This window comes from Triticum aestivum, chromosome 4B (assembly GCF_018294505.1).
Source record: "Triticum aestivum cultivar Chinese Spring chromosome 4B, IWGSC CS RefSeq v2.1, whole genome shotgun sequence".
In the NCBI taxonomy this organism is placed as follows: Eukaryota; Viridiplantae; Streptophyta; class Magnoliopsida; order Poales; family Poaceae; genus Triticum; species Triticum aestivum.
In genome coordinates, this window is record NC_057804.1 from 671244861 (window position 1) to 671316949 (window position 72089).

Here is a 72089-nt window from a genome sequence, read left to right on the forward strand (position 1 = left end):
AATCGGCCAGCCACAGCTCCAAGAATACGCGGAGGAGGTGGCCCGGGTCGGCGTCGGCGCCGTCCGACGCAGGCCACGGGCCCGCTTCCAAGTGCACGTGCAATGCACGTCTTCACAAATATTATAATCAGATGTGAGAAATCACATACTAACACGATGTTGCAATCAATTTGTAATTAAAGAAGCCAAAAGTCTTATTTCTTAAACCAGAATTCCTTATGCTGGAGTTTAAACAAACCCCACAATAACATGATCAATTTTTTTGCTCTACTTATCACCTAATTAAGCAAATGCATGACTTATGAAGCGGATAAGAAATCATGTTAACTTGGACTAAAATTCTAACAAAAGAGTGAGGAACAAACCTTGTTATCATTGCTCTGAAGTCTGAACCTTCCCCTATTTGTTAGTGAAATCTGAGTATGCTTCGAAGATAATAATTTCTTAGCAACATATGCTTTTACATCTGAAAGAGCTACAAAATATGTTGACCTACCTATGTGCACTTCCTAAATCAAGCTGATAAAATTATTTCTATCGGCAATATAAAATACTAAACATTAGTTCGAATTGAATAATACAGCAGAATTGTCATTTCTGTCTTTTCATCCATCACTGAATACGAAAGAAAGGGACAATGTCCACTAACCATGCAAATTTTCTGACCAAGGGATATTTAGGCTGGCGTATATGGGAAATCAAAGCTAAAAATGACTCCATGAGTTAGGGATACATCAATAAATATTGTAAAAAGTTATAAAAACAAATCTGCAGCAACTCGCGACCCCACGAACTCGTATTCACAATGAGCAAGTTAGTGAGGCCGCCACGGTAGGCTAGCACCAAGGGACAAGGGCAACAACCGCCTTCCCATCCAACCTACTGATTCTGCTGGCGCTACTTTCATCCTAAGCCCATGAGTACCGCTAGTGTGTTTCCACGTAAGGAGAAACTATGAACTGAAATTTTCATCCAAATCATGAAAAATGTTAATATTCCTCTCCTCTCCGATCCCTCGTGTGAACATACCCAATTCGTGGTTGGCTCACTACATTCAGCGTAGCTCTGATGTGCACTGCCCTCGCTCTTGATTAGTTGCCGCAGTGCCACGCATCTATGCCAACAAGCGGGGGAAACAAATGCAAATGTTACACCGAGTCAAAATCAACCATCACACAATCGTAACAATAGAAAAGATAATGACCAAAATTTAACAGAAGAACTACTGCTTGGCTCCCAGATCCATCTCGATAGCCATTGATCTGGCTGCTGAGCTTCTCCTTGCCGCCTCAACATCACGTCATTACCAAACATGTAGTGGATGCCTAGTGGGACAAGGATTAAGAAATAACATGAGGTGAAAAATACGATGGCTGTCAATTCCATAAGACGATCCAAGTAATTTGACAAAACAAATCGGGAGCATCTTGTATAATCTCAAAAAAGCAACTAAAAATATGAGAAATGAATTGATGAAAATCAGCCCCTGCTCTCATTCATGCTCGCTTTTGTAATGGGAGGCAAGGAATGGGGATACCGGGAGAAGAAAGAAGCACATGGACAACAAGCCTCCACCACCGGCAAGTGGGGTTGCTTCACATCCAATCTCCACGGCCGCCACCTCCATGGGGACGAACTCCCATGTTCACAATCGGGCTCCCAATCGGCCGCTGCCTCGCCGACCTTGACGACGAAGTAGTCCCTCCCTTCGATCCCATTCGCAACAGAGGCAACACCCATCCCAGCGGACGGGTCCGCGGTGAGATCCCTACTGGATTGTGGTCGCGCCTCCCCAAACCTCACCGCGGGACACATGAGAGGGCGTTGTTGCCATGGTCAGGCTTGGATGGGGAAAGGAGGCGACATAGCAGCAACAACGCCTTCGCCGGGATTGGTGGCGACGGTGGCGGTGAGCGAGCGGGAGGACGGCGGCTGCGAGAGAGTAGGAGGATGGTGGCGGCAGTCCATCGGCCACTTTGACGTGAGAGGAGGATGGGGATGGGGCCGCGATCTGGACGTATGGAGCGGTCGAGAGGAGGGGAAGCAGGCGGCTAGGTTTTTCCATCGTGCGGGGTTTGGGGAGGTCAAACGAGAGGTTTTTTTCGTGCGGGAGGCAGAGCAACGAGGGCGGACGTAGGGAGACGGAACACGGTCGGTTGGCAGAAAAAGGAAAGCTACGCATTTCTTAGGCAGTAGAGATGATTGATGATAAGAAAGGGAAAATCACATCAATATAAGGAAATATCCCATCAATACTTGATTGATTGCGATTTCTTTTTTATATGGTAACTAATCTGATGGGTTTATGTGGGTGGTGAAGCGAAAAGGCAGGTGGGAGGGAGACGAAATAAAACTAGCGAAATAAAACCAACGAAAGTGGTGAGACGAAAAAACCCAGTGAAAATAAACCACGGAGACGATTCACCAACTGCTTCATTAGGAGTAGAGATCTAATCATACCTCACATACCACCACCATCTGATAATTGTAAAGACAACATACTAATCACATATTGTTGATTGGAATAAGAATTTTTTAATGAAAGACCTCGGTGAAGCTGCTTATATATTGGATATCAAGATCTATGGGGATAGATGAAGACACTTAATAGGACTTTCACAAAGTACATACATTGACAAAGTTCTGAAGAAGTTCAAAATGGACCAGTCAAAGAAAGGGTTCTTGCCTGTGTTGCAAGGTGAGAAATTGAGTCAAACTTAAAGCCCGACCACAACAGAAGATAGAGAGAAAACAAAAGTCATTCCCTATAGGAAAGGGAATCAGTTTGACGCGACAAATCCTATTTGCCGCCCGGGAAACCTATTAGACGAGCCCTCGCTGAAGGAGAAGCACGAATGCTCGGTCAAGTGTTCTTCCTTCGCAGGCTGTTTTCAGATTCATTTTATTTTCTTGGTTTTTTCTCTCTTTTCCCCTTTTTTATTCGTTTATTTTTTGTTTGTTTCATAAACTCATTTTTCATAAAAATATGAAGAATTTCAAACTTTGTTTAAATTTGGCAAAATTATTAACACTACAATTTTTGTCATGATTTAAAAAATTGTTCCTGTTTTTCAAATTTGGTTCACAATATGTTATAATGTTCTCATTTTTTAAAAACTTTATTTGTGTTTGCAAAAAAGTTTGACATTTTTTGAAATTCTGTTCACTATTCAAAAAAAAATGTTCTGAATGCAAAATTATATTCACAATTTCAAACAATGATAAGCTTTTTTAAAAATTATGTTCATGTTTTCAAAAAGTACAAAAAGTTTCCAATTTCTAAAAAAATCACAACTAGCACAAAAATCAAAATCTAAAATTGTTTGCAATTTCAAAAAAGTTCAAATATCGCAATTTTTTTCATGTTTCTAAAAATTGTTCACGTATTTCATAATTTGTTCACATTTTCAAAAATAGTTCATGTTTTTCAAATTTGTTACAATTCAAAAAAATTGTTTCGGATTCAAAATTGCTTCACAATTTCAAAAAATGCTCACAATCATTTAAAAATGTCCCGCTTTCAAAAATCGTTCATGTTTTCCAAATTTTGTTCAGCTTTTTAAAACTTACTAAAAAAACAATAGCAGATCTTTTTGGGTGAAAAATGGACTAAAAAACCAATGAGGAATATATAAAAATAGCTTCGCTGGCAAAGTGGGCCGGCTCATTTGGGTAGGCTCCAGCGAACCCAGTCCAAGTTGACGCATACGAGCGTCAATTAGGAGCTCTCGTTTGACGCAATGCGTGCCAAAGATGAATGTCCCAGGTGAAGGGGGTCTACTAGGCTTTCGCGTTGTTTGTTGTACTTTATTTTATCCTTGTCTTATTTATATCTCATTATCGACTATTACGGTTTGCCTGTTAGGGGGGATAATCTCTGTAGCTTTACTACATGTGGAGCGTAAGCGAAGATGGAGAAACTAGACAGGGAATAACACTTTTTGAGCCAAAAACGTAGCTGCAATAGCTGCCCTGTTTGTAAAATTTACTACAAGAAAATTTGGTTAGACCACTAAAATGCAATGTTTGCAGCACTTTGGCTGCTTCCTTAAATTTTGCTGCCACGGGGACCACAAGAAATTGGATGTGCTTTACATCCCTCTATTCCAAACACGCCGCCTCAACAGCTGCCCTATTATAGGGCATCCACAAAAAGAGATAACTGTGATGTATTTTAGGACACCAATTTTAGCTAGGGCTGCCATTGGAGATGAACATTTTTGCTGCCCTAAACATCCTTTTTTGGTGCTCCAAATTTTACTCCATCCACTCTTTTGCGCCCTATTAGAGCATCTCCAACAGGCGCGCAACGCGCGACGCGCTAAAAATGAAAATACCGCGCCGCATTAGCCAGGTTTTGCGCGCGGCGCTGCGCTGGCTCCAGCGGCCGCCGCAAAATAAAGCGCGCCCGAGCCGCTCCAGCAAGCGCGCTATATTTCACCTTTTTTTTCTTGAGATGATTGCATACATAGCATACAAATATGAAGATAGTTCGGCACATAGCCTGCTTCTACGATACAAAATGCATACATCTAGACTTCTCCAACGATATATAGTTCTACTACGTCCACATAGCCTGCTTCTACGATATAAAATAAAACTAAAAACTACTACTACTCGTTCTCCGATTCGGACTCTGCCTCGGTGATGTCCTCCTCCGACGTCTGAACATAGGCGTCAAGGAACCGCTCGTCGCGGGAGTCCGAGGACGACGCATCTCCTAGCGCCATGCTGTATTTAGCGACCGCCTTCCGTGTTCGCTTGTCCTCGCGATAGGCGGCTCGCTCCTTCCTTCTCTTCTCCCTCTCCGCCCTCCTCTCGACGAAGAACTGTTCTTCGTTGATGATGTCTTGCGGGAAGCGTTGCCTCCACAGCGCCATGGCTTCCTCCTCCATCTCGGTCAGGCTAAGACGGCGCTCCCGCTTCCGGTGTTAGCGACGATCCTCGTCAGTGTTAAGCCACGGGAAAGGCGCCAACTCATGTGCTAGCTCCCGCGTCGACACGTCGGTGAAGTTCATGTCCCAACGGGACCGCCGGAGGCGCCATGCCGCAGCGTCGTACGCGCAGGCGCCATCCTGGGTGGTGTCGAAGGTTTCAAGGCCGAGGCGCACGCCGCCGCCCGACTGAATCGAGGCAGAATAGGTGTCGGACGGGCGCACGCGGACGCCGCGGTAGCCCGAACCTCCCCGGCAGCGAGGCGGCATGGTGGCGCGGTGGTGGCGTGTCGGTGGCGAGGAGAGAAAGCAGTGGAGAGAGCGGCAGAGGGCGCTGCAATTTTATAGGCGCGCGTGAAGCGGCATGCCAAATCTAGCGCGCTAGCTGCCGCCTTTTCCCGTGCGCGCGCAATCTTTTCCCGCGCGCGCTTGTTTCCCGCCACCGCTGGAGCGCGCGAAACCAGTCGGCACGCGCTAAAAAGCAATTTTACCATGCGGGCGCGTCTTTCAGCGCGCCTGTTGGAGATGCTCTTACGGGGGCTGCTGTTGGAGATGCTCCAAGTCAGAGAACTCCTCTCCTTCCATTTTTTGACAAAGGGAATATATTAATATTGCAAATATACCAATTACACCCGGCCTTTGTACCAACAAGATGTCCAAAGCAATCAAGGATACACATAGCCAAAAAAGAAAATAAAAAGAGCAGAAGAAAAAAGACCTCGCCACGGTGAACAATCACTACCATCAGCAGCACTCAAACCATCACGAAGACAACACCAGGATTACAGAAGAGATTCTCTAAAAGCAACGCCTTTAAGAAGTGATGTAATGGCTGGCTGGAACAGAAGGTTTATGTCCCAAGTGGCCACAGGGGTGAATGTTAAAGTTGTTGCACAGGCCTTACCCACCTTCGTCATGAGCGTATTTAGCTCAACCAAAGCTTTTGTGAAAAGTATGAAAAGATCATAAGATACTTTTGGTGGGGTAATAAAGATGACAAGAGGAAAGTACACATGATGTCGTGGGAGAATATGACGAAACCCAAGAGAGCCGGGGGCATCGGGTTTCGTGATATGCACCTTTTCAACCAGGCATTGCTGGCCTGACAGGAGTGGAGACTGATCCAAAAACCAAAAACCCTATGTGTGAGGGTCCTCAAGTTAAAATATTTCCCAAACGGTAACCTTCTCTCCACGGATGCATCACCGGCTTGGAGGGGTTCCAAGTTTGGGCTGGAATTACTTAAGAGGGGTCTTATTTGGCGAGTGGGGAATGGAAAAAAGATACAAATCACGAGGGACCAATGGGTACAACAGAATGAAGGGTTGAAAGTAGCCTCTTTTCTGAGAAGAACAAGACTTAGGTGGGTCAACCAACTCATTGATGAAGAGACTAAGGAATGGAAGTATGAGCTGGTGAAACAGATTTTCCGTGACTTTTGCGGAGGAAATATGTAAGATGAGGATTCCAAAAGCTGAGATTGAGGATTGTGTGGCTTGGCACAATGAGAAAACTGGGATGTACATAGTTAAAAGTGCATACAAACTTGCGGAGTCACCGAAAAGAAATACCACAGCCATGGCATCTTCTTTAGTGAGCGACTCGGGTAATTGTGGGATTGGGAATGCCATCTGGAAAGCAAGGATCCCAAACAAAGTAAAGATCTTTGGATGGAGGGTAGCATCTAAATCCCTAGCTACCAAGCAGAATGCATGCAGGAGAACTATTGCCACTGAGAGTGTGTATGACATATGTGGCATGGCCCCGAAAGATGAATTTCATGATGTCATTGCATGCACCAGGACCATGGCGCTGAGACATGAAATGAGGATGCATTGGGACCTTCCAAGGGAATATGAATTTAGGGACACAGGTCCATATTGGCTAGAGCTGCTTCTGCTTGCAAACTTCGAGGCTATCAGAAGGAAAATCATGCTCCTACTCTGGCAGTCTTGGAACCTGAAGAACAATGTTGTGCATGGGGATGGAAAAGACACGATCTCGGGAGGTGTGCAACTCCTATTGAGGCTACACGAGGATTTGACAGTAGCGGACAGCGATCCACTGGAGGAAAAGAATAAAAAAAATTGTCTGTATTCCCGAGTGTCCCTCATGTTCCTCTACGTCCAATCCCCAATCATTGGAGTGCCCCCCTCCAGGACCAAGTAAGCTAAATATGGACGCGACCTTCCTCACTAAGGCTGGCCATAGTGGGGGTAACATAAGTAGTATCATGCACTTTGAAGTCGCAAACATGCTTATGTGGCAGATAATTAAAGAAGAGAGAGATGGTTATAGTAATATAGGTAGATACCGTAACATAATAAATGTGATGCTATTATGTGTCATGCATGGCAATAAATGAGATCACCTATGATACTAATTTATGATCTATGATACTACGCGCTATAGAGGTAGTAACATAGACTAGTAACATATGCATGTTAGACTAGCCACAATGCATAGTAACATACACTAGTAACATACACATACCTCTAGACTATATTACTACCTTCATAGTGGGTAATAATATAAGTGTGGTAACATGCAAAGCTTCATTTATTAGGTTATAGATTCATATTGCATTGGGACATGTGATGTTACAGTAACTAGCTAAGTTACTGTAACTACCTCTCTCCTCATTAACTCATTGCTACATAAACAAATTTGCTGAGTTGGACTCGATGTTACTGCTAAAGTTACTCCCACTGTGGCTAGTTACTATTTTAAGTTACTCCCCACTATGACCAGCCTGACACTGGTGAGGCATGGGGAGGCGCGGTAGCAAAGGACCACCTTGGCCGGGTCTTCATGTCAGTAGGCGGGCGCCTGAATCATTGCTTGTCGGCGGAGGAGGCAGAAGGAGCCGCGGCTGTTCTGGGGCTCAAGGTTTTTGCGAGCTAGTTCAGAGGACGGTTAATACTGGAGACAGACTACGAGAGTTTTGGACGACAAGTCCAAGCGGAGGGAGGGGGCAGGCCCGCTTGCTACGCAGTCCTGGGCTAATTTTTTTTAAATAATACATTTTTTTATTAATTTGCACAAATATTACGCTGATATTATTATTTTTGAAAATATTACCCAATCAGCTGGCAGCTGGCCGACTGAGCCTAGTCAGCCAGCAGCAGGCTGACTGGGCGTTCTCAGCCAACTGCGGGCCGACAGGTGGTCAATCGGCCATGTGCGGGCCGACTATTGGTCGGGCCACGTCGCTCCGCTGGCTGTCGGCGCGGGCTGGGTCACGGGCGCCCCAGTCGGCCAGCTGCCGACCAATCGGCCAGCTGCTGGCTGATAGGGAGCGGACCCCGCAGCGCTGCCTCTTTTCTCCTTCTCCTTCTCCTTTCCTTTCCCCACCGCGCGCATCTCTGCTCTTCTCTCTGTTCTTCCTTCCTCCTCTCTCTTACACGAAATAGCTCCAATTAATACACCAAAATGACCCTTTTTTTGCGGATTTGGCACCGTGAATGGGTTCTACATAGTTAGGGGAGCCAAAAGAGACCTTGTTCTACTGATGGGGTAGCTTGTGGTGGTCGTGGTGAGGATTTTGTTGGAGCATTTTTTCAGCTCATTGGTGGAGGTTGTGGCGGTGGTGGAGGTGGTAGTGGTGGTGGAGAAGTTGGGGCGGTGTGGTGGATGTGAAGCCCCGGTAGTTCGGTGGATTTTCTAGCTCCGGTTCCGGTGATTGAAGGCCGTTGTTCGTCGTTCGTGTGCACGCTTCAAGGGTATATTTCAACAATAATTTTATTTTTCGAAGTTGCGTGCAATTATTGTTATTTGGTCCAGTAGTAAACGTAAATATTTAGGTGGTCGTGGTGAGCATTTTACTTTCCCGTTCCGGTTCCTGAGCATTGTATTTAGATGTCAACTAATTAGTTGTGTAAAAATGTGTAGTTGCTCCGGTAATATTCCGGACTATATGTGGATGTGTAGTATTTAGGAGTGTCAATATTTGTAGTTGCTCCGGTAAAATCCGTAATATAGGCAGTCCAGTCAAATATTAAAATCTGTCAATATTTGTAGTTGCTCCGGCAAATATTCGTAATATACTTGTAGGTGTGTGAATTGTATTAGTTGCTCCGTTAATATTCTGTAATATATAGCTAGCTAATATATAGACATGTCTAATATTTGTTAGTGTGGGTATTTTAAGTTGTTGCTTAATACTTGTATTTCGTTGTGAAAAAAAATAGGTGAGCCGAGATGTCTGATGTAGTGAACTTCAGATTTTACTACGGTCCTGGTACTGTCCAAACAACTGAGATGGGAGCTCATCTGAGTGAATTTACTCACATAGAGGTGCCAACGAGCGCACCTCAAACATGGTCCGCCAGTCAGTTCAAAGAATGGATTGCGGCAAGTTTAGGTCTTGATACTGAAACACACACTGTTGGTATTCATGCATTGTGGAAACGGTCAAGTACAATAATTTACTTTTATTTGAGGCCAATAGAGTGAGACTCCGATTAGGTGTGGTGGTTACAAGGTTGTGAGCGAAGTGGATGCAATCCTATTGCTTTAGTGCTTCCCGTCGTGAAGGAGGTCACTGCACATGAAGGCCAAGGTGGCAACGATCCTGGGCAGAGCAGTGTAGGTAGGCGGTTATCTATGTCAAATGCTAGAGATGATGGTTACGAACAAGGACAGAGAAGTCAGGTAGAAGGAGGAAATGCTGATGGTTATGAACCAGGGCAGAATAGTCAGGTAGAAGGGGGAAATGCCGATGGTGAACACAATGGCGAGGTGGACGCTGACGAGGTAGATGGGCACATGCAGGACCAGATGTAAGAAGAATACACCGATGTTGATTTGGGTCATGCCTATGATTCAGACGAGTCGGATGAAGAAGAAAATGCAGAGGAGGTCCCAAATCCTGCATCGTGGAATCATGACTTCTCATCTGCTATGATCGTGAACGATGGACATGATTCTGCTGGGCAATATCACCAGAACAATATTGCAACGGGTGTTATGTATCCCAACAAGCAAGCTCTGAAGAATGCAATAACAAACTGGGCAATGTCCACGCAAAGGGTTTTCACTTCTCAGGTGTCAAGTCAGAAATACCTGACAATGGTTTGCAGGAACACAGATTGTCCTGCCAGGGTGCACGGCTATCTTCCTAAGTATGACACAAGTTGGATGATAAGTGACTTAGTTAATCACACTTGTCTTATTCCCTCCATCCCTCAAGATCATGCCAACCTTTCATCCATGCTTATTGCTCGGTTGTTTTACGATGAGGTAGTGCAGGGCAAAGCTATGGAAGTGAAGGCAGTCCAGACAAAAGTCTTCGCCAGGTTCAGGTACAGAATTTCTTATGGCAAGGCTTGGAGGGCTAAGCATGCGGCGCTTGAGAGGAGATTTGATTCTTATTTTGATGCATATGACTCTGTTGTCCAGCTCCTCCACACCCTGCAGCAGCGGAATCCAGGCACCTGTATCGATATCCAAGACCTGTTCATGCCAGAGTTCCCAACTGTGAGGGTGCTTCATCGTCTCTCTTCTCTTTCGGTGTATGCATCGAAACTTTCAGGCATTGCCGACCGGTGATATGTGTTGATGGTACATTTTTCACAGGCAAATACAAGGGTCAGATCCTGACAGCCATAGGTCAAGATGGCCAAAATCAGGTTGTCCCACTCGCATTTGCTTTTGTGGAGAGTGGGAACATTGAAAGTTGGACATGGTTCTTCAGGCAGTTGAAAATATCAGTTGTGAAGGAGAAGCCCAATGTGTGCATCCTTCATGACAGGCACGCAGGTATACTCAGTGCGATAAGGACACTGACAAACCTAGGCCCTGAGGAACAAACTCCATGGCTGGACTTGTAGAGTCGTTGGTGCATGCGCCATCTGGGGGCTAATTTCTTCTCACAGTTTAGAAATAAGAACCTGATGAATCTGTTCAAAAAACTCTGCAAGCAGAACCAGTAATAGAAGTACAATTTGATACGTGACAGACTTAATGTGTGCACGCAGAGACACGTGAGGGACAGGAAAGCTGCAAGAGATGAAACGGTGAGGGCACATGTTGAAGCAGTAGCTGCACAGTTGGCAACAGGAACAACGACCGTGGAGGAGGAGCCTGTTGGGCTATGTGACCTTCTAGGCGTTAACCCACCTGGTACTAGGAGAAGGCTCGGGAGGTCGATCGATTAAAACTTTCGAGCAATGGATAGAGCATGAGCCTCTAGAGAGGTGGTCTTTGCTACATGACACATTTGGAGCAAGGTACGGTGTCATGACAACGAACATCACGGAAACATACAACTTTGTCCTTAGAGGAAACCGGACATTGCCACTTACAGCCATTGTTGAGGGTATTTTCTATGGCACCGTGAAGTATTTCAGAGATAGACGCCAAAAAGCAGAGCAACATATTTTGAACAACCCCAATACACGTTACTGTGAAAGAGTCACGAAGTACATGGACAACAAGCTGCAAAAAGCTAGGTCACACACTATAGTCACCATCGGTAATCAAGAAAGAAGGTTTGAGGTCCGCTTAGCCAACAACAAATTCGGATGTGCAAATGAGCTGAGGACGCACGAGGTGAGAATTGGTAATGAAGCCTGGCCAACGTGTGAGTGCACATGCAACAAACGGAAATTGCTTCACCTACCTTGCTCACATGTACTTGCTGCTTGCGGACAACTAGGAATGGACGCAATATCGTTTGTGTCTCCATTTTATCTAAAAGAGTCTGTCCTCAATACCTGGACAGGTGAGCTGATGGGTTTTCAATCAATGGGTAACTTCAACAGCGTCAACCCCGCTGAAAGGCGTTACATTCCAAACCCAGAGCATATGCGTACAAGTAGAGGCAGACGGCAGTGTCAGCGCATCCAAAATGATATGGATGAATCTGAAGCAGGAGGTCCGACTAGGCAATGCATTCTATGCAATGAATTTGGCCATAGGGACACTAATTGTCCCACTTCCGTCACTGGGCGTGGACGAGGCAACCGGGGACGAAGAGAAGGTAGAGGAAGTAGAGGAGTAAGAGGGAGAGGAACAGGATAGGCTAGGAGTACTATTAAGTGCGGCACTACATTCTGAATTTGTATTAAGTGAGGCACTATGTTCTGAATTTGAGGAGTAAGAGGGAGAGGAAGAGGATAGGCTAGGAGTACTATTAAGTGCGGCACTACGTTCTGAATTTGTATTAAGTGAGACACTATGTTCTGAATTTGTATTAAGTGTGGCACTATGTTCTGAATTTGTATTAAGTGTGACACTATGTTCTGAATTTGTATTAAGTGTGGCACTATGTTCTGAATTTTTAGTAAGTGTGGCACTATGTTCTGAATTTTTAGTAAGTGTGGCACTATGTTCTGAATTTTTATTAAGTTTGGCCCTATATTCTGAATTTTTATGTGCAAGAATGTCGGGAATGTGGTTGCTGAATGGGGACATTGATAGGGGTCATCGTGCTGCAATATGGTCTGAGCGCAAGGTTGAGCCTCTGGTCACTCGCACTCCTAAGGAGAACTAGATGATACACATAGGATGGGTTCAGCGGTACGTGCTTTATTAATTTGCACACTGACATGCATATTAATGGGAGACACTAACTTAAAAGTTCTGTCATGAAGGTTGAAATGGGCCGGCCTATTACCTTTCGCGCGTCTGGTTGAGTCTATCCCGGGCTGCAAACGCCTCGCCATCGACTCCTCCATGTTGAGTTGCTTAGTGGACCGTTGGAGTCCAGAGACCCACACGTTTCACTTACGATGGGGAGAGATGGCTCCTACTCTCGTGGATGTGTCACTTTTGCTGGGACTACCGTTGGCAGGTCATGCCATAGGACCATTGGACGCACTGGCTGGTTGGGAGCAAGGTCTTACACAACATTTTCATGGTGTTTTTCCGGATGTTCTGGATCCGGTATGGGAGCATCATGGATCTAAGTATGATTGGTTGCTCAATTTCTAGGTTATTTCCCCTACCTCTTATCTTCAATTTATCGTGCATATGAGTTTACAGAAAATACCTCTGGCTTACTTACTAAAACTTTCTCTTTGCTTAATGCAGATCCAGAAGTTTCAGGCGCCATTGAGTGGTGAACAGATCACTCGGAGCCTGGAGGCCTACTTAATGTGGCTTTTCGGCAAGGTGATGTTCACAAAGAACCATGTCAGCACTATTAGCGTGCTCTACATCCCTATGGCACTCGAGATAGCAAGCGCTCAGACGGCGGATCAGATCCGACAGAGGAGTTGGGGTTCGGCGGTCTTAGCGGCTACATACCGAGGTATGTGCAACAGTTGCCAGCTTATATCGAGAAAGCCAGCCCTTGTTGGATGCCCTCTATTCCTACAGCTGTGGTCGTGGGAGAGGTTCTCTATAGGGCGACCAGATGTACGTGTTAATCAGCCTATAGACGCCATGTTTGATGCTGATGGCATCGACATGCCTACTTTTGGTCTGTGTTGGACACATCGCGAGGTATGTATCGTGTTATGGTTTAATGCATTTTTTGTGTCCACCAGAGATTGTTCAATGCTAGCGGCTACTAACATTTGTTTTCTGCAGAGACGCTTTGCTAGTGATCAGACCAAAAAGGCATACACGGCACTGAACGAGCAGTTCGATACGTACACTAGGGTCATCTGGCAGCCCTACACTGAAGCAGCCATAAATGCAAGATCCCTGGTGGTATGTCTTTGCTGTGCACAAGGGACCGAGATTACTGGATGAGAAAATCGAAGATCATCTTCGGTATCTTCGTCGAGGAGATGGCACAACAGAGGGTTATGAGGCAATTTGGTCTTCTGTAGTTGGAGCTACCTCCCCCTACAGAGAACCCGGTGCCATCACACATCCACAAGTGTTAACCAGTTTTACAATGTTGCATTATCTTTCATAGTGCTCAATTCGAAGGGCATGACACCACAATTATCTTTCATATTGCTGAACACACACCACAATTTTAGGACGACAAGGAAGGGCATGACTAGGACAACTGTTGAGTGGCTAGTAAGACTAGAGCCGTATGTTATAGAATGGGAGACAGCAAACACAAATCTATGGCACAAGAATCACAATTTTGAACTTAATGAATTCAATCTCTATTTTCGGTGCTACATGACCGGTACATGGTTACGCATCGTTGAGCACTCTCACCCAGAGGAGATACTTGATCCTACTTCGTCGGATACGTACCCGAGCTATGATATTTCAGGCTCTAGGCAGTACGCGGTAAGATATATTTTCTTTAAGTAATGTTGTCACATACATTGGCATGCATACTTAATAATCGTCCTAAAAATTTGCAAGCTACCTTGGCACACGAACTCTACGACGACGTGACCACCTTTGGACGATCAGTGTTGTCAGGACCTCTTCTTCATCACCGTCCTGTCATACAACCCTTCTTGGAACGGATGCAGAACAAAATAAGGGCTGTCTACGAGGCAACGTTGTTCAACACAAGCCACAACAGCCACGTCCCTCCATGCACCGACATCAACCACGTCCACGTCTAGCACATCAGCCGACGACCATCCACCCCCTTCTGAACAACCTAGCAGTTCATCATGGCAGCACCCACAACACTATGGTCCCACACTACTAGGGAAAACTCTAGTAGTAGTGCGGGTTTTGAGGCTAGCAGCAGCGCGGGTGGCCGCGCTACTAATAAGGTGCTACAGCTAACTTATAGTAGTAGCGCGGTCCGTACCCGCGCTACTACTGTTGACGATATCGGCAGCGCTTTTTACGAACGCGCTACTATTACTTAGCTGTAGCGATTTCGCAGTCCCTCGCTACTGCTATATCTTTCATCATTTTCCCCCGTACCCCTTTCCCTTTCAGTTTCCCTTTCAGATACTAGATACTAGGTACTGCTACTAGATATCAAATTCATAAACCATTACTAGGTAGTACTCCCTTCGTTCCAAATTACTCATCGTGGTTTTAGTTCAAACCACGACGAGTAATTTGGAACGATGGGAGTACTAGATAACAATTTCAAGCAGTACAAGGTCAACATGCATCCTGAAGTAGTACAAGGTCATATCAACGGCGATCATCATATGTAGTTCTAGATGATCTTGACGACGATCATCATATGTAGTTCTAGATGATATAGCCACACACACATATGTAGTTCTAGATGATATAGCCACACACACATATGTAGTTCTAGATGATATCGAAGACAATCATCATCCTCAAGCCTGGGCGGTTGGTGTTCCTGATAGTAATTAGGATGGCCTGTCTAACACGAAGATTCTTGCCATCGAGGAATTTCTTCCACCCAGCCGAGTTTAAGTGTGTGCGACCGTCCGTGTCGCGATAAGTACAGGTTGTGACGGAGCCCCTTGCAGTAAGCCGTAGTCCAGCTGAGCCTTCTTCATCAGGCTCGATACCATAACTCACAGATATGCTCTTTGCCAGTTCCTGAATAAGAAAAACATATCAATTAATAAATAGGCTCGCAAATAAGTACATATGGATTATCTACACTATTAATAGTTTCCTTAGATTCTACACTAATAAGCATGTGATCGAACTCTACACTAAAACATATCATCGACTAGATTTCACACAACATACCATATAATTGGACTGTACACTAAGTATTTCATCGGATAATTTGCATTTGTAAGTATAACATACCATATCATGTCGATCAACCATGGTATTTATCAGGCGGGTCACGCTCGACAAAGTCAGCACGTGGCGGAATTATGTCCCATAGGTTGGAGACCTCCTCCTCGCTCAGCCTTGTTTTTTGAGCTACGATGGCTTCATGAAGTGGGTCCTCATCATCTTCATCGAGTGGGTCCTCATTATCTTCATCATCTTCATCACCTTCATCATCTTCATCATCTTCGTCATCTTCATCATCTTCCACCAGGTTGAGATAAATGACAGCCAGCTTGGGTCTTTCTGCTCTGAAGGAGAAGCTGATCAACTCACCACCAGTAAGACACATGTGGGCGATGAAACGGGCCCATCCATCTCCTCCAATCTGCGACATATTGCGTCCTTTCTCGACCTCCATAGTGTACGCCCCCCAGGAGCCTCAAATGTCACAGTGTCTCCTGTCAGCTTGTTGAATTTCAACCTCACATTGCATGGGACGATCTGTGTAAAATAAGCAAAATGACACAATGCAGTAATGCCAACACAAAAAATAAAATAGTTATTACATTTCATCTAATTTCTTACCGCCGCATGACGAAAAGTCGGCTGGAAGTAGATGCCGAACAACTTGCCAGTTGCAAGGCTGCTGGCGCACCTTGACTTGCACAGTCGACATAGTGGTGGTGGTGGTGGCGCCATTTTTCCTAAAGCAATATGAGCAAAGGATTAACGATCCACTTCACAGGAAAGAAAAACAGTAGCGTGTGATATTTTTGGTTCTTCCGCGAGAAGCAATTTGATGGACAATTATAATCCTAAGATCTATTAACATATTAGATGACAAGGTACCACCTACATTTTGCCAAAAAGTAACTTATTAAAAAAACAAAGGAAACTACATACCTATCCATGTATAGAAAAAATAACAATAAAATGGTGCATACTAAATCAACTAAATGAACTAGCCTACTAAATCAACTAAATCAAAATGTTCTAAATCAACTAAATCAACTAGCCTACTAAATCAACTAAATCATATCAACTAAATCAAAATGTTGCATATGAACTAGCCTACTAAATCAAAATGTAGCAGGAGGAGGGAGAAGGAGGGGCGACTCGAGGAGGAAGGAGAGAGTACGACGAAAGAGGAAGGCAGGGCGAGGAGGGGCCGGCCAGCGGCGAGTGGAGGGAGGACGGAGGAGGAGGCCGGTACCAAGTCTAGCAAGGAGGAGGTGACGGCAGCGCAGAGGGAGGAGGGGTGACGGGGGAGGACCGGCGCGGGGGATTGAGAGGGGATCCAGTGAGTGTGTGACTGTGAGTGGATCGGATAGAGGAGATGGGGGTGGGAGATGGAATGGCTTAGCAGTAGCGCGCTATAGAGAAAGACGCTACTGCTAAACTACCTAGAAGCAGCGCCTTTCACAAAGAAGCGCTACTGCTATGTGTCAGCATGTAAAAAAAGACTTAGTTCAATGTATCAAAAATACATTGATCATCAACGATCTTTTTGTGTACAATCTGATTTGTCAATATGAGTCCTCACCGGTTTAGGAACTGGTGAAGACTCATATTGCAGCCATAAATTCTACACATAGAGTTCAATGAAGACCAAGTGCTTGTCAAAGTTTGAGAAGTAACATAAGGTGGTCGAAACTATCTTCACGGAGCGAGGTGGGACTAATTTTTGTAGTAAACTTAGCAGTAGCGCTTATTGGCGAAATGCACTGGTACTATGCTACGTAGCAGTAGCGCTCGTCGTTATAACGCGTTGCTGCTATAACTAGCCTCGCGGCGGCCTCGTGGGAATTATAGCAGTAGCGCTTCTTTGAGTGGGCGCGCTACTGCTATATTTATTTCAGCAGCGAGTTATGCTTGAGCTCGCTACTGCTAATTAGCAGCAGCGCCTTATTTTCAAGCGCGCTGCTGATAAGATTCTGTGTATAGGCTTTTCCCTAGTAGTGCCACGTCGAGCTTCGTGTTTTCTCCATAGCCACAGCACCACGGTCCCTCGTCGAGCTTTGTGTTTGAACCAGAGCAGCCGTCACAGCCATCAGGTGTGTGTCTTCATATTTATTGTTTTCAATATTAGTTGAGGCGACATCAGTCTTCATGACTTAAAGTTCCGTCGCGCAGGAGCCTATGGATATCATGCGTCTATGTTGGCATAACATGATACGTGGGGGAGTGATCAACATCCCGAGGAGAACATACAGGCTCCGATGTCGCAGCACACCCACTGGATGAACATGTTTTCGACTCGTCCACCAGGCCCCACATAGGATACACAGCATGATCAGGGAGAGTCTGAGATTCCTCCGCGTCCCATTAGGGCACCCGACAGGTGGGGATGGACGCCACTTCTAGATCCGCCTCCCCGCCAGGCCAGACGTCGTCACTGACGCTTCTATTTATCAGTAGAGACATTACCATCTATTTATGTGTGAGACTTATGTCTATTCTATGTATGAGACAAATGACTATGTACTTATGTATGAGACATATGCCTACTCTATTTTAGTACTATGTTATCCGAACTACAACATCATATTTAGATAGAACAGAATGCTTGTGCAACAAGACAGTACAAACAACTACATAGAACTACATCTAAATTAAACGGTACGTACGACTGAACTTACAACATACAACATAAAACTACATGAAGTCATCATCGTCATCCTCCATCGATGCAGAACTCTTGCCCTTCGACGATGCAGAAACCTTGTCCTTCGACGATGAAGAACTCTTGCCCTTCGACGATGCAGAACCCGGAAGTGGCGGCATGAAGATATCATCTTCGTCCTCGCTCTCCTCAGTCCATAAAGATGGATTATTTGCTGCAATCCTTCTGAAAGTTTCACTCTTCGGCACCACTACCTTCTTCCACCTTTCATGCAACCTAAGAAGTTCTTTACGTACCTCCTCATAGGTCCTTTCAGGCCAACCAGGCCTACATAATTCGTGAGCCAACTCATTCATTATGGTGTCACTACCGGTGAGTTCGTCCCATGGAACTATCCTATTGTCCATCCTGAAATCGGTAGCTAGCCTCAGAAGAGTCCTGCTCATCCCAGGGTGAAAACTACGATCGAAAGGATAATGGGACATCTCAACAAAACTACACTGGAATGCTTATCCACCTTCGTCTGAAGGGGGTATTATAGGTAGAGAGGAGACAATGGTGAGAAATAACGACTGTGGTATGGCGGGAAAGGGTTGGCGGAAACATATGGCGGGAAACGGGTGGCGGGAAAAAGTTGGCGGGAAAACATTGTGGGGGAAGGGTTGGCGGGAACATATGGCGGAAAAATATTGGTGCATGCATCAATCGGCCTAGAGCAGGCCTATGGGCCCACAGCAGGCCGACTGGACCTGAACTTGTGGCCGACAGGTCTATCGGCCAGCAGCAAGCTGATAGGCCTCCAGTCGGCCTGCTGTGGGCCGACGCTGTATTATTTTTATAAATTTTTAAACAGGCATAATATTTTTACAAAATAAAAAAAAATGTATTACTTAAAAAAAATTAGCCAGTCCTGGCAGATGCAAGACGCCAGCTATCCTCCTTTGGTAGTTGGGAAATCAGCATCATCAGCCGAGACAAAAACTCTTTGGCTCATGAGTTGGCAGCAATAGCGAGAAGGAACGGTGACTTCAGTTTCTTGGCAAACATCCCGGATGAAGCGAAATTTCTAATGCAGAAGGAATATGTGACCACCAAGGTGTAGTGTTCCCATGGCTTTCTAAAAAATGCCTTTAAAAAAGAAACAATGCACAAGTGTTACCGTTGCCCGATCGAAATCTTGGATTTTTACCCGGGAGAAAGTCCGATTTCACCCAAAAGCATGATGGTCACCAAATGAATAGAGTCTGCCATGAACGCTTTTCCTCAAACAAGAAAACCATTCCCCAACGGACTGAAATCTAGGCACTCTTTTATTTTAGGATTGTGCTAACTTTCAACTAGTCGGAATTTAGCGAACAGATCCAAACAATTACCCACATGCAGCAGATGCCTACCCCACATGCATGCAACGCTCATCTCATTTTTGTGCATGAAGCGCGCATGTATTTAACCAAATTAACAATGCATCCCTGCAAGATAAGATGAAAAGATGATGTCAGCAAAGATTTCATTAAAAATGAAACTTCAAAACGTTTTGTGGCTCAAATCGTTGGTCCGATTGAAAAAACGTTTTCACATAAAGATTCGTCTCGACGAGACCTTCAAAACTAGATCCAATGTTGGTATGTTTTGACGACTTTTTTTGTGTCAAAAGTTACCAGACCTACGCTAAATAAGTTATCACCTGTGTGGTACGTCAGTTACCATCCTGTTTACATATAAATTACCGGGGATAAAAATGGTTCCTCTACATTCTCTCCACATGCAAATGCACTAGAGCACAAGAAGGAAAGCTGATGTCATTGTCGATTCTCACTATTTCGAAACTGTAAAATGTTTTATAGCTCAAACTGTCGTTTATGATTAGAAAAACGCTTTCACATAAAAAATCTGTCGCGACGAGAACTTTAAATCTAGATATCATGTCGGCATGTTTTGATCACTTTTTTGATCAAAAGTTATAGTACATTATCAGTTATGTTGTACGTATATGAACATATTATTTATGCAGAAGTAACTGGGGGTGTGTTTTCAACGACTTCTTTCCCGCAGGTCAAAGTTAGCATGGTATTTGTACCTAAATTATTAGGTCCGTGATGCATATATTATAGTGCTATTTGGAAGTAACCGGGGTATGTTTAAACAAATTTTTATTCGGGTCTAAAGTTACCACGGTGTTTGTACCTAAGTTAGCAGGTTTTCGATGTGTGAGTTATCATGCTATTCACAACCCTCCCCTCACCCCTCACCACCGTTGCCAAAGTTACCGGGGTAAGTAAATTATCATGATGTTTACATAGAAGTTACCAGATATATGTTTTCAACAACTTAATTCCTCGGATAAAAAATTACCGCGGTTTTTCTTCCTGCGCATCGACGCCCTAATATGGAAGAAACGTGTATTTTTATCCCCCGACGACAGCCACTCAACTCTTGAGTGTTGACGCCACATTAGCTCCTCTATGAGATAGAACTCGATTAGCCTGTCATTGATCTTAATCTCCGCATCTAATGGCCCCACTCAGAGAGGGTTATTACGCAGATTCTCAAGTTCCTTCTTAAGCTTTTTTATTTCACATAGAACACTGTCAAATGTCGAATTGCTCCGGCTGCCAAGGTTTAACGCCAGATCAGCTAGCTTCCTTCGAACTTCTGTAACAGTTGGGAAGTGATTATTAACGTTCCACGCATCATGAATCGCTCTCTTCATATCCGCGTGTGTTTCCCACATCGCCTCATACCAGAATTGTTTAGTCGCCTTTTGGTCTACAGAAGTGTTGCAAGAGGAAACTAGGCACGCCATTCCGCTGATCCAAGGGCCCTGTCCAGCCGTGCGCTTGTGAAGGAGCCTCCCACAACCTTTGTTTCATATGTCCATGGCCTTCCCTGGTATCCCAAATCAATCAGGCCACAAACGTCCACCGCGTCGCGAAAGCCCTGAAGTTGCGTTTGGCTCCTCTGACCCACTCCATCGTGTTCTGCCGGAAGCAACACTTCGGTTAAATCACCAAAATCACTCGCGAATGATAGCAGTCAGGCCGTAGGACCACGCGGCAAGTTTCACACACACACACACACACACACACAAACACACACACACACACACACTACGCGGTGCAAAAGGAAAGCACGCTAGCTGTTGGAAACAACCTGCTTGGAGTTGCAGGCCAACGTATGTATCCGAGTTCTCTACTTGTGTGGAGGCAGTCTAGGTCAGAACAACAGCAAGGTTGCCGCCGTGTGAATTGTGACGCAAATCAGGAAAACCGCCGTCGTTGAGCTCCAACCCACACACGTGCATGCATACGCTGGTGACGACTGACCGACGTGCATGTCGTCAGTCACAAGGTTCACATGGCGCGTGAAGACCCTGGCTGACTCCGTAGATAAATACGCTGCGCACAACACCCCCCCACACACACAGTCTGGCGAGCTTCTTTCTGGTAGTACTACAACTGTCGGCCTCCATGGCCAACCCCAACAACGCTTCGTGGTCCAGCGGCCTCTGCGACTGCACCCACGATGTCTGCAGCTGTAAGTTTAATTTATGTATTCTCTAGAAAAGAGAAGCATATATGCATGCACTTGCAACACTAAGTGGTGTGGCGCGTGTGTGCTGCAGGTTGCCTGACACTTTTCTGCCCGTGCGTTGTCTTTGGGGGGGATAGCCGAGATCGTCGACAAAGGAGAGCCACGTGTCAGTTCATCTATCTTTATTCATTCTCAAGCGTTGCAACGCCACCAACGTGCCCCCGCCGACGACAAAGATGAGAGAATATGGAACACTTGCAATACTACTATTATTCGCGAGCAACGTTCTCATTAACGTCTGCTTACTAATAAAGGACACTGTTGGCTAGTGGGTTCTTCCACATAGAATACCTATAAACATAATATCATCCACCACATGGTCGTTCCAACAAATTTTAAGGCCCGAGAAAAGTCTAAATAAATATAGTAATTTATACGAAACTCTTGTAGTTTTATATGATATTTTTATCAAATCACAATCACGAATATATTATGATAAATTAAAATGTATTGTATAATATGTTAGACTTCATCCGTCCCACAATATAAGATCGTTTTTCAAGCTATACTCCCTCCATCCCACAATGTAAGCTAATTTTTAAGCTAAGATAGCTTTAAAATGATTTTATATTGTGGGATGCAGGGAGTATTTTAAAGCACAGTTAAACTAAATCCAATTAAATGTTAGAAATAAAAAAGGACAAAACCACATGTTTTATAGTGCATATGTGTCTATGTGTGTGTATATATCCTTAAATATTTTTACAGATATCTCTAAAGTGTATGGTATACAAAAATATCTTGATAGTGGTCTTTATGACTAGATGTATCAAATATAAAATCCTATCATAGATAAGATGTTTACGAGGATCTTGGCACCTACTAATTAGTACACTACTTTGTTATTTTTATTTTAAATGTGTCTTGCATAGTACTGAAATGGCACGGTTCTAGCTAAGATTACCACTTCTCTTTTCCTATTTTCTGAAGAAGAAAAATGAATGCGGATACAGATGTTATCGAATACAAGTACATACGACGTTTACTCAATGTGGAACAGATACGATGAATAACGACATATTAGCTAAACGAAATAAGTCAATAGTCATGTGACACAAAATAATTAACTTGTGAAATACTACCTCCATCCGAGTTTAAATGTTTTGATCATTTCAATTTTTTTTTGTCATGACGATTACATGTACGATTTCATTACAAGTTAAGATGATTTCTCCATTTTTTTCAAAATTTTCTATGTGTCTAGAGAAACATATTTTCCGCCATATCTCTTTTTTTCATATGTTGCCATGATGGCAACTTTCGTAGTGTAAACTTCATTTTTTGGCCATGTTGTATCCATATATATGTAAACTTCATGGCAACTTTTCCTAGTGTAGATTTCATACTGATGGCAGCTTAAGATGTTTTGAAAATGTTTACATGAACATGGCAATTCTATTAAAAAAGGTAGTGTTGTTGTCATATCTTATTCGAAGAACATTACCATGGTTACTTGAGATGTTTATTTGCAATGGCAAAGTTCTCATTTTTTTAATAAGGCAATTTTTAAGTTACACCCATGCCAAATTTAGATCTTTCCATATCCAAATAATCATTTTTAACCATTGCATTGTTATTTTCTGCTACCATGGCATTTTTATTGTCTGAAACATGTCATTTTTTTCCTTTGTTAACCATGGCAAACTGATTTTCTAATGAACATTGTTTTTTCCTATCCTTTTCTATGGTCACGTGAATGTGGATCAGCAAACCATGGCATTTTTACACTAAACTATTTCTTTTTTGTAGGCAAGGAGTCCTTTTTCTTCTTCACTTTTTTTTACTGTTTTTCTTTACTTTTCCTGATATTTTAGCTTTCTATTCACGTCTGAGAAGAGGCCCATCAAAATGGGCTATTAGAGCATCTACAACCGGACTTGGAAATCCGGCCGCTCAAACGCCCGCGGACACGTCCGGGCACGCCCGCGGGCGCATCCGGACGGACCCTCATATTTTCTTACGTGCATCCACATACTCAAATCCGGACACTCAAATCCTTGCAAATACATGCACGTCGATGCACCACAATGTCAGCATGTAAATAACAAATGTTGGTATCAAGCATACATATTGTTTTCATAAAATTTATTTGAAGTGTCAAACTCAAGCATTGCCTCCTTGGTTTCCATTGTGGATCCACATGTGCTCCACAAGATCATTGAGTAGCTACATGTGCACCTGCTAATTTCGAAGGTTCTTATGCATCTGCAGAAAGTTCATAAGCTAAGCCGCATCTTGGTCTTCTAGGATTTCAAGTTATTCTCCGGGTGCTTCGAAATCATGGGTTTGGGCTACACCATCACCCTCATCCTCGACAATCATATCGTGCAGAATAACACAACATGTCATCAGCTGCCATAAAGTTTCTGATTCTCACATCATTGCAGCGCTCCGCACAATTCCCCAACGAGCCTGAAGCACACGAAATGCCCTCTCCACGTCCTTCCTAGACGCCTCCTGCATTGTTGCATAGTGGCTCTGTTAATTGCCATGCGGCTCGGCTATGGTCTTCACAAACGCCTCCCACTAAGGATAGATACCATCTGCAAGATAGTACCCCATGTTGTAGTCCTGTCCGTTGATGGTGTAGTTGCACGGCGGTGATTCCCCATTTGAAAGCCTCCTAAACACCGGAGATCGTTGAAGCACGTTGATGTCGTTGTGAGAACCGGGCATTCAAAAGTAAGCATGCCAAATCCATAAGTCATGTGATGCAACCGCTTCTAGTATGATGGTGGCCTCTCTGATGTGACCTTAATACATTCTCTGCAGACCTTTGCGGCAGTTTTTCCATTGCCAATTGATAACCCACAAGTGTAGGGGATCACAACAGCTTTCGAGGGTGAAGTATAACCCAAATTTATTGATTAGACACAAGGGGAGCCAAAGAATATTCTTGAGTGTTAGCAGTTGAGTTGTCAATTCAACCACACCTGGATAACTTAGTATCTGCAGCAAAGTATTTAGTAGCAAAAGTGGTATGATAGTAATGGTAACAGTAGCAACAGTAAAGGTAAATGTTTTGGGGTTTTTGTAATAGTTGTAACAATAGCAACGGAAAAGTAAACAAGCGAAGAACAATATGTGAAAAGCTCGTAGGCAATGGATCAGTGATGGATAATTATGCCGGATGCGATTTCTCATGCAATAGTTATAACATAGGGTGATATAGAACTAGCTCCAATTCATCAATGTAGTGTAGGCATGTATTCCGTAAATAGTCATACGTGCTTATGGAAAAGAACTTGCATGACATCTTTTGTCCTACCCTCCCGTGTTCAGAGGGGTCCTTACGGAAACTAAGGGATATTAAGGCCTCCTTTTAATAGAGAACCGGACAAAAGCATTAACACACAGTGAATACATGAACTCCTCAAACTACGGTCATCACCGAGAAGTATCCCGATTATTGTCACTTCGGGGTTGTCGAATCATAACACATAATAGGTGACTATAGACTTGCAAGATATGATCAAGAACACACATATATTCATGAAAACATAATAGGTTCAGATCTGAAATCATGGCACTCGGGCACTAGTGACAAGCATTAAGCATAGCAAAGTCATAGCAACATCAATCTCAGAACATAGTGGATACTAGGGATCAAACCCTAACAAAACTAACTTGATTACATGGTAAATCTCATCCAACCCATCACCGTCCAGCAAGCCTACGATGGAATTACTCACACACGGCGGTGAGCATCATGAAATTGGTGATGAAGGATGGTTGATGATGACGACGGCGATGAATCCCCCTCTCTGGAGCCCCGAACGGACTCCAGATCAGCCCTCCCGAGAGAGATTAGGGCCTGGCGGCGGCTCCATGTCGTGAAACGCGATGAAACTTTCTCCTTATTTATTTTCTCCCCGAGACGGTATATATGGAGTTGGAGTTGAGGTCGGAGGAGGTCCGGGGGGGCCACGAGATAGGAGGGTGCGCCCAAGGGGGGGGGCTCCCCCCTGTCTCATGGACAGCCCTTGGGCCCCCTGACCTTGATTCTTTCGCCAAAAATTCTTATTAAATCTGAAAAGTGCCTCCGTGGATTTCCAGGACATTCTGAGAACTTTTCTTTTCTACACATAAAACAACATAATGGCAGTTCTGCTGAAAACAACGTCAGTCCGGGTTAGTTTCATTCAAATCATGCAAGTTAGAGTCCAAAACAAGGGCAAAGGTGTTTGGAAAAGTAGATACGTTGGAGACGTATCAACTCCCCCAAGCTTAAACCTTTGCTTGTCCTCAAGCAATTCAATTGATAAACTGAAAGTGATAAAGAAAAACTTTTACAAACTCTGTTTGCTCTTGTTGTTGTAATCATGAAAAGCCAGCATTCAAGTTTCAGCAAATATTATGAACTAACCATACTCACAATAATACATAGGTCTCACAATTACTCATATCAATAGCATAATCAGCTAGCGAGTCATAATAATAAAACTCGGATGGCAACACTTTCTCAAAATAATCATAACATGATATAACAGAATGGTATCTCGCTAGCCCTTTCTGAGACCGCAAAACATAAATGCAGAGCAAATTTAAAGATCAAGGACTGACTAAACATTGTAATTCATGGTAAAAGAGATCCAGTCAAGTCATACCCAATATAAACCAATGATAATGAATGCAAATGACAGTGTGCTCTCCAGCGGGTGCTTTTTAATAAGAAGGGTGATGACTCAACATAAAAAGTAAATAGATAGGCCCTTCGCAGAGGGAAGCAGGGATTTGTAGAGGTGCCAGAGCTCGATTTTAAAATAGAGATTGAATAACATTTTGAGCGGCATACTTTCGCTGTCACGCAACAACTATGAGATGGTTGTATCTTCCATACTACATGCATTATAGGCAGTTCCCAAACAGAATGGTAAAGGTTTATACTCCCCCAACCACCAACAAGCATCAATCCATGGCTTGCTCGAAACAACGAGTGACTCCAACATACAACAGCCCTGGGGGAGTTTTTTTTAATTAATTTGATTTGCTTTGATTGTTTTGGATCATGGGACTGGGCATCCCGGTTACCGGCCCTTTCTCGTGAATGAGGAGCAGAGTCCACTCCTCGTGAGAATAACCCACCTAGCATGGAAGATATATGCAGCCCTAGTTGAAACATGAGCTGCTCGAGCATACAAAACAGAATTTCATTTGAAGGTTTGGAGTTTGGCACATACAAATTTACTTGGAACGGCAGGTAGATACCGCATATAGGAAGGTATAGTGGACTCATATGGAACAACTTTGGGGTTTAAGGGGTTTGGATGCACAAGCAGTATTCCCGCTTAATACAGGTGAAGGCTAGCAAAAGACTGGGAAGCGACCAACTGAGAGAGCGACAACAGTCGTAAACATGCATTAAAATTAATTCACATCGAGTACAAGAATGAGTAGGATATAATCCACCATGAACATAAATATCGTGAAGGCTATGTTGATTTGATTCAACTACATGCGTGAACATGTGCCAAGTCGAGTCACTCAATTCATTCAAAGGAGGATACCATCCCATTATATCACATCACAATCATTCTAATAGCATGTTGGCATGCAAGGTAAACCATTATAACTCATAGCTAATCAAGCATGGCACAAGCAACTATAATCTCTAAATGTCATTGCAAATATGTTTATTTCATAATAGCTGACTCAGGAACGATGAATCATCATATTTACAAAAACAAGAGAGGTCGAGTTCATACCAGCTTTTCTCATCCCAATAAGTCCATCATATATCGTCATTATTGCCTTTCACTCGCACGACCGAACGATGTGTATAATAATAAGAGTGCACGCGCATTGGACTAAGCTGGAATCTGCAAACATTCAACTCAAGAGAGAAGACAAGTAATATGGGCTCTAATATAAATAAACAATCATGCATATGAGAGCCACTAAGTATTTTCAATATGGTCTTCTCGACCCCCAAAAGAAAGAAAAGAAAAGAAAACTATTTACACGGGAAAGCTCCCAACAAGTAAAAGAAGAACGAGAAATCTTTTTGGGTTTTTCTTTTAATTTCTACTACAAGCAAGGAAATTAAACTAACTAATTTTTTTCGTTTTTCTCAAGGTTTATCAAACACACAAGAAGAAGGCTAGAAAAAGAAATTTAAACTAACATGGATAATACAATGAAAGAGTATGAGCATCGACGACTAGTGTGTGAACATGAATGTAAAGTCGTGAGAAATACGTACTCCCCCAAGCTTAGGCTTTTGGCCTAAGTTGGTCTAATACCAGTGACCGCCTGGCTGATATCCATAAGTGAAACTGGGGTAGTACTGAGATGAAGAGGCAACCGCCTCCTGAGCAGCAATGTGTTGGCGAGCTGCCTCCATTCCCCTCTCATATTCAGTGGCTTCTTTTTATTAAAAAGCTTCATCCACATCAAACTCAACAAGAACACGTGAGTTAGGTTAGTATAAACCAATGCAAAACCTTATTATTTTATACTGTAACAAATCTCTAAAATTATTATTCAACATTGCATACTAAATACCTCTGCATATTTAATACTCCTATCCTCAAATAGAATTATTAAACAAGCAAACATATGCAAACAATGCAAACATAACAGCAATCTGTCAAAACAGTACAGTCTGTAAAGAATGCAAGATTCATCATACTTTCCTAACTCCAAAAAATATTAAATAAAATTACCACTGTATTGAATTTATAGGAGCTCATTATGCAAAAGGTTTCAACATTATATCATGCTCTGAATTTTCTAGGGAATTTTTTTGCAACAGCGGTAAACTTTCTGTTTTCAAACAGCAACATGTGTACTTGCAAAATAAGCATGGTAAAGGCTATCCTTGACTTCTTTATTGAAACTAAAGATGCAAAACATTATTCTAAATAACAGCAAGCAAAAAGTGGGTACAGAAAGTTGTGCCTTCTAGTTTCATCCATCTCGTGATCATCAAAATGAATCCACTAACAAGGTTGATCAAGTCTTGTTAACAAACTCATTCCAAATAACACGGAACCGGAGAAATTTCGAATAACACTAAGTTACCTCAACGGGGATATGGAAATCCCCAACAATAAGAATATCATACTTCTTCTTGACAGTAGGGAGAGGAAATTCAAAACCTCCAAAAATGATAGTTGGAACTTTTTCAATAGAATTGATGCTATGTACTTGAGATTGTTTCCTCGAAAAGTGTACCGTATGCTCATTACCATTAACATGAAAAGTGACATTGCATTTGTTGCAATCAATAACAGCCCCTGCATTATTAATAAAAGGTCTACCAAGGATAATAGACATACTATCGTCCTCGGGAATGTCAAGAATAACAAAGTCCGTTAAGATAGTGACATTTGCAACCACAACAGGCACATCCTCACAAATACCGATAGGTATAGCAGTTGATTTATCAGCCATTTGCAAAGATATTTTAGCAGGTGTCAACTTATTCAATTCAAGTCTACGATATAAAGAGAGAGGCATAACACTAACACCGGCTCCAAGATCACATAAAGCAGTTTTAACATAATTTCTTTTAATAGAGCATGCTATAGTTGGTACACCCAGATCTCCAAGTTTCTTTGGTATTCCACTCTTAAAAGTGTAATTAGCAAGAATGGTGGAAATTTCAGCTTCCGGTATCTTTCTTTTATTTGTGATGATATCCTTCATATATTTAGCATAAGGATTTACTTTAAGCATATCAGTTAAGCGCATACGTAGGAAAATAGGTCTAATCATTTCAGCAAAGCGCTCAAAATCCTCATCATCCTTTGACTTGGATGGTTTAGGAGGAAAGGGCATGGGTTTCTGAACCCATGGTTCTCTTTCTTTACCGTGCTTCCTAGCAATAAAATCTCTCTTATCATAACGTTGATTCTTTGATGGTGGGTTATCAAGATCAAAGCAGGTTCAATCTCTACATCATTGTCTTTGCTAGGTTGAGCATCAACATGAACATTATCATTAACATTATCACTAGGTTCATGTTCATCACCTGATTGAGTTTCAGCATCAGAAATAGAATTATCATTGGGATTCTCAGGTGTGCCTACAGTAGGTTCACTAGAAGCGTGCAAGGTTCTATCGTCTTTCTTTTTCTTCTTCTTAGAAGAATTAGGCGCCTCTAAATTATTTCTCTGAGAATCTTGCTCGATTCTCTTAGGGTGGCCTTCAGGATACAAAGGTTCCTGAGTCATTCTACCAGTTCTAGTAGCCACTCTAACAGCAAAGTCATTTTTATTATTCAATTCATCAAGCAAATCATTTTGAGCTTTGAGTACTTCCTCAGCTTGAGTAGCAACCATAGAAGCATATTTGCTAACGCAGTGAAGTTCATCTTTAACTCCAGCCAGATGATCACCTACGCGTCCTATCTCGAAAGTATTATTCTTTAACTCTCTACCAACATAAGCATTAAAAATTTCTTGTCTAGCCATAAAGTCATCAAATTCATCTAAGCATGGGCTATGAAATTTAGTAGAGGGTATTTCAACTTTATCATATCTATAGAGAGAATTTACCTTTACTACCTGTGTCGGGTTATCAAGACAATGTGGTTCTTCAGAAGGTATATTAAGACCATGTATTTCTTCAATAGGTGGTAAATTCTTAACATCTTCAGCTTTAATACCTTTTTCTTTCATTGATTTCTTTGCCTCTTGCATATCTTCAAGACTGAGAAATAAAACACCTCTCTTCTTCGGAGTGGGTTTAGGAATAGGCTCAGGAGTTGGCTCAATTGGTTCCCGAATTGCTTCAAGAACTGGCTCGGGAAGAGTCCAATTATTTTCATTAGTCAACATATTATTCAATAGTATTTCAGCTTCGTCGACTGTTCTTTCCCTGAAAACACAACCAGCACAACTATCCAAGTGGTCCTTGGAAGCATTGGTTAGTCCATTATAAAAGATATCAAGTATTTCATTTTTCTTAAGAGAATGATCAGGCAAAGCATAAAGTAACCGGAGAAGCCTCCCCCAAGCTTGTGGGAGACTCTCTTCTTTGATTTGCGCAAAACTATATATTTCCCGCAAGGCAGCTTGTTTCTTAAAAGCAGGAAAATATTTAGCAAAGAAGTAATAAATCATATCCTGGGGACTACGCACACAACCTGGAGCAAGAAAATTATACCAAGTCTTAGCATCACCCTTTAATGAGAACGGAAATATCTTAAGGGTATATAAATAGAGAGACTTCTCATCATGAGTAAATAGGGTGGCTATATCATTCAACTTGGTAAGATGTGCCACAACAGTTTTAGATTCAAGGCCATAAAAAGGATCAGATTCAACTAAAGTAATAATATCAGGATCAACGGAGAATTCATAATCCTTATCAGTAACACAGATAGGTGAAGTAGCAAAAGCAGGATCGGGTTTCATTCTAGCATTAAGAGACTGCTGCTTCCATTTAGCTAATAATTTCTTAAGATCAGATCTATCATTGCAAGCAAGAATTTCCATAGCAGCTTTTTCATTCATAACATAACCCTTAGGAACAACAGGTAATACATAATGATTGGGGGAACGTTCATCATCACTATCATCAATAGCATCTTCAATATTTTCATTCCCCCTAACTCTAGCAAGTTGTTCATCAAGAAATTCACCTAATGGCAAAGTAGTATCACGCACAGAAGTAGTTTCATCATGCATAGCAGAAGTGGCATCATCAATAACATGCGACATATCAGAATTCATAGCAGTAGCAGGTTTAGGTGTCGTAAGCTTACTAATAATGGAAGGAGAATCTAGTGCAGAGCTAGATGGCAGTTCCTTACCTCCCCTCGTAGTTGAGGGATAGATCTTGGTCTTAGCGTCTTTCAAGTTCTTCATAGTGATCAACAGATATAAATCCCAAGTGACTCAGAGAATAGAGCTATGCTCCCCGGCAACGGTGCTAGAAATTAGTCTTGCTAACCCACAAGTGTAGGGGATCGCAACAGCTTTCGAGGATGAAGTACAACCCAAATTTATTGATTCGACACAAGGGGAGCCAAAGAATATTCTTGAGTATTAGCAGTTGAGTTGTCAATTCAACCACACCTGGATAACTTAGTATCTGCAGCAAAGTATTTAGTAGCAAAAGTGCTATGATAGTAATGGTAACGGTAGCAACAGTAAAGGTAAATGTTTTTGAGTTTTTGTAATAGTTGTAACAGTAGCAACGGAAAAGTAAACAAGCGAAGAACAATATGTGAAAAGCTCGTAGGCAATGGATCGGTGATGGGTAATTATGCCGGATGTGATTCCTCATGCAATAGTTATAACATAGGGTGATATAGAACTAGCTCCAATTCATCAATGTAATGTAGGCATGTATTCCGTAAATAGTCATACGTGCTTATGGAAAAGAACTTGCATGACATCTTTTCTCCTACCCTCCCGTGTTCAGCGGGGTCATTACGGAAACTAAGGGATATTAAGGCCTCCTTTTAATAGAGAACCGGACCAAAGCATTAACACATAGTGAATACATGAACTCCTCAAACTATGGTCATCACCGAGAAGTATCCCGATTATTGTCACTTCGGGGTTGTTGGATCATAACACATAATAAGTGACTATAGACTTGCAAGATAGGATCAAGAACACACATATATTCATGAAAACATAATAGGTTCAGATCTGAAATCATGGCACTCGGGCCCTAGTGACAAGCATTAAGCATAGCAAAGTCATAGCAACACCAATCTCATAACATAGTGGATACTAGGGATCAAACCCTAACAAAACTAACTTGATTACATGGTAAATCTCATCCAACCCATCACCGTCCAGCAAGCCTACGATGGAATTACTCATGCACGGCGGTGAGCATCATGAAATTGATAATGGAGGATGGTTGATGATGATGACGGCGACGAATCCCCCTCTCCGGAGCCCCGAACGGACTCCAGATCAGCCCTCCCGAGAGAGATTAGGGCTTGGCGGCGGCTCCGTGTCGTGAAACGCGATGAAACTTTCTCCTTGATTTTTTTCTCCCCGAGACGGTATATATGGAGTTGGAGTTGAGGTCGGAGGAGGTCCGGGGGGCGCCCCCCTATCTCGTGGACAGCCCGTGGACCCCCTGACCTTGATTCTTTCGCCAATAATTCTTATTAAATCTGAAAAGTGCCTCCGTGGATTTCCAGGACATTCCGAGAACTTTTTTTTTCTACACATAAAACAACATCATGGCAGTTCTACTGACAACAGCATCAGTCCGGATTAGTTTCATTCAAATCATGCAAGTTAGAGTCCAAAACAAGGGCAAAAGTGTTTGGAAAAGTAGATACATTGGAGACATATCACCAATGCATGCAATCAATTGATCCGAGCATTTCTGGAAACCCCCTAGCCTCTCTAACAGCCAACAACTTCTCCGTGTCCTACGCATTTGGTTCTCTGAGATACTCCGGTCCAAACACCTCAATCACGGCGCAAGCAAATTTGACAGTAGTCTTGAGGCACGTGCTCTCCCCCATCCTGACCATCTCACCAACGGCGTCTGCAGCAGTACGAAGTGCAAGCATCCTCAGAGCAGCCGTGGCCGAGAAAGAGAGTTGGCCGCTTTTCCCTTGTTATATACATGTTAAGGGATTAATGATTAAGATGCCACAAGGCTTTTTTTTCCTTTTTGGAAAGGCCTAAAATCCTTTGGCAGTGTAAAGTCCATTATCACACGCATGAGTTTCTAAAGTTAAGTTGCAAAGATGGATAAGGCAAAAGAGTCAACAAGCATCAACATATGAGGCTCAAATAGAAGCTAAGAATTATGTACAATATAAGCATCAACGCTTGTGGACTCTACCATCAACAATGCACAAGTTTTAAGTTGAGAAGCACAAGCAACGAGAAGACGCAAGCATCAACAATGGACAAACATGGACGACTACCTCAAGTGATCATTGTTGCGGGGAGGTCGAAGCGACATGAACCGTAGTGGTTGTCACTGGACTTGCTTGGCCAGGTGAAGATCCACCTACCACACAGTTATTGGAGCCTTGTCCCGACTGAGAAAACTTGAAGCACGAGAGGATGAGATGGTAAGATTCATGATCTTCAAGTATGAAGGTAAGATGCACGATTGAAAAGTTCAAAGACTTACAAAGTTGAAATTAGGAAGAGTCGGAAGAGGAGGAAGAACGGGCAAAGTGGAACCCTGCATATTATTTCTGAGTTGAGCAAATGTCTCCTGCAGGATTGCCTGTTGTTTAACCATGAATTCTTGTTGTTGAAACAGGGTCTGCTGCATTTTCATGGCTTCTTCCTCTCGAAGCCTGGCATTGGCCTACAATATGCCATCACAACAAGTTCACCATCGTTGCAATACAAAGAAGTGACACATGTCCTGCAATAAAGTGAAAATTGGGATCAAACATAATCCACATGGAAACTTGCAAACTGGGACTAAACATAATTCACATGCAAAATAGGTGCTCTGCCAACTCCTTTTGTATTTACAATGGCAACACTTGTATTTCCATAACAATAACAAATATGTGCTCTGGCCACTCCTTTCTAGTATACCATTTATTAGCTACTTCTCTTTTCCCTTTTTTCTCAAAAGAAAATACAAAAGCCTAATCTCAAATGCATATAGCAAATTATAAAATCATGCATAGAGGAAATATTCATGTCATTGAACTTCTGTACAGGCTTTGAAGGTTGCCCATTTGTGCATCCCTTTAGTTCTATACTGCTCCAAGAATCTTACATATACAAAGCTACTTGCTCATTTCTTATCCTGAAATCCCAATGGTCCTTTGATAGTTTCTCTCAAAGGTTCATCATCAGAAATATTGCATAGAACCATGGTCCAGCCGCACCTATGCTGAGCGTCACACATCTCATGATTGCTCCTACAGGGATCTGTGCATGGCAAGTTCAGTAAAGCATGGCGGGAACGATCAAGAGATGGGTTACAAGGCCTACGCATGCTAATAAACCTACATGATGCTAGCAATATAGAGAATAAATTAGTGCACTTGCCTGGGATGTCTCCCATGCACCTGCTCTATTTATATTGTTTAATCCCTCGCTATGCGGGCCAGCTACCAATGATGATTTTGACATTGAAATGATCTTGTACAGCCATATATGGTATACAAATACTCCAGTTTAGAAACTGTTATCCTTGGAAATCGCAAAAGCAAGAATAGACTGTACTACACCGTATATTAAGTGGGTTCAGCTTCTTTCTTATAGAAGTGAGGCCAAAATTTGATATCTCAGCAAAAAGAAAATCTAGCCAGGACCCAGGAGTGCGGCTTGTCTTTGGGTGTGCTATGCATTTTACTTTGTCTAGAGACAAATATTACTGTATTGTTGGTGCCAGAACTGCATGTCTGCATGTCAAGATATGCCAACATTTAAAGAAAGTCTGAAGCAGTGCGCCATTTTTTTTGGAACCGGAATTATGACAGGGAAAGCATTTCAGTTCACAAAAGTAAAGAAAAACATCACCTTACAAAATCCAAGGTGGACACCAAAATATTTAAAACTATTCTGTAAATACAGAACCAATGTGACATTTCCTTAATCTTGAATGTGAAATAAATGCATGTAGCATGTTTCTTTTCCTTTTTCTTTTTTGAGAATTGCTTGTACTCCCTCCGTCTAGGTGAGTAAGTCATCTTAGGTTGTGCACCATGACCAAGGAGGAGCGAAAAACGAGAGACCTTAATGTTTATTTGCTAATTAATAACATTGCATGCAATGAACTAACCACTGTATGTCGTGTTTGATAGTCTCAAGTCATTAAAAGTATGTACACCCCTCATCTCTTATTGGTTGATATGTCAAGAAACAAGAAACGAGGTAGAAGTTAATGCACCGCGCCTAAGTATTTTGGGATTATTTGGTTTTCGTAAGATGACTTACTCACCTAGACGGAGGGAGTAGCATGTTTCAGCTAGAAGTTTCTGCTGCAGGCACTCATATCTCGCACAACGACTCAGCACAGAAATATGGTGAGGGGAGATGAACAGTGCCGACAGGCCTCAAAATATCATTATTAATTATAGGCTTGGGCTCCTGTGCTACAGTAACATGGGGAGGTGAGCCAGCATGTTCAAAATAATACGTAGCTTGTGCAGGCCTAGTCAGCCATGAAGGAGAACGGGATTAAAGTAAACAGTACGGGATCAAAGAAATTTGAATACGGACAGGGCCCGGATCCACATGTGAGCTCTGCTAGATCGGACGGTGCCGAGCATAGGTTCGAGTGAGCCATGGTTCAGAAACACTCCTCTCGGTTCATCATTGTAACTGGCTCTTTTATCCCCTGGTATGTCACTTACTCATTCTTTTTCACTAATAACCTGGCTTAGATGATAGATGTGTTAAAACTTGTGTATTATGCAGCATTATGAAATGAGTATTGAACTATTGGCATCTAAATGAACAGTTGCTTATCCATCACTTATGCAGGTAACTACAAAAAACAGAGAACAAGAACAGGCTCTGCATGCATGTTCTTCAGGAGCTACAAACAGCAAATTGAGAAGAGTGCCCAGTAGAGGAGATATATAGTGCTCGTATAGGCTAGCTCGAAATTGAGAAGTTAAAAAAAGGGGATGAGTGTGTACTGCATCCGTTGACGCGCGCGGTGATGTACGCTGCCGCCGGTGACCGGTGCCGCTGATGCCTAGCTAGCTGCGACCTGCGAATGAGGGCTGTGTTGGGTTCAGTCACAGAGAGAGAGAGAGACAGTCAGAGGGACGGCGAGTGTTGGGAACCTGTTGTTGTGCTGTGCTGTGCGGCAACACGGTGCGGCTGCTTCAGATCCGGGAGCCGTGGACCGTGCTGACGGGAGAGCGGGGGAGGAGGCGGCGGGAGCTGCGCTGCGCTGCCGGCCGCGGCGAGGCGGAGATGAGGAGCAGCCGGACCTGGAGCAGCCGGACCTGGTGAACCAAGACCTGTCAGAGAGAGAGAGAGAGAGAGAGAAAGAGAGAGAGAGAGAGAGAGAGAGACCTGTACGTGCCGGCGCTGGGAGGGAGGGCGGATCTGTGCGCCGGCGGAGGGAGGGCGGGCGGCGGAGATGGCCGGAGAGCTCAACCCTAGCGAACGGGGATGGGCTGCGGCGCCGATGGGAGGGCCAGCTCAGGGCTCCCCATGCTTGGGGAGGGGGCGGGGGGGATCTGTGCGCCGGCGCTGGGGCGGGGGTGTGGGGGGGGGGGGGGGGGGGGGGGCGAGGCGGACGGTGGGTCGAGGGTGGGCAGCAGCGCGGGGGAGAGACAGGGGCGGCGCGGGGAAAACAGGGGAGGGGGGAGAGACAGTGGGGAGGGTCAATATTTGGGCCAAAATGAGCTATGCGCGCGTCTATTTTGGCCAAGTTCCGAGCTCACTATAAGCCTAGTGCAGCATGATAAGCCTAGTGTCAAAGAAAAATACACGGTTTATAAAAATATTTTTTTTTAATTTAATAAAAAATTATTAGTTTTACTTTTAATAATTTATGTGTTTACATTTTATTGTATCTTTATGATACTTATTATATTTTTCTTTTTATAATACTTTTTATTGTATTTTTATTTAATTGTTCTGATAAATGATACCCTCTCCCCTTATTTCATTATTTCCATTCTTTAAAATATCGGTCAATATTCTAGTAAAAGATTGGGCATGTTTGGAGCAGGCCTCACTTGCGGCTGCTTGTAAACTACAACATCTCCGATGTAGTCTCTGGGTACCGAGAGGGAACGAGTCGGGTTTGTGAAGGAAGTGCGGGCCCGGTTACTCTGTTTTCCTTGAAACTTCTCTGCTGTCAAAGGAGGCCATCAAATGACACGTGTTAGGCCCCCGCATTTTTCGGACCCGCCTGGAATATTTGACACATTTATTGCACAGCTAGGGTTTCTGCCGGAAATTGCGGATCTACAAGGCGGCACATGAAATCATGCCTAGAAGCGACATGTAAACTCCTATGTAATGTCTTTGCGACATGCGTAGGCCTTTTGCAGACGAGGGAGGGGCAGGCCCAGCCACCGGGGAGGGCAAAATTACCTCGGGGCCATGCCTGATCCAACCGTTTAAATCCTTGGAAAATCATATGATGCCAGAAATCCTCGAGAGCTGGCACGGTGTCATAACATGGCCCCTGTAGGGTGTGGTAAAAGTTTGGGAGCGTTTCCAGTAGGGCTCACCTGCGACCGCTTGTAAACTACACCATCTCCAATGTAGTCTCTGGGTACAGAGAGGGAACGAGTCGGGTTTGTGAAGGAAGTGTGGGCCATATTGCTCTTTTGGCCTCGAAACTTCTCGTGCTATCAAAGGAGGCCATCGAATGACACGTGTCAGGCCCCCGCATTTTTCGGACCCGCCTGGAATATTTGAGACATTTATTGCACAGCTAGGGTTTCGGGGCCGGAAATTGCAGATCTGCAAGGTGGCACATGAAATCATGCCCAGAAGCAGCATGTAAAGTCCTATGTGATGTCTTTGCAACATGCGTAGGCCTCTTGCAGACGAGGGAGCGGCAGGCCCAGCCACCGGGGGGAGGGGGCAAAATTACCTCGGCGCCATGCCTGATCCAACCGTTTAAATCCTCAAAAACTCATACGATGTCGGAAATCCTCGGGAGCTTGCACGGTGTCATAACATGGCCCCTGTAGGGTGTGGTAGAAGTTTGGGCGTGTTTCGAGTAGGGATCACCTCCGGCTGCTCGTAAACTACACCATCTCCGTTGTAGTCTCTAGGTACCGAGAGGGAACGAGTCCGATTTGTGAAGGAAGTGTGGGCCATGTTGCTCCATTGGCATCGAAACTTATCGTTCTCTCAAAGGAGGCGATCGAATGACATGTGTCAGGCCCCCGCAATTTCCGGACCCGCCTAGAATATTTGAGACATTTATTCCACTGCTAGGGTTTCGGCGCCGGAAATTGCAGATGTGCAAGGTGGCACATGAAATCATGCCCATAAGCGGCATGTAAAGTCCTATGTGATGTCTTTGCGACATGCGTAGGCTTCTTGCAGACGAGGGAGGGGCAGGCCCAGCCACCGGGGGGCAAAATTACCTCGGCGCCATGCCTGATCCAACCGTTTAAATCCTTGAAAACTCGTACGATGCCGGAAATCCTCGGGAGCTGGCACGGTGTGATAACATGGCCTCTGTAGGGGGTGGTAAAAGTTTGGGCGTGTTTCGAGTAGGTATCACCTCCGGCTGCTCGTAAACTACACCATCTTCGTTGTAATCTCTAGGTACCGAGAGGGAACGAGTCCGATTTGTGAAGGAAGTGTGGGCCATGTTGCTCCATTGGCATCGAAACTTAACATGCTCCCAAAGGAGGCGATCGAATGACATGTGTCAGGCCCCCGCAATTTTTGGACCCGCCTAGAATATTTGAGACATTTATTCCACTGCTAGGGTTTCGGCGCTGGAAATTGCAGATCTGCAAGGTGGCACATGAAATCATGCCCAGAAGAAGCAGCATGTAAAGTCCTATGTGATGTCTTTGCGACATGCGTTGGACTTTTGCAGACGATGGAGGGGCAGGCCCAGCCACGGGGGGGGGGGGGGGGCAAAATTGCCTCGGCGCCATGCCTGATCCAACCGTTTAAATCCTCAAAAACTTGTATGATGCCGGAAATCCTCGGGAGTTGGCACAGTGTCATAACATGGCCCCTGTAGGGTGTGGTAAATGTTTGGGCGTGTTCCGAGTAGGGATCACCTGCGGCTGCTTGTAAACTACACCATCTCCGATGTAGTCTCTAGGTATCTAGGTACCGAGAGGGAATGAGTCGGATTAGTGAAGGAAGTGTGGGCCCTGTTACTCCGTTGGCCTCGAAACTTCTCGTGCTCTCAAAGGAGGCCATCGAATGACACGTGTCAGGCCCCCGCATTTTTCGGACCAGCCTAGAATATTTTAGACATTTATTGCACTGCTAGGGTTTCGGCGCCGGAAATTGCAGATCTGCACGGCGGCACATGAAATCATGCCCAGAAGCGGCATGTAAAGTCCTATGTGATGTCTTTGCGACATCCGTAGGCCTTTTGCAGACGAGGGAGGGGAAGGCCCGGCCACTAGGGGGGGGGAAATTACCTCGGCTCCATGCCTTACTTCACGTTACCGAGTGCCCGTGTCTTGGATCTAGACGAAGAGAAAAGCACTCGGCGTAGAGTGAAGTTTCAGTAGTTGCTTTTGCATGTCATCATAATATGGGTACGCTAGGGGGTCGAAAGTCATATAAATATTAAAGTGGCGTTAAATTTAGAGTTTCACAAATAAGACCCATGAAAACTACTAGTCCACAGCATAAGGGAGAATAATAATACTAATTAAGTAATAAATATAAATGCAACGAAAACCATCTTAAATCAATTTTGCATAAATGTTATGGGTTGAAAAAAATCCGCAAATATGTAAGCCTAGTGCTTTCATCGGGCTGACGGCTTATATGTCCTATAAGCCGAGTGTTTGACGGGGCACACGGCTTATATGTCCTGTAAGCCGAGTGCCTGCGTCGGACGCACGGCTTACAGGATGCTCCGTGACGGCGCCGTCAGCCACGTCCGTTGCGGACACGTGGCAGTCTGTCTTTGCCGAGTGTGTGCTATAAGCCGGGTGCTTTTTCGAGTAGATACCGTGAGCTTCGTATAAGCCGAGAGTTTTTTTTTTCGCACTCGGCTTATTGGTGACCATAAGCCGAGACCTTCCTGTTTGCCGGGTGTTGTTTTCCCAGGACTCGGCTTCGAGGTGCATAAGCCGGGTGCCCGAAAAATAGATCTCGGCTTATAGGCTAACACATGGGAAAACCGAATTTTCCTGTAGTGAGCCACGAGATTCCAAGTAATTTCTACATATAAGAAAACATCAAAGATAAATTGGGTGCGCATTTAGCCATGCAGCTGACTCAACAGATGATAATTCCGCTCACCAAATCTTGGCGTTGACACGATGTTCATGCTGTTGCACTTGGCACACCCAGATGTGGCCGACTGGCGACGTGAGCGACCACAGCCAGACACTCTTCTTCCTGGCCCTCCGTCGTGGCACTCCTCTCAACGACGACCACCGCATAGCTTGCTGAATTTTGCCTTCTGCAAATTTCAGTAGAACTGAATATAAGGGGGCACAATTTTTTATCGAAGATAAGATAAACTTGGTCACGCAGCGATGTGACCTCCTCTACTTTTGGTTGTCTTCATCATCGGTCCAAAACGATCTGGTCGGTGGGTGTTGCCTCGCGGTGTCTTTCCGGCGGTGGATTGGATGAAGGAGGAGATGGTGGCCTAGCAGCTGAAGTGGGTGAGGATACCACCATCGTCGGCGGCGGCCGTGGGTGTCGTTTTCCTTGTTGAAGGCGATGGTGGGGCATCCTTCGCTCTATTGTTTCCAGGGGAAACCTCAGTTCTGGAGGAGGCTACCATTGATGGCGGTGCCCGTGGACGTCGTAGCCCTCGTTGGAGGTGCTGAGGGGCCTTCTGGATAAAATGATGATGACATCTTCGTCGTCACCCCCGTGGGGCATCATCTTTGGAGACATTCATCGGCTGAACGGACATGTGGATGGCTTGGTGGTTGGGTGTCCGTAGATGGTGGAGCGGTGCTTCATCCTACACATCGATGGTGGTAGATCTCGGCGGCGTGACGCGATGGAGACTCGGCGTTCGATGGGTGGCGATGGACTCGTGCAGGAGGACGACGTTGTCTGGCATCATGGTGGTGTCGATGGCAAAGAGTCCTGGCAAGCTCGATCCGTTAGTATCTGATCTGAGGATGGATCAATTGATGAAGGAGGTGACGGCCCTTGCAGCGTGCGCATGTGGTGCCCACTGAAAGTGCGCCGGACTGGTGTGTAACCTAGTCTAGGTATTGTGGCTTGGATGGGGCATCCGGCATTAGATGTTAGGTGTTGGTGCGATGTCTATTTGGTATTAGACCCGAACATTTGGCACCCTTTCATCAGGGGGATAGGAGTAGCGGCAGGTGTTGCCAAGATGGTGGCTTCGGGCTTACTGTTGTATTACCTTGTAAGAGCTATGTGAATAATTAATAAAATGGTTGCATGCATCACCAAGATGCAGAGGCCGGGGGTACATCCTCCTTTAAAAACAATGTAGAACTAATTGTTCCACAAAATATTGTAAACCTTGTATTGATGCATACAAAAAAATTATGAAGTCTAATGAAACTGAAGACTACGTGCTAAAAAATTGAAACTGGCAATTAAAGTTCTAGGTCTGAGACTTAGAGAACTCACTTAAAAATCAGCCTATACTTGTCCTCCAAGATCTAATCCTAGTTTAAAAGGAAATGATAGATGTGTAGGTCTAGATAAGAAGGTAAAAATTACATCAAGAATACATGCTAGTTATTCTTACACTTTCCTCGTCTCCGTAATAAGAAGTAGATTGCCCGGTTAATAAGCAAAAAGCCCAAAAAAACCATCACAAAGACCCACAAATATTGCCTAGACTGCATAGAGCAACACTAGCCGACCGGGCAACCACACGAAGCCCATACACAATATCGAGAAAAATACCATTGTCGGGGTTGTCATAAAGTGTCATTGTCATCACTCCTCGACTCCAAGTTCGCCTTCGAGGGCCACCAACAAAGACCTTACCATGACAGAGCTGGAACCCATGTCAGCAAACACCAAATAGTAGGTAGCCCCAGCAGTATCCGACTCGACATGACAAACATTGCCGAATAAGAACGACGAGTCACCGATGACAAAACCCCTGCAACTGACGACCCATCTCGCTTAATTGTCATCACCAAGACCCCTCCTTGGCATCTATGACTCCACAACAACATGGTGAAGATTCCACCACCATCATCGCAAAAAGAGAAACGACCCAACTTACCTAGGGTCCAACTTCAAGATGAAGCCCCCAAGAGGGAATACAACCTCGAGTGTCAATAACATTGGATTCGGGAAGGATCTAGTCTAGTGTTTCCCCTGTTGCATATGTAATAGAAGATGATAAATATGCGATGCCTTCAGCAAGGTAACAAATCGTACACCCAAGTTGTACCATCAACGACTTTAACCGTAGTCGAAACTAACTTTTGTTGGCTTCCTTGCAAACCTCGAGCCTGTGACCGAACGGTCCACTTGAACCTCCACCTTGCCTTCCGCCCTGTCAGCAAATAACCTGACCAGGCCCGTTGGCTCGGAGGCCACACTGCTAGATATGCACACAAAAGGGCTAGACCAAAATTGGCCTCCCTCTGAGCACTGCCTCGAGAGAGTCGACGAGGGGAGGTGAGATTTGGGCCCGCTAGTGCGGTCCATAAGGGCCGCATTAGTGCGAGAGAGTGGACCAAGCATGGGGGAGTACTCGAGCTAATATGATGGAGCTCCAAATTATATGACAACAGATGTATGCAAGTTGACTAAATTTGCAATTTTGATAAGTCGATTTTGTGGGAGAAGGAATGCTTGGAGGAGGAAAAAAAATCTTTAGGCAGAACAAAGAAAGACGGTTGTTGGATCTTAATCTAATGGTCCAGAAAATGAAATTAACCAAAATAAATTTTCAGATGACTTACATATACCCGTTCCCAAATTTTATTGTTGGTAGCATGATGGAGCTCGTAGTTACCAGCCGCTACGTGCAGCAACTCCATCATGTAGTTACCAGCCGCTACGTCAAGAGTAAAATTATATTAGTTGTTGGTAGCATGCTTGACAAAACTACCAGACATGAAAATTTGTACTTCCTCCGTTCCTAAATATAAGTCTTTGGAGATATTTCAGTATGGACCACATACGAAGCAAAATGAGTGAATCTACACTCTAAAATACATCTATATACGTACGTATGTGATATATAGTGAAATCTCTACAAAGACTTATATTTAGGAACGGAGGGAGTACATGGTAAGCATGGCCTTTTTTGTTGATTTTGCATGCGTCCCCTGCGCGATCGTAGGTGCACATGCATGCTGAATGCTGATGCTGTGGCAGGCTGGATCTAATTATTATGCACGCGCCCTCAGACAGGTCTCTCTAGTGAGGTACTCCGCCGCCGGCCGGCGGGAAGCGCACATACAGCCTGTTGGAACTTGGAACAAGCCTTGGTGTACATCAGCTGTGACGTGATATTTCTCCAAGCATTCTCCACGACTTTCACTAATATGATTCATCGATGGAACTTTGAAGATCACTCAAAACATGTGTCAATGTTTGTCACAAAAAAATTAGAATTTCTGAATTAATTTTTAACTTTTTCTAACTTTTTCTTTTGTGGGTAATTTTACTGTTGGTCCGTACTCATTTAAGCTCGAGCTAAGAAACATCGCTTTCTGCCAAGTTCATCACACATGTCACGATGTCAGTCTTTTGTTTTAACACGGTACAGATGCAAGCGTTTATACGTACGTGCATACACTCACCCTTATGAACGCGCACACACACGCCCTATCCCTATGAGCACCTCCAAGAGATTGAGCCGCCATATCATCTTGAGGTTTACAAAGTCACCGCAGGCACCTCGTCGTTGAGGGGAACGTCTTCTCCTACTGAAAGCACATCGCTGAAAATCCTGAAATAAATTCAAGAATAATGTGAGCACTAGGATTTGAACCCTTGTGGGCTGGGGATACCCACTGTCCATCTAACCATCCAACCATAGGTCAGTACGTGCAGTGGCGGAGCCAGAATTTTTGTGAAGCCTGGGCGAGTTTAAGCCTAAGTGTCTAATAAAAAAACCAAAATCGAGTGTTAGGATACATAATATATAAAATAGCATCAAACTTTCAAATCACAAATCCATGTTAATAATGTAGTGAAAATATAACCAGATCAATCACACAAATGTAATTTGACAGTCAAATAATATATAATATACCAAAATTTAGTTTCATAAACCAAAATATAGTTGATACTTGAAACGTAAGTGATAGAACCGGGGCCACATAGAACCAAACTCATCATATTACTCACAAAAGTATAGCTGTCCAAATTATCATCCAAACATCCTAGCAGAGACAACATGATAAAAAAAAGGATTTTTAATATTCACATAAATCAAGTGTTGTGATTTGCAATATATTCAAGAAAAACACGAGGCAATACGAGATGGTGGTTGTGGCTCTACTTCTATTTGTGGTTGCACACCATTCACACTTTCTGCCAAAACCTCCTCATCTCACAAATTTAATGATTTAAAATTTGGATTTAATATTTATATGTAGAACAAATCCCTAAACAAGAACTAAACTCATAAACTGGCAATCATCCCTGATGACCAATTTTCCTTGCCGTGACCTCAAAATTTAAGCCCTAATAAGTCTATGAATCTCACCTAATCCTGAAGAAGGGGACAAGTAGGCGATGATGCAAAGCATTCCTCAGAGTCTCGGATGGATTAGCTCCAGCTCCGCCCGCTGCCGGCGGCGCGCCCAGGCTGCCGGTCTGTCTTCGTCTCCGATGGACCGACGATGCGGCCGTCTCGAGCGAACAGAAATTAACCGAACGGAGCGGGGAGGTGGAGGCGTGGAGCGATGGACCGATCGTTTCCTTCTCATCTCCAGTAAAAAAAAAATCAAACGAGTAGGCTTATCTCTCGTAGGTACGTAGCCCATTAGTCTGTACGTAGTTTTTTTTTTACTTAATAATTAATAGTGTTTGAGCAGAGAGGATCGAAACGGAAGCCCATTGGCCCAGCTACCTACTGCCCGGGTAAACCACCATACGAGGAGTAATTTGCCCCGTTATGACAGTACCATCGTAGTATGTCGCGTAACTTGTGAGCCCGGGCAAGTGCCCAGGCTAGCCGGGCGCTAGCTCCGCCCCCGACCAAAGATTTTACCCACCCAATAGTAAAATCCAGTAAATAAAGCAAAAACGGCTCCCATAAAAAGTATATAATGGAAATGTGCAACCACATAATAAGTATCATGTAGAGCAATGTCTAGCCCAGAGTTTGCTAGAACTATTCCAGTGAGCCCTCTTATGGTGAACAAAAAGATAAACCCTACAGCAAATAACATGGGTACGTGTGACGACGGCAATCAGGCTGTAGGACTACGCGGCAAGTTTAACATGGACACACACTACATGGTGCAGATATAAGGGACGCGCGCTAGCTGTTGAAAACAACCTGCTTGGAGTTGCGAGCCAACGTATGTACCCGAGTTTTGTACGTGGCTGTGTTGGAGGCAGTCTAGGTCACAACAGCGGTCAAGGTTGCCGCCGTGTGATGCAAATTAGGAAACCGCCGTCGTTGAGCCCCAACCCACGTACGTGCATGCATGTGCTGCTGACAACTACGGCGACGGACCCTTACAGGCTTTTACGGGGCTGGTTTCAGCTGGCAAATTATCATTGGATTAAGAGGAGGGAGGGGGCCCACCTGAACGGAGCGAATTAGAGAGAAGGGTCACCGTAAAGCTCATGTAACAACCCGTACGTTCAGCATTTTTGCGTCGGCAGCTATAAGTTTTTTTTTGCGAAAAAACTTGCAATCTATTCATCTTCAATCATGGCAGTACAATGAATAACAGAAATAAAAATTACATCCAGAATCATAGACCACCTAGCGACGATTACAAGCACCGAAGCGAGCCGAAGGCGCGCCGCCGTCATCGCCCCTCCATCGCCGGAGCCGGGCACAACTTGTTGTAGTAGACAGTCGGGAAGTCGTCGTGCTAAGGCCCCATAGGACCAGCACCCCAGAACAGCAACCGCCGCCGATGAAAAATAACGTAGATCGAAAGGATACAAACCGAAGGCACACGAACGTAGACAAACAACGACGAGATCCGAGCAAATCCACCAAAGATAGATTTGCCGGAGACACACCTCCACACGCCCACCAACGATGCTAGACGCACCGCCGGAACGGGGGCTAGGCGGGGAGACCTTTATTCCATGTTCAGGGAGCCACCGCCGTCTCGCCTTCCTGAGTAGGACACAAACCCTAACAAGATTGAAAAAAACGACTAAAAACGAAGCCCTCCCGCCGGCCCTTGCCAGGATCCACCACGCCTCCATGACTCTAGGGCCACCGGAGACGAGGCGGACCTGCGCCGGCGCCGGCGAGAGGCACGAACCCTAACTTTCTTTCTTGGAGGAGGAGGAGGAGGAGGCGGAGCCCTATGCAACCCGACGCCTGTGCTTTTTGGCCAAGAAGAACTACCTATCCCTCGTCTTGTGTCGGCAGCTGTAAGTTTAATGATGTACGTACGAAGTATTCCCTAGAGAAGAGGAGCACTAGCACTAGTGGTTCCGGCGGGCAAGCATGCATGCATGGAAGCTGCCGACCGGCCTAATGTGTGCCCTAACCTTGGTGTGCTGCATGCAGGCTGCCTGACGCTCTTCTGCCCGTGCGTCGTTTTGGGAGGATAGCCGAGATCGCCGACAACGCCGACAAGGGAGCCACATGTCAGTTCATCTATCTTTCTTCTTTCCTTCTAAACGACGACGACTGAATGAAGCTTGAAAAATGTTCTTATATTATGGGATAGAAGAAGTACCAGTGGGGCACATCAACTCACTGCTCATCAGCTTGCTGTAAGGGCGGGACGGCGTACACGCTGCTGGCCAGGGCGACGGGGCTGGGCGGCTGCCTCTACTCCTGCGGCTACCGCTCCAGGCTGCGGGAGCAGTACGGGATGGAGGAGAAGCCATGCAGCGATTGTTGCATGCACTCGTTCTGCTAGCCCTTGTAAAACATACGGTTTGGGAAACTAGCTCGACACCCTAAAACGGGGTGTGGCTATCTCATTATATAGACATATCAAAAGGTACAATACAAGGCCTATACAAGACTACGTATATACAGTCTAACACCTTCCCTCAATCTTAACTGTAACCTAAAGTACAAAGTAAGTTAAGATTGCGCCTACAGCCTATAAACTGTGGTTGTGGAAGAGGTTTCGTGAAGATGTCAGCAAGTTGATCTTTGGAGGAGATGAACTTGATACAAAGTAGTCTCTGTGCAACACGTTCCCGAACAAAGTGATAGTCAACCTCAATGTGTTTCGTCCTAGCATGAAACACCGGATTAGATGAAAAATATGTAGCGCCGATGTTATCACACCATAGAACTGGAGGATGACCTGGAGAGATTCTCAGCTCCCGCAATAAAGACTGTACCCATATGATCTCAGCAGTAGCATCAGCAACTGCTTTATATTCAGCTTCGGTACTGCTACGAGACACGGTGGCTTGCTTGCGTGCATTCCAGGCGATCAAGTTAGGACCAAAAAACACTGCATATCCTCCCGTGGATCGCCGATCATCAAGACTTCCAGCCCAATCCGCATCAGAAAAAGCCGAAAGTTCACAAGACGGTGCAGACTGAAGAAGCAGACCATACGAAGCAGTAGAAGAGACATACCGTAGAATGCGCTTAACTGCCGAGAGATGAGTGGTACGAGGTGCATGAAGGTACTGGCACACACGGTTGACTGCATAAGGGACATCAGGTCTGCTGATAGTGAGATATTGCAGACCACCCACAAGACTGCGATACTCAGTGGCGTCATCAGTGGAAAGAAGATCTCCATCAAGGGCAGACAACCGATCAGTCGCAGCCATCGGAGTGATAGCATGTTTGCATTTGAGCATCCCAGCACGGCGCAACAGATCCATGGAGTACTTTTTCTGATTCAAAGTCAGCCCAGTAGAGGACCGTGACACCTCCAAACCAAGAAAGTAATGCAGAGCACCCAAATCCTTGACAGCAAACTCCTCACTCAATGTGGACACAAGGCGATCAGCAGCAGCATTAGAGGAACTGACAAGGATGATATCATCAACATACACCAAGAGATACATCGTCACCTCAGGACGCTGAAGAAGGAACAGTGACGTGTCAGCAGTGGAGGGGATAAACCCAAGAGCCCGAAGAGCAGAACCAAGGCGTGCATGCCATGCACGAGGTGCCTGCTTAAGTCCATACAACGCCTTGACCAAACGACAGAGATGATGTGGACGTGTAGGATCGACAAAACCCGGTGGTTGACGCATATAAACCTCTTCCTCAAGAACTCCATGGAGGAAGGCATTCTGCACGTCAAGCTGACGAAGAGACCAACCACGAGTAACAGCAAGAGACAGCAGTATACGAATAGTAGTAGGCTTGATAACTGGACTGAACGTGTCTTCATAATCAAGACCATACCTCTGCTTGAAACCCTTGGCAACCAGTTGTGCCTTATAGCGCTCAATAGTACCATCTGCATGTCGTTTCACCTTAAACACCCATTTGAAGTCAATGATGTTGACGCCGGAGACTGGAGGAACAAGCTGCCAAGTGCCATTTTTCAGCAAAGCCTGAAATTCCTGCTCCATCGCAGCACGCCAGTGAGGAATACCCAGTGCAGTCTGAAAATGACGCGGCTCTGCCGTTGGATCCGCAACAGCATGAGCCACACATGCAGCAAGCCACGCCACAGTCCTGTCTGTGCGTTCCTTGGGGCAAAAAACACCAGACCGACTGCGCATGTGTGGTCGATGATGGACCACAGCGGACGGCGCCGGCGCCACGGGATTGGCCACAAGAGACGAACGCGTCGTGGCCGAGACGAGGCTGGAGGAGCCAGTCATCAGACTCAGTACCAGGCGACGTTGCCAAAACGGGGCCGCCGAGCCCAGCCGACGACGGAGCCAACCCACGAGGAGCCGAGGCGGGGCTGGCCGGTGCAGCTGCCGTGCTCGCTGGGCCAGCGGCGGCTGGGCCGCCTGCTACTGGGCCAGGCAAGGGTGATGCCCGTGGCATGGTGGGCGAGCCAGGCGAGCCGGGTGACGGGGCGGGCAACCCGGGCGACAGGGCGGGCGACCCGAGCCCTGCGCGCTCTGCGCGCTCTGCCAGGAGTATCGCGAGCTCCAGAGCCGTGGCTTCGACACGGCACTCGGTACGTCCGTTGAACCTTCTTCATCATTGAGACTGAGGGGCGCGCGGCGGTGTGTTGATCGATCAGCTTTGTCGTCTGTTGGTGGAGTGCAGGGTGGCAGCTGGGGCAACATGGAGAGGAGGATGATTGGGAAGAGCAGTGCCACCGCCGCGCGCCCCGGGATGACGCGCTAGTGCGTCCGCATGCATGCAGCCACCGTCCATGTGTCCATGGTCTATGCATGTCAGCTTCCAAGTCAAGATAATGAATGTCAGCAGGCTAGCTACCAGCGTCTGCTTCTGTCGTGTTGTGAGTCAATTTGTGTTCGTGATCGATCGATGTGTGTCCAGTCCTCCGTCCTCACCATGTGTCCTGGATGTTTTTCTAGACATCTATCTATTTATCTATTTTATATATAGAAAGTAAATGACGGGCTAACCAGAAAAAAGATAAATATGTCAGAAATTACCATAATAATTAGATATATCCGACCATTGATTTAATAGATATCATTTCTATAGCCATTAGATTATATTAACTGGGAAATAATTACCCACCATTGCCATTATATCAAAAAAGAGAAATAAGCTAGAAACTCTCACAAAAATTAGACATATCTAACCTTTAATTTTGTACATCAAAATATCAAAACCGTTAGATGAATTCTAAGGCCGAAGAAATTACCCACCAATGCGATCCTCTCTAAATTACCAACCATTGCCATTGCCACAGCCATTATGGAAATTACTCTCCCTTCCAAGCTCGTCATGGCCTCCTCCCATAAACAAAATCACTATATGCTGATTTTTAGTGGAAAATTTGATCTAATACAAAGATATACACATAAGTTTTTCTTTGAGCTGGCGGTTGGCCCCATGAAGCTCCGCCACTCGTTCCTAGAGCAGCTTATCTTCTTTTGTCTCATTATTTTGGCACAAAACAAAGTTTGGTTTATCACGTAGTCACGTATCTAGGCGAGATCACCATTGTCTGAAAACAAATTGTTTTGTGTTGTTCTTCCGTGTGTAAATCTTCATTGTATACTTCATAGGTCGTCCAGGTATATATGCTTCCCGTGTGTGTGCTACCATGTGTATATATGTTAGTTCAACATTGTCTAATCCTAATTAGACAGGTGTTTGTTTCCTTTCCCGTTTTTACCTTGTAGTAGTACCAGTCCATGAAAGACAAAACCAAATACCAAATTCAGTTAAAAATATCTGCGGGAAAAAGCACATGTCCTCCTCTATCTCTCTTTATTTTTCACTAGCACATACGCCCCATGCGTTGCAACGGGAGATAAAATAGTATGCACTTAAAGTCAGTGAGAATTATATGTGCAAGCAAAACCTTGTGTGCACACGAAAAAGGAATATTTAGCTTCTCGGTTTCGCCGCGTGTGAAGGATTTAGTGAACTATTTTTCCAATAACTGATCAAGGGCATTTAAGAGTTTTGTTACGTCATCGTACGCCAGATAAGGCCCATGAGTTATTCAATCTACTATTCCTTTCAATCCTTCCAGTCGAGGGGATTTTAGGTCCGAAGTTTCTGAATATTTTAGGAAACATGAACAAATTTTTAAATCTTGAACAGTTTTAAAAAATTATGTACACTTTCGAAAAAATGCGAACAAAATATGAAAGGACCATCTTTTCAAATTCACAAACAATTGCCGAAAAGATCAATTTTTTTATAAAACATGAACATTATTTGAATTTTTGAACATTTTTTTAAACAGGAGCATATGTTGAAAATTCGCAAGAGTTTTAGAAAATGTGTGTCTTTTATGCACGAACATTATTTTAAATTTTGAAAAATTTACTAAAACATAAATATTTTCCAAATTTGGAGAATTTTTTGAAATGCCATTTTCTTTTTAGAAATCTTGAACAATTTTGAAAAAATAATAAAAATATTAAAAGTGGCCAGCTTTTTGCAAGTTCCGAATATTTTCATAATAGAAACAAAATTCTGAAATTCTCAACATATTCCAAAATTTGTTTTTTTAATTCTGAACGTCTTTTGAGAATTTCTAATTTACGAATAAATTCTGAAAGAAAAATAAACTTGGAAGGGAAAAATGAGATATGGAAAGGAGAATAAAAATAGAAGTAAAACATAGAAACAAATAGGCCAGTCCATTATTGGTTGCCATGTGTGAAACTCCGACTTTTTGTCGCACAGTGCGGAAAATAGAATTTTCCCAGCCGCATGGGCTGAAAAATAAGTGGGCTGGCTTCGCTGGGCCATAGCGTTCGGCCCACGTACAAAAATTATTTTTCTAGCGGACAAACGCATAAAAATTTAGTATCATCTCGGATAATTTTTTTTATTTTCGACAGTTAATAGATGAAAAAATTGGCGAAACTCACTTTACTTTATTAGTGGGGGTATAGATATAGATATAGATTCATCAATCAGGGTCATCACATCCAACCGTCAATGTCTTAACAAGTCCTTTCTTTTTTTTTTGTCCTTAAATTATACTCCCTCCGTCTGAAAATACTTGGCATCAAAATGGATAAAAAGATATGTATGTAAAATTAATATATGTCTAGATACATTTCCTTTTATTTATTTTGATGATAAGTATTTCCGGTCGGAGGGAGTACTATGCAGCAACGCATATATATAAAAAAATTAGCCCTCTCTTCCCTCTCATTCCTTATTTCTATCACGTCGTGTCCTCCAATTATGCGGGGTGCATTCTTTGTCTCATAAATCCGTTAGCCTCTCTTCATTCTTTATTTCTCATGTAAATACCTCTTTTCTTCTTTATTTCTTGCATAATTAGCCCCTCTTTCCTTCTTTATTTATCTTGTAATGCCTCCCTTTCCTTCCTCATTTATCTTTCCATGATCTCTGAGAAGACTTCCTGATACCCAGAAAATTATAGACGTATATAAATGAAATAGATTAGATGTAAATCAACGAGGTGGGACTATTTAATATCATCCTCGACCTTCCCTTGTACACGCAGGACGACTTCTCTCGGTTGGCCATTGATACGTCTCCAACGTATCTATAATTTATGGAGTATTCATGTCATGCTTACAACAATTCTATATGGTTTTGGTATGATTTGAATGGAATTAACCCGGACTGGGCGCCTTTTTCAGCAAAACTACCGTGGTGTTGTTTTTTATGCAGAAATAAAAGTTCTCAGAATTTAACAAAACTTTTTGCGCTTTTTTGGAACAAAAGAAAAACATTTGAGCAAAGAACCATTGGAGGGGGGGCCTGTTGCCCACTAGGCACCAGGGCATGCCACCCCCCCCTCTAGCATGCCCTGGTGATTAGTGGGCCCTCAAGGCCCATCTCAACGTGAGGCCGACGCCAAAAATTCCTATATATACAAAAACCTTCAGAAATAACCGTAAAGCGGAAGTTCCACCGCTGCAAGCCTCTGTATCCACGAAAACTCAATCGGGAGCACGTTCCGGCACCCTGCCGAAGGCGGAAATCATCACCGGCGGCCATCTTCATCATCCCGGTGGCCACCATGATGAGGAGGGAGTAGTCCACCCTCGGGGCTGAGGGTTTGTACCAATAGCTTTATGTTTAATCTCTCTCTCTCTCCCCCCCCCCTCTCTCTCTCTCATGTTTTTGATTTGACATGATCTTGATGTACTGCGAGCTTTGTTAATATAGTTGGATCATATGGTGTTTCTCCCTCTCTATCTTGTTGTGATGAATTGAGTTTTACCTTTGAGATTTTGTTGTTATCGGTACTTTTATAGATTTGAGAACACTTGATGTATGTTTTGGCACTCAACTCACGAATTCCCGAGGTGACAATGGGGTAATCTATGTATAGGGGTTGATGCACATTTTCGTCCTTATTTCTCCGGTAGGAATCTTGGTGCACTCTTTGAGGTTCTTTGTGTTCGATCGAATATTATGAATCTGAAGTTGTTTGATGCATATCTTATAATCAACTCAGAGATACTTGTGGTGACATGGGAGTATCTAGGTGACATTAGAGTTGGGTCATGTGTGTCATATGGTGTCATTTTAGTATGAACTCTAGGGTTATTTGTGACACTTATAGGAATAGCTCAAAAGATTGATCAGAAAGAATAAATTTGAGGTGGTTTCGTACCCTACAAACAATTTCTTCTTATGTTCTCCGCTTGATAAGAACTTTGGAGTGATTCTTTATCGCGCCTTGAGGGATTGCCATATGATCTAATTATGTTAGCATTGTTGAAGATTGCACTAGTGAAAGTATGAACCCTAGGCCTTGTTTCTAAGCATTGAAATACCGTTTGTGCTTCGTTTTATCACTTTCTACCTTGCTGTTTTTATATTTCAGATTGCAAAAACATATATCTACTATCCATACTACACTTGTATCATCATCTCTTCATCGAACTAGTGCATCTATACAATTTGCCATTGTATTGGGTGTGTTGGGGACACAAAAGACTCTTTGTTATTTGGTTGCAGGGTTGTTTCAGAGAGACCATCTTCATCCTACGCCTCCCACTGATTGGTAAATCTTAGGTCATCCATTTGAAGGGAAATTTGCTACTGTCCTACAAAACTCTGCGTTTGGAGGCTCAACGCGAGTCTACAAGAACAAGTTGTGTAGTAGACATCAGCCATGATATTACTAACAAGGACACGGTCTGCAATTCGATCCAAATCGGACATGGGTGGGTCTCGCACATGAGCACAGCGCCGCCCACGGCTCGCAGCCCCTGAGCAACATGTCGAAGCATGCACATTACAGGAACCAAGAGCCCCACGCTCCATTCTTCAGATCGCTGCCGAGCGTCTCCGGCCAAGCTGCACCATCGGTGAGCCCTCTTGTTCTTCCTCCATCTCTCTTCTATCTTCAGTGCTTCTTTTCTCTAAGAGCTTTCTCTATCTTCTATTTTTCTCAGAGAGACGGCCATGGCCCTCCAATGCCCGAGTGCCGCTGGCCAAGGACTCGTCCGCGTCCGGACCCCCTCCACTCCATCCCCATCTCACCGGAGACCTGCACCAAATCCCATCCAGCGCCTGTGCCACCCTTCGCCCCCCGCCCCGCAGCTTTTGAGCCCAAGCGCTTCAGCCGCCTCGCCTCTCCAGCACCGGCAAACCAGCAGGCCGACTGCCCTTCCTTCTCGCTTCCCTCCTTCGGAACGGACATCCTTTAGGTAGGGTGGTCCTGCTTCTTCTTGTGGTGTATGCTGCTACTTCATCGTCGCCGTCATGTTCGATCTTCGGGTCGCCGTACTTGTCAAAGTCTTGCTCATTGGCTACTCCATCCATTCCGATGATCTTCCTTTTGCCTCTCCTCACGACAACACGACTGGGCTTTGACGGGTCGGTAATGAAGAAGCATTGGTCCACTTGGGAAGCCAGTACCCATGGCTCATTTTTCGCGGTGATGTCTGCGCCCGCGGTCTTGGATTTGGCTTCGGGTATAACCATGGTGGTGAAATACCGGTCTTCTTTTAGGACGCTCTTGGCCCATCTGACACGGAACATCGGGACCTTCTCTCCAGCGTAGCTCAGCTCCCAGATCTCCTTGATCCTTCTGTAGTATCTGTCCTTGTCGTTACCGGTGTAGGATTCCATCGTTACCCCAGAGTTCTGATAATCATCGCTCTTCATGTCCTTGTCCTCGGTTTAGAATATGTAGCCGTTGATATCGTACGCCTCATAGGTCATCAGGTTGTGCTCGGCGCCCTGTGACAAGGCGAATATGAGTTGTTCTTCCGTGGAAGAATCCTCATGTAAAGGGTACGACAGAAGCTTCTGCTTGAATCAACGCGTGAAACATGAGTTGTGCTCTTTGATTATATCTTTGTCCGTCCCCTGTTGGCCTCGGTCATTGTACGTCTTCTCAATAAAGGTTTTGTGCTCTATCACCCAAGGATCGACCATGTCTATGTGTTGTAGCACGACTAGGTTTGCTCTTTCAAAGTCGGTGAGTCGACCCTCGAAGTCGACATGCATTTCACGGCGATCCTCACGGTGACCCCATCCAGCGAGCCTGCCGAGGTGCCTGTTGACGGGCAGACCAACGGGGTCCTCGATGCCTAGATAATTCGTGCAGTATGAGATGTACTCTTCGGTCGGAAAGCCCCTGGCTATGCTTCCCTCTGGACGTGACATGTTGCGAACGTATCCTTTGATGACACCATTCATCCTTTCGAACGGCATCATGTTGTGCATGAACGTCGGCCCGAGTTGGATGATATCCTCCACTATATGGACCAGCAGATGCACCATAATGTCGAACAAATGCAGGCGGGAAGTACATCTCAAGCTCGCATAGTATCACCACGATCTCTTCCTGTAGCCTTCTGAGTTGCCTCACGCCAACCGACTTCCGAGAGATGACTTAAAAAAGTTGCATAGGCCAAATAGCGCTTCACGGACGTATGCGTCCATGATCCCACGGATTGCAACTGGAAGTATCTGCGTCATCAGCACGTGACAGTCGTGAGACTTCATCCCGCTGAACTTCTGCTTTGCTGGGTCTAGGTATCTGCTTATCTTCCCCGCGTAACCGTAAGGAAGTTTTACTCCTACGAGGCAGGTGAAAAACTGCTCGATCTCCTCCTGACTTAGAGTGAAGCACGCGGGAGGATAGTCATTTCCGGTCTTCTTGGCCTTTTTGCCTTTGCGACGACTTTCCGTGTCCTGCTTCGCCTCATCATCATCATCATCATCATCATCATCATGATCATTAGCGTGAAGCTCCTCCCTGATGCCCATTGATTTCAAGTCTGCCCTTGCTTTCGGCCCATCTTTGGTCCTCTCTGGCATGTTGAGCAAGGTACCAAGAAGACTCTCGCACACGTTCTTCGTGATATGCATGACATCAAGGCTGTGAGGCACACGGTGGATCTTCCAGTACGGCAAGTCCCAGAAAACAGACCTCGTTTTCCATACCTTCAGCAGCGGCTATGGTGCCTTTCGCTTCTTTCCCGGCTCTGGCGCCTTTTGCTTCTTTCCCAGCAGTGGGCAATCTTTCCAATTTTTCAACAGCTGGTCTATTTCCTCGCCGCTCTTCGTACGCGGGCGTCTTCGGGGTTCGGTTTCACCATCGAACAGATCCTTGCATTTCCTCCATGGGTCATCGTCGCGAAGCCACCTTCGATGTCCTATGAACACGGTTTTGGAAGACCCGGGATCTCTATCTAGCTGGCGATACGTTGTGTCATCCATGCACCTGACGCATCCAGAAAATCCGTGGACCACCTGCCGCGCGAGATATCCGTAACCGAGATAGTCGTGCACCGTCGTGAGTAGTGCGGCTCTCATAGGGAAATATTCTTTCTCTGCGGCATCCCACGTATTGGCTGGCGTTTTCCACAGCGTGTCTAGCTCCTCTTTCAGCAGCCCCAGATACAGATTGATGTCGTTCCCGGGTTGTTTCAGCCCTTCAATTAGCATACTCATGTGAATGTACTTCCTCTTCATGCACAACCAGGGGGGAAGGTTATACATCCACACAAACATAGGCCAGGTGCTATGTGTGCTTCTCTGGCTGCCAAACGGATTGACTCCATCGGTGCTCGCGCCCAGCACGATGTTCCTTGGATCCTTCCCAAATTATGGGTGTTCGAAGTTCAACGCTTGCCACTGGCTCGCATCCTTTGGGTGACTCAGTATCTTGCCTTTTTTATTTATCTCCGGATCATTTGTGTCATCTTCTCGCTTCTTCTCCTCCGTATCCGCGTGCCAACGCAGGAGCTTTGCTACCTTAGGGTCCGCGAAATACCGCTGCAGACGAGGAGTGATCGGAAAGTACCACACCACTTTTCGAGGAGCTTTCTTCCTCTTCTTGTATCGAGTGACGCCGCACACCGGACATATGGTAGACTCCGCGTGCTCGTCCCGATAAATGATGCAATTGTTCATGCACACATGGTATTTCACGTGCGGTAAATCTAGAGGACACATGATTTTCTTCGCCTCCTCGAAACTGGTCGGACACTTGTTCCCCTTGGGAAGACATTTGTGCCAGAATGACATGTTCTCGTCGAAGCATGCGTCGGTCATTTTGTGTTTTACCTTCATCTCCAAAGCCATGAGCGTTACTTTCATGCGGGTATCCTCGGGCATGCATCCTTCATACAATGGAGTAACCGTGTCTATCTCCAGTTGATCCAGCTTGGCTTTCTCTCGGGCGGCAGCTCTTGCGTTATCCGTCTGCTTGAGAAGCAGCTCTTGAACATGAGGGTCCTGCACCCAGCCCATCGATGGTCCATCATCGTCTGCTTCGCCGGCATCTTCATCTTCATGATCATGCCCTTCGTCTGCTCCGGCATCTTCCTCATCATCATGTCCTGCATCTTCTACATGATGACTGTGTACAACATCACCGTCGTGATCATGTCCTGAAGATTCTTCGTCTTCTCGCCCGCCCGAGTCTTGCTCATTTCTTGCCGCCGGCTGGCCCCCATGGACGACTTCATAGTCATCTCCATCACCTTGCCACCGATAGCCATCCATGAAACCACGCAAGAGCAGGTGGTCCCGCACCTGCCCGGAATCCGGGTCCGCAATAAGGCTCTTCAGCTTGCATCTTCGACACGGACATCTTATCTCCGTCTCGTTCTTTTGAAGCATCTCGGCCTTCGCGGATCTCAAAAAACTATTCATGATGCCTTCGGTCATCATGCGGACCATGGTCACCTGCGGGGTAGAGCACAACGATATTTTAGAACCAAGAAAAAATTTGGCATGACTTTCCCTAAAAATAGGACCAAAAAGAATGCATAGTGCCAAAATTTTCACCGAAACGGAAATGAATCAACATTCCGGCAAAATATTGGCAACTACCGGTACCTGCAAACATAAACATATATGCAACACCACAAACATATACAACACCACGAACATACATAGATCTAGCTAGGCCACAAAAAGTGCATGTGCACGTTGTTGGAGAGGGAGAACAACATAAAAATAGCTTCCCCCTTACTTACCTATCAAAAAAAAGGTAATTTAACCACTTAATTTGGATGAATTTATGGTGCAAATGAGGTGAGGAGGAGGAGGCAGCCGAGACAAGCTTGGAGGAGGAGGTGAAGAGAATAAAGTGGGGAAAGTGAGTGGGTAGGTGGGCTGTCCAAAATATCTTGTTGGTCCCAGGTTACTAATGGCGCACCATATGCAAATGGTTACTAATGGCGCACCTGCTTCTGGTGCGCCATTAGAAGTTTTGCAAAAAAATAAAAAAAAAGTATATATTCTAATGGCGCACCGTGGCACAGTGCCCCATTACTGTGCGCCATTAGAATGTTTGGAATTTTTTTTAAAAAAATTGTTACTAGTGACGCATCATGTGCCTGGTGCGCCATTAGTTAGTATATATTAATGGCGCATCACCTGACAAGTGCGCCATTAGTGTCCATCCCATCTATAGCCCTTTTTTTAGTAGTGTGAGAGGGGACAGAGAGGACCGAGGCTTTGAGTAGCGTTCGCCGGAGTGTGTGAGGGTTTTGTGGAGTGATGAGGGCGGCACGGGCATAGCTGGCTGGTCCAATGTGGCAGCAGTGTCCGGGCGCATACTAGGCTCCTCATATCCGCCCCATATATGGACTAGATATGCCGTTTTCGAGACAGCCCGGGCGATTGGGCTGGTTATGAGGAGCCCAGTTAGGTGGCAATTTTTACTCTGGGCAGTCTGGCCGGTGTTTAATGTGTATTTGAGGGCTCCGGTGAGTTTGATTCCATTGTTACTGTTACATGGGTGTAAATAATGTTGTACAAACCGGGTAATTTCCTACAGCTCACAATTTTCCTGTAGAATTCAGCTCCACCTCAAGCATGACTCTTCACCAAGAAGGCTTGCTCGTGGCTGTGAGAGATTTTGGAACACTTTTGCTTTGATACATCCCTTGGACACATCAATGGAGAAGATTTTGGAACACTTTTACTTTGATACATCTCCTGAACACATCAACGGAGGAGATCTCTCGATACCCCTTCATAATAAAGGGTAGGATAGTTTTTTTGCAACAAGTATCGCCCGCATCGATACACGTCATATTTTTTCTGGCGGTATACACATCATGTGTATGTACAGCCCGTACACAGCCCAGCGTAAAGATGAAACAATGGAAAATCCAAAAAGCTATGTGCCTCGAACACATGACCTGCTGTTCTCAGGTAACGGAATGAACCGCTAACCAAGCAACTTATGTTGCATAATTTTCAGCGCTGTTCGTTAAGAACTATTGCCTCCGTCCGGTTATTTGAAGGCCACTCATGAAAGGCGAGACTTTCTGTACGAGGCGCCGCTTGGGCTCGCTGGCCTTCAAATCCCGAACGAAGGTAGTATGAACAGCGACAGATTTAAACACTTTTTCAAATTTTGAACGAGACTTTTTTTTAAACACAAACAAATTTAAACGTTTATTGAAATTTTGAATGCGACTTTTTTAAGTGTGAAACAAATGCAAACATTTTTTTTGAGAAGTGGAATACATTTTGAAACTCTAAAACAAATTGAAAATTGATAAAAATAAATAAATTCTAAACAACTTTTCAAAACACAATTTTTTTATAACTCCAAACTTTAATGAAAACGTGAACATTATTTAAATTCAACTTTTTTTTGAAAAATATAAAAAATAAATAAATATGTAATGTTTTTTAAACCTTGCGATTTTGAAAAAGAAAAAAAGACAAAGAAGGGATTCATGAACCTGTATCGAAACCGGTAAACACCGACTTGGAACCATCTAGAAGGTTCCCAAAACCCGCATCTGTAGAGGCAACAATCAGATTGAAATGGGTTGACCCATGTTCACTCGTTCGGGTCTATGAGAAACAACGACTGTTCAACGCAACAATGTCAAATAGGATTTTCGCCCAACACGCGCCCAACGGGAGCAATGTCGTCGCCTAGTTCTTATTTTCAAATCTTGTTTACAATTTTAAAGAATTCTCTAGATTTCAAAAAAACTATCATATTTTTAAATATCAACATGTCCGACCATTTATCAGCCTTTTTCTAGCCGAGAAAACTCCAGAAAATACAAAACTGGTCAAAAATTTGGGTCGTTTAACGGATGTCAGAAAAAGTGCTCTCAAATGGAGCCTTCTAGCCTATCCAGACAGTATACATTGAACATCGTGTTTTTTTACATCCTTCAAAATGATCCCAAGTTTTGTCACCAAGTTGGCATGGCCATGGCAGGCATCCATGCCAAATTTAAACGGCTTCCGATATCGTATGCACGTTGCAACATGTCTGGCCATTTATCAATCTTTTTTTGCCGAGAAAACTCCAGAAAATGGAAAAACTTGTCGAAAACGCAAATAACTTGGCATAGTGCTTTGAATTAGTCATTCAAGACCATGAAAATAATTATGGCCATTTCAAGGATATCAAGAAACAACATGCTCTTAGAGGAGCATTCTATCCTACCTGGACACCCTCCGTTGAACGTGATCTATTTTTGAAAATTCCTCAAATGACCCCAACTTTTGTGAGCGGGTTGGCATGCCCATGATAGGCATTCATGCCAGGTTTGAACAATTTTCAACGCCGTATGCAAGTTACGACACGTCCCGCCATTTTACCCGAGAAAACTCCAGAAAATGCAAAAGTTATTGAAAACCGAAACAACTTGCATGGTGTCTTGAATTGGTCATAGAAGTCACTGAAAAATTGGACTCATTTGATGAATGCCGAAAAACAACATGCTTTCAAAATTTTGTTTGCTCTTTTTAAATAATGTTCTTATTTTAGAATTCTAAGAAAATTTGAAAGATACAAACTGTTCTAGGGTGCGACAATGAGTCGGTCCAGTCGGGCGGCCTCATATGCGTGGCACAGTATTTTTGACGCTACTTCCCTAAGGTACAGAATTTCATATTTACTGCCTACCGCGGTAAATAGTCGGGCAATTGCACACACGATTGCATAATGGGCAGGCCCATCTGATTATTTGAGCAACTGGTATTGTGGATCTTCTGGAAGGTTCCTGGCTGGTTTTGTGAGCCCTCCAGAAGGTTCCTATTTAAAACTTTTTTTCTTATTTATTTTGGTTTTTGTTTGGTTACTATTTTTTGCTCTTTTGTTTCCTTTTTTATTTTCTATTTCTTTTTGAAAAATCCTAAATTTAAAAAATGTTTAACATATTCAAAATATGCTCCAAATTTTTGAAGATTATTCGTATTTTCAAAAATTCTCTCATTTAAAAGGTCCATAGATTCAAAAAATATTTGTGTATGAAAAACAATTCATGGATTTCAAAAAAATGTTCATGTTTTCAAATTTTATTTTGGAATTTTGTAGAATGTTTCTTTTTCAAAAATTGTTCATAGAACCTAAAAGATATTCTGTATTATAAAAAATGATCACAATTTTCAGTGAAACATTCTAAACTTTGTAAACATTCAAATTTTTTGGCATATTAGAAAAAGCTTCGGTTCTGTGAGTTCATATAGCTTCTGCGGTTGGCTTTGATCACATGTGGGAGAAAGGTAGCGTCGTTAGCAGCACCATTTCAGTAAGGCGATGGTCGCGAGTTCGAATCCCCTGGTCGGCGCTGCATATTTTTGTGACTTTTACGCCTGCTCTGTATCGGACCCTGTTAGTGGGCCGGCCCAGTAGTGCTACCTCTCCGGTAATGCGTATACGTCCCCGTAGATGATCCATCGTACATACAAAAGTTGGTATAGTGTGTGAAATGTCCCTATTGCCCTTTATACGTTTTGTGAGGGGGGTTGTACCGAAGTGAGACTCATTTTGTAATACAGCTCAATGTGGACTGCTACGCTCTTCTGCCAGTGGAGTGTGCTGCATCACTCACAGGGATGTAAACCGGGTTCTGTTTAATCCCATTTAAGCCCACTTACTGATCTAATGGTTGAATTATAATTTTTTAAAGGAAAACTGAACTATGGAGCTAACTAAATCTAACTAAATGGGAATTGCGGGTGCCGTTTATTACATTTCACTCATTAACGTGATTTGACAACGCATCTTGGGAGTGGGAGGGGTGGCTGTCCGGGACCAATGGTGGTGGGCCAGGAGCGAGGCACATTGGTCCCGGTTCGAGCCTCGAACTGGGACCAAAGGTGCCAGATGAACCGGGACCAATACCCCATGATGGCCCGGTCGCCCCCCTGGCCTCATGAATCGGGACCTATGCCCCCATGGGTCCCGGTTCTGGGCTGAACCGGGACTAATGGGCTGGCCCGGCCTGAACCAAAGCCCTGTTTTCTACTAGTGGCCCCGCAGCTCTTGAGCCCAAGCGTTTCAGCCGCCTCGCGCCCGAAGCAGGGGAGAGGAGCTCCCTCCCACAAGCCTCTCCAGCACCGGCAAACCAGCAGGCCGACCGCCCCTCCTTCTCGCTTCCCTCCTTCTTCCCATTTTTTCCGCCGCGTCGCATCACCCCTTCCTTGGCTCCTACGGTGTGGACGTCGGCATTAAGCAGTGGACCGTGCCGCCGGTGGAGAACACAAATGTATAAGCGACAATGGTGCCCGTGGTGAAGTAGTTTAATTAAGGCCTCCGTGTAGAATTTTAACTAACGCAGGGGTGTTTTTGCAAAAACAAAGCATTTTCTCATATACCCACTTAAAATGGGACTGTGGGTTGAATCCATAAAAATGGAGGGGCTTTTCTGCAAATATACTGACAACATACGACCGGAAGCGATAACCGCTTTATTATTTGGTAAAGACTAGCTAAAGGGCCCCTGCGCTTATGAACATTTTACAAAATTTAGAATATTTAGAAAATAAAGAATATTCTTTGAATTTATGAACATTTTATATTATTTTCAAATATATTTTTTAAATTGTGAATATTTTTTAAACAATTTTCTTAAATCAGCGAACATTTCTAGAATGGACGAGCATTTTTTTCAGAAATTGGTTGAACAATTCTTTAAATTCACAAACATTTTTTGATTTAGCGAACACTTTTGTGAATTAAAACATATTTTTTGAAATCCATGATACTTTAGCGAACATCTTATGAAAGAATAAACTATTTTATAAGTCACAAATAGTGCGAATTTTTAGCATATTTTTTCATTCGTGAACACTTTTTGAATTGATTATATTTCTTTCAGTTTCATTAACGTTTTATAAAAACATCATGTAGATTGTCTGATTTCCCGAACATTGTTTCCGAAATTTCAATTTTTTTTAATAAGTGAACATTCGTTTTACAAAATAGCAGACATTTTTTGAATGCCCAAACAATTTATGATTTATTAAACCTTTTATTCCGAATTCCAAATTTTCTTCAAATTTTGGAACTTTTCTGAAGGCCCAACTTTTTAAAAGTACAAAAAATTAAAACAGAAAATAAAAAGAAAAAATAAAATTAAAAAAAATAGGCCACCGGCATGGGCCGACCCAGTGGGTGCATTGTGTCTTCTCCCAGTGCATAGAGCACATTATAGGAGGATTCCCCTGTATGAAACGGTTTTTGTTACTTATACGTGGCATTGTTGGATAATAATTTGCAACTTTGGGGGCAATTTCCTTGATGTACCGTCACAAGTAATAGCCCCTTTATTATTTTCTAGCAAAAGGGCCCCTGGGCTGGAACGGCAGGAAAAAAATCATAGCCTGCAATGACTATTACCAAAAATCAGACACTATTACTCTCAATTTCGTGAAATTATGAACAATCTTAAAAATCATGAACATTCTTATAATCTCGTGTACATATTTGAAATCATGAACATTTTCAAACTCTTGAACACTTTTACAAATTAGGGAATATTTTATCAAATCATGAACATTTTTACAATTTTCCAATAATGTTTTAAAATTCTGAATATTTGTTAAACAATTTTATAGAATCGACGAACATTTCTGGAATGGACGGCCATTTTTTAAGAATTGGTGGAATAATTTTTGAAATTCGCAAACATTTTCTTGATTTAGTGATTTTTGTTTGATTTAATGAACATTTTTGGAAATGCATGCTCATTTTTTGAATCAGTGCACATTTGGTGAATGAATAAACTATTTTGTAAGTCATGAACCGTTTTTGAATATTAGAATATTTTTTCCAAATATGAACCCTTTTTGCATTGGAAAATTTTTGTTAAAATTCATTGACATTTTTTAATACATGAACTTTATCCAAAAAATCATGAACATTTTTTCAAGTCCCGTACATTTTTTCGAAACTTCGTTTTTTTTAATAAGCAAACATTTTTTTACAAAATCGTGAACATTTTCTGAATCCACATTTTATTTCAGAATTCACATTTTTATTTATTTTAGCAAACTTTTTTGAAGACCCAAATTATTTAAAGTAGAAAAGAAAATAAAAATAAAAAAACTAGATCTGAAAAACAGGCTGCCCGGACATGAGTCGGTCTAACAGGGTGCTCTGTGTCTTCTTCCGGCGCGCTGAGCGCAATATAGGAGGTCCCTACTGCATGGGCCGGTCCAGGCGGAGGATTCCTGTATGTGAAGCGTTTTTTATCAGTTATAGGTGGCATTGGTTTCTCTAAAAAAGGTGGCATTGGCGGGTAATAATTTGCAACTTTGGGGGCAATTTCCGTGACATACCGCCAGAAGCAATAGCCCCTTTATTATTAGGTATAGATATCGTTATCATATCATTACGGTGCCCTATAATCTATCATATACTCCCTCCGTCCCATAATATAAGAACATTTTTGACACTACCATAGTGTTAAAAACGTTCTTATATTTTTGGACAGAGGGAGTAGTACATATTCTCATATATATAGTGTTAAATGATAGGCTTGTTAGTTAGTTTGTATAGATGTGACACATATGTCATGTTATTGTGTGCATGTAATGTGTGCGTTGTGTATCTTGTAACAAAGGCAGGTTGTTAGGAAGATTTGATCCTATCTCTTGTATAGCTTGGAGGATGGGTCAAGACTCCAACAACCTGCCGCCGCATGTACTCCTTGTGCCATATAAACACGCACGCGACCCTGCTATGAAGCATACGCTTACCGCAAACCAATTCCTCTTACATGGTAATCAGAGCACCTCTCGAGCTCATCCATGGCAACATCTTCAAGTACCTTCCCATCCTCTCCATTCGCTCACGTCGTCTCGGAGAAGCTCACCAAGGGCAACCAAGCGCTATGGCGGGCGACGGTGTTGTCTGCCATCCGCGGTGCCCAGATGCAGAAGTACCTCGACGTCGATCATCCGGTGCCGCCCATGCAGCTGGAGATCACGAACTCCAATGGGAAAACCAAGAAGAAGACCCCCAACCCGGAGTTCCAAACCTGGTATGCACAAGATCAGCAAGTTTTCTCGTATCTTCTAACAACGCTGCCCCTTGAGATGGCAATTCAGGTCGCCACTTGCCACACCTCGGCCGAGCTGTGGAACACGGTCCAGGGGATGCTGTCCTCACAGACCCGTGGCGCGACCGTGAACGTGCGGATCGGATCGCCCTCGCCAATCTCCAGAAGGGAAACAACTCCATCACCGACTACGTCGGCAAGATCCGAACCCTCTGTGACGAACTTGTCGCAGCAGGCAAAAGGGTGGACGAGGAGGATGTCGTTTCACACATCCTTGCCGGGCTTGAAGAAGACTTCGACCCAGTTGTTTCGGCCATGTGCTCCCGTGTGGAGCTAGTCACCGTGCCAGAGCTGTACTCACAGCTTGTTAGCTTTGAGACACGGATGAACCTTCGCCATGGAGGATCGCAGTCCTCGGCCAATGCGGCAACACATAGGCGTGGCCGTGGAGGTGGTGACCGTGGCCGCGGCAGACAAGGCGGCGGTAACACTGGTGGCGATCGCGGCCGTTCCTACACCAAGCAAAACGGTCGCGGTGGAGGTGGCAGGGGCAACTACAACAACTCTGCTCCTGCCCCCAAGGTGGTGTGCCAGATCTGTGGCAAGCCAGGCCACCCGGCCTGGAAGTGCTGGAAGCGCTATGACGAGTCGTACCAGGGAGAAGAAGAGAAGTCCGCCAACATGGTGGCTCCACAGTACGGGGTTGACTCCAACTGGTACCTGGATAGCGGCGCAACCGACCACATCACCGGCGATCTGGAGAAGCTGACGGTGTGGGACAGGTACACCGGCAGCGAACAGATTCGCACTGCAAGCGGTTCAGGTATGGCTATCCAATACATTGGTTATTCAGCTATTCACACTCCCGATCGAGATCTTCACTTAAACAAAATTCTTCATGTTCCAGAAGCTGATAAAAGCCTAATTTCAGCTAGTCGGCTTGCACAAAAAAATAAGAAAAAAATGCACCTTGTAGCAGCAGGCTTAACGACTCTGTGGAGAGGAGAGACAACAAGCGGTAGCCAAAAGCGCATCTGGCATGAACCCAAAACTACTGTGGTCCCTCTATCTAGATAACGGGTGCCAGTGCTAGAGGAAAGAAAGAAATTTGAAGAATGAGTCAGAGTCCTGCCGAGCGCAGACCCTCTCAATCGCCATTTTATTACATGTCGTCCATAGTGTCCATGACATCTCCGCAAATATAAGCCATAATAAGTGGCACCGCCCCCCGGTCAGGTTAGCTCTTGTTTCTAGGAACTCCGCAAGGCCTAGGGCCTCCCAGTCTGGCCCGAGGGCCTCGTGGACGAAACTCCAGAGGACGTTCACCACAACGCATGAGAAAAGGATGTGGGACCCAGTCTCTGGTACATCACAGAGGCGGCACAAGCCATTACTACATCTGCGCCTCTTAAGCATCTCTGTCTTAGAGGGTAGCCGGTCCAGCAACAATTGCCACACAAAGATCTTGCCATCAGGAGCAACAGGGCCTTCCACGAAGGCGCGGTCCATGGAATGGTCACCGTGCGGCATATCTCATGATATACATAGCTCACAGAGAATACATCCGAAGGTGAACGACTCCAAGAAATGGTGTCCGGACTGTCCGGTAGCAGCGGCGGGAGGGCTGCCCGAAAGCTAGCCCACTCTACGGTTTCTGCGTGCCCAAATTTGCATCGGAACAAGATGTACAGTGCCCATTCTGGGCGGCCACAGAGACCAACAATATCGGATCAACGCGAATAGCGAAAAAGCTAGGAATGCCCACCCGAAACGGCTTGCCACCAGCCCAGGGATGAGGCAAGTCATATTCATTAGTGTATGGCTTACAATCGACAAAATAATGATTTTTCATGTTTAGTTTGCATGCATTAGTACCCTCAAGGGTTAATGATTGCTTTGCAAAAAAATAATATTATGTTAATTTCCTAGCAATAATTCATTTCCAAAACAAAATTGCATGGTGTTTCTTCTATAGTAATGCATGCTAGTAAATTTATAAACAATTTCTTTCATTGAAAAGTTATACAATAGTCAAATAGTCTGAACACTTGTACTTGGGTACATATATACACAATGACTTATTCTATGTACATACATACAAGCATAGTCCAATATATTTTTAAGTGCATATACTCAAATCCCCGCAAAAATGTGTTCATACTCAAGATATTTCTCTATATACATACCTCGATGTGAATTTCATTTGTGTATACCCATTACCCATAAATGTCAAGTGGTACATGTACCCGAGATACCCATGCGTACATGTTATTAGATCATGATATCAGTTAGTGGGTTGATGGCGATGAGGAGCATGAGCTCCTCGTCATCTAGCGCGTCGTTTCCGGAGTCGAAGTTCTCTTCTTTCACGGGGTCGTCCCTGTCGCGAACTTGACCATGATGGAGGGGGCGGAAGAGATTGTGAGAGGAAGTGGAGGAGATGGGAGGGGAACAAAGAGGGGACAAAGAGGACCGAGTCTTTGAGTAGGGTTTGTCGGAGTGTGTGGTTTTTTTTTGTGGGGGCAGTGATGAGGGCGGCACGGGGTATAGTTGGCTGGTCCGATCTGGCGGCAGTGTCCGGGCGCATCTTGGGTTCTTCATACCTGCCCCGCATATGGACTATATATGACGGTTTCGGGACAACCCGGGCGATTGGGCTGGTTCTGGGGAGCCCGGTTAGGTGGCAATTTTACTCTGGGCAGTCTGGCCGGCGTTTAAGGTGCATTTGAGGGCTCCAGTGAGTTTGATTCCATTGTTACTGTTTCATGGGTGTAAATAATGTTGTACAAACTGGGTAATTTCCTACTGCTCACAATTTTCCTTTAGAATTCAGCTCCAACCCAGGCACGACTCTTCAGTCTTCACCAAGAAGGCTCGCTCGTGGCTGTGAGAGATTTTGGAATACAGCTAGATGTGGACTGCTACGCTCTTCTGCCACACGGTGCAACGCTGGAGTGTGCTGCATCACTCACAGGGATGTAAACCGGGTTCTGTTTAATCCCGTTTAAGCCCACTTACTGATCTAATGGTTCAGTAATATTTTTTTAAAGGAAAACTGAACTATGGAGCTAACTAAATCTGACTAAATGGGAATTGCGGGTGCCGTTTATTACATTTCACTCATTAACGTGATTTGACAATGCACCCTGGGAGTGGGAGGGGTGGCTCTCCGGGGCAGGTGCACTTGTAGTACTTTTTTGCAACAAAGAACCTTGTTGAAGCGTGTACTTGACAGATACGAGTATACGACGGTTGTATACTCCATGGTGTACATATAGCATGCATGGCCGGGGAGGCAAGTGGATGGCATGTGACCCAAGGAATAATCTATATATGGACCTGGACCTGAATACAGTGAATCATTACATTTCACGCAAGGAGTATATCACAAGCCGATGGCAGAAACTGAATCATTCCAAGCGGAGCAAGTTAACAACTGAAACTGATTATTACATGTTGATTTTCTCCACTAACACTCCGGTAATACATATCATATAAGGAAAGTTCTCAAATGCATACATCCAGAGAAGATATATAGGATACCTCACACCTCACACACTCATCACCATCTGATCGATAATTGGAAAGACAGCAGTACTAATGAGTAATGACATGGTAATAGTCGAGCCATAATCGATCGAAAAGACTAGTAAGCAGCCCACATGATGACCGTCGCGAGCTCATAGTAGGTAGCCACGCACGCTACGCCAACGAAGGTGCCGAAGGTGTAGGCAGAGGCCTTGCTTGCCCCGCTCCAGCAAGAGAAGGTCGAAGACTTCACCTGCACCAGGTAGAAATCGAGCACCGCGAGAAGAACGATGCTCACGAACGACAGGAGGAGAGCCAGCATCCCATATGCTCGGATCCACGGAGTCGGCGTGGGCGCGTCGGCCGCGGCGGTGCGGCGCTTGAGGCTGGAGGTGAGGAGGCCGGAGACGAGGATGGAGAACAAGAGGTAGGGCTGTATCATGCCGATCCGCTCGTAGTAGACGTACGGCACGACACAAACGCTGGGGGGACGGAGGGAGCCCTGCACCGGCGGCGACGGAGTGACGAGGACCGCGAAGACGAAGAGGCCCGCAAGGATGGCCACGACCTCGAAATGCTGTGCGAAGGCACCCTTGAGAGCACTCTGCTTGAGAGCTGCCATGCTCCTGCGGTGGGTCAACAAATTCCACAAGGTTTAGGTGAGAAATTAAGAGGCACAAGAACCCGGCCGTGATGCCTAAGCAGAATGCATGAACAGAGGAAAGAGGAGCACTTACAAAGACGAGGCGCGTGCGGAGGAGGACGAACGCTGCGCAGCAAACGCAGCTGGAGTGGGTCGCGCCGCGCGTGAGGAGGAGGACGACGGTGGAGCTAGGAGGAGGTATGGAGTGGGGAGGCGATTATATAGGGAAGAAGGTGGGGCGAAGCTGTATTATTTTATCCTCTCATACAATAACCTAATTAACCCAAGTAGGAGTACCACGGGGGCAACGGGCAGGGAGTGATGTTGGCTTTGTTTAAATATAATACAAGTGCTTATGGAGTGTTACTACAAGTGCTGGCTGCCATAGCTTGAATCGTGATTATGCCGCTGCTGCAGAAGATTTGGGCTCCACGATCCGGCGTCTGCACCTAGCTTCCCGCAGAATTCAATTCCTTTTATTTATGGAGAGAGCCACCTACTTACATTACTACTACTCCCAGTTTGAGCGATGCAGCCTCGATCCCCTCTCGCAGTTTGAGAGATGGGGCCTCCCCCGGTTGTCAAATCCTTTTCGTTTCAAAAATGGGAAGCAAGCATGTGACCGCTGTGCATTTTGCACACTGCTCCACGTATTGCTTCTTTGGGTTTACCAAGCCAATTGAGTGCCGGGGCTGGATACCCTAATTACACTACTACATATATAGAAAAGACAATAATAAGATAACTTAAAAACTTTATAGAACTCCATCAAATTATGAGATTATTTTTTTTAGAACCAAGGCTCGCGGACCGGCTTTGAATTAACAAAATCATCAACCGGACAGGAGTTACAGCAAACGATCCCAAATTACAATGGCCGAACTGATGCAAGGGGGAACACTGAAAAGCAAGCACGGACTAGTACTACAGCCTCCACAAGCAGCCAATGAAATGAATTCTGACCTACTTACATTACTACTTCTAGTACTCCTCTTTCCTCTGTTACATTACTACAGCCTGCTTGTGAGAAACAAACAAAATTTCATAACCGACGCGTCTTCTTTGGAGGCATATACATAACAGAAGCAAGCGTCCTCTTTGGGGGCAAACATACAGAAGCATGATCGGAAGGGCCACTGCAGTTTTAGATGGCAATGCAGTTTTCGGTTGCATTTTTTCACACGTCTGAAATGTATGGCATATTATGTACATCAAGCCGGCCATTTTGTGTTGTCACTACCTTGCATAATCATGTCTGGAGGATTTACTAGCACCAGAGTGATGAACAACCAATCAGGCCAACACGTAACCATACAAACATTCATTTGCTAGTCAGTAGTTTCCCTACCATGGAATATTTTATGCATACCCGGTGCCATTTGTTTTGTAGGGAATTTCTCCTACGCACATGTCATTTTTTGTGTGTTTTTTTGGTTTTCCATACTATCGTGGCAATTTGACTAGCATGGCATTTTTATTGTTTCTATCATGGCAAATTTTTGCATGTAATTCTTTTGTTATAACAAAGTAAAATTATGAGCATGGCCATTTTATTAACAAGAGCATGTGATTCTTTTTAGTGGCATGATAATTTTATTATTTTGATCATGGCAATTTTCTTGTTTAGTCATTTCAATCTTCGCATCCCTATCACCGAAACTAAATTTTTTGTACCATGGCAAATACCTTTTTGTTGGTCATGGTAGCTTAAATTTATAAAATTGTGACAACTTTGAAATATATTTGTTTCAGTGCACAATGTAAAATTCGTATGTTTTTCTTTTAATTGACATGCAAATTTGCCATGTTTGATTTTATTTTTTTGTAGTTTATCATGGCAATTTTCTATAGGTTTGTTTCTTTCTTTCTAATTTGTTTGTAGCTTACAATGGTTTGTTAGGGCATCTCCAATGCTAACCCTCTAAAAGGACATTGTATCCGTCCACATAGGTCGCCGGCCATCAAACCATGCCCCGCATACATTTCAAACCATAGTTGAACAAACCGGAGGAATTACATGCATACCAGATGATTTTTATCTAAAGCATAGCACATTAATTACATTTTCGACATATTTCAGTAAACAAAAATGTCCGGATCTAAACTAGTCTAAATCTAAGGCGTCACATACTACGTGTCCTTGTTGTTCCAATTTGTGCCAATGTCAGGGGTTGTCTCCATGTCCGGCGGTC

General features: G+C 44.3%; 2 protein-coding genes and 1 pseudogene across 2 annotated transcripts; 1 reads left to right on the plus strand and 2 right to left on the minus strand.

Moving 5' to 3' along the window:
- Nucleotides 1–34122: 34122 nt before the first annotated feature.
- Nucleotides 34123–38228, minus strand: LOC123090453 (protein TRACHEARY ELEMENT DIFFERENTIATION-RELATED 7A). The gene is made up of 6 exons (XM_044511747.1): nucleotides 38218–38228; nucleotides 37850–37866; nucleotides 36678–37025; nucleotides 36443–36607; nucleotides 36293–36379; nucleotides 34123–34574 (listed from the first exon to the last, which is right to left on the minus strand). Exons 1-6 carry the CDS (start codon nucleotides 38226–38228, stop codon nucleotides 34438–34440), a joined length of 765 nt encoding a protein of 254 aa, XP_044367682.1. The 3' UTR covers nucleotides 34123–34437.
- An 8679-nt stretch (nucleotides 38229–46907) lies between these two features.
- On the plus strand, nucleotides 46908–49692 carry LOC123090454 (protein PLANT CADMIUM RESISTANCE 7-like; annotated as a pseudogene).
- Nucleotides 49693–69107: 19415 nt separating this feature from the next.
- LOC123089857 (uncharacterized) lies at nucleotides 69108–70209 on the minus strand. Its single transcript, XM_044511415.1, has 2 exons — nucleotides 69992–70209; nucleotides 69108–69880 (listed from the first exon to the last, which is right to left on the minus strand). Exon 2 carries the CDS (start codon nucleotides 69874–69876, stop codon nucleotides 69373–69375), a length of 504 nt encoding a protein of 167 aa, XP_044367350.1. The 5' UTR covers nucleotides 69877–69880; nucleotides 69992–70209; the 3' UTR covers nucleotides 69108–69372.
- Nucleotides 70210–72089: the final 1880 nt, after the last annotated feature.

Excerpts from the sequence above, each read along its gene's own strand:
- LOC123089857 (XM_044511415.1), bottom strand. The coding sequence starts at position 69,876 with ATGGCAGCTCTCAAGCAGAGTGCTCTCAAGGGTGCCTTCGCACAGCAT.
- LOC123090453 (XM_044511747.1), bottom strand. Across the intron at positions 36,608-36,677 it reads CCCAGCGCCGGCACGTACAG|GTCCGGCTGCTCCAGGTCCG; the intron begins GTCTCTCTCTCT and ends TTGGTTCACCAG. Across the intron at positions 34,575-36,292 it reads CGCGCGCGTCAACGGATGCA|ATCCCTGTAGGAGCAATCAT; the intron begins GTACACACTCAT and ends TGCCATGCACAG.